Below are 72,089 nucleotides of genomic sequence, written 5' to 3' on the forward strand. Positions count from 1 at the left end.
TTCTGCTCCCCCACCTCACTCCTCTCCTAGCATCTCTAGCATTGAGTCTGAAACACACTATCTAACCCTTGATTAGATATTGATGTCTAGAAATCTATATAATACTTATAGCAGTTACTGTTTATTGAGTCCTTGCTAACTACCCTAGCTCATTTTGCATCACAATGATCCTAAGTTAGTACTATTAGCATTTTCATTTTAAGGATGTGCAAATTGGAGGTTAAGTCATTTAGGCAAGGTCACTCAAATAATGAATGGCAGAACTGACAGTTGAACCTATGTGGGCCTCACCTCATAAACTAAGCTCTTCACCATTGCACTTGAACCATTCTACCTTCATTGTATGTCTCAATGTTGTTCTCTCAACCATAGCAGAAATGCTTTGAGGAGCTTTTCCAATGGAGATAGTCTAATGTAGATAAAAAGGTATGAGTTTTCCTAGTCATGAGTTTGAATTATAACTTACCAGTTACTGGCCGAGAAGTATGTCTAGTGAAGACAGAGATATGGGCTGTCAACTGAGGTTACATTATAGGAGAGATGATGAGATACGAGAAGCTGAGCTCTGATGGGTTGAAAGTTTGGACCCATAGAGAAGAATGCCTTCTGTTCAGAGGCTGGACTGATTGTAGTAGATATTACTACAACTTATAAATATCTAATATGTAGTAGATATTACTAAAACTTGTAAATATCTAATTCATCTCTTCTTCCTGAGGAGCTTTGAAGTTAGATGGCACCATGTGACTAATTCTGGTCAAGACTGTAAGCAGAAATAGTGTGTGTCACTTTGGGGAAAAAGTTCCCAAATGACTTTCCAGGCTTCTCTCCTACTATAGCAAGTATGTTAAGATGTCAGAGTCACAAATTGGAAGCCTATCAGATCTGTAAATCACTGCTGAGAAGGGAATTGCCCTGAAAAGGCACCAAACATGCTGCAGACTTTGCATGAGTAGGAAACAAATCTTTGTTGTGTTAAACCACTGGTATTTGGGGGTTATTTGTTACTGCAGCATAACCTAGTCTATCCGGACTAATGCCCCTGTATACTCGTACACTCACCTGGACTGATGACTAACGGGTTGAAGAAAGAATGGCCAGGTGAAGGCCAGTAACTGGCGGTGGGCTGAGCTAGAAAGATTAAGTGCGGTCAGACTTCAAGAATGGGGACTAAGCAGTCTCAAATGCCTCTTGAGCAAAGAAAGAACAATCACAAGTGAACAGCAAGAGCGAGTGCCAGGTTTATCCAAGGGACCAAAGGCAGAGGCAGATCACAAAGGAAAAGGGTTGAATTTACATACATTTCACTTCCCCCCACCAAGGTCCTATGCAAGCAGGTGCAAGCAGCATCTGGCTTCTCCATAGTGCAGTGAGCTCCTGAGAGAAAGGTGCCAAGTCTTGTCCAGATTGGAGCTCACCCTCAGTACTTTGCTCTCTTCATTGTGCATGTTGAGTTGAGTGGCTCTGATAAGCTTGCTGAGTTAACAAAGGGAAAGCTTAGTCTTGCTTGAATCAATTTTGATTTCCTCCCTGAAATTCCTTCCTGTGGTTCTTGAAGTTAACCTAGACACTTTGCATAGCACACATTATTTCTCTATGAAATAATTTGATTAATATATGTCTGCCCATCTCACAGTGAACTCCATGAGGGCAGGGCCTGTGTCCTGAATATTTGTAGATCCTACCATGGGGTCCAGTTCATGGTAGGTGTTCAATAAAGGTGTTGAATGAATGAATGAATGAATGAACTATTGATCTGTGAATTCAAGGTAAAATATTTCTGCTTCTTGCCATCTGGGTCTGTCTCCAGGTCCTTCTGTTCCAGTCTTGCTCTTTGCCAAGTCTTCAGAAGAGGTCACCCAGTTCTGACTCTCTCTGTCCCCTGTGTGCTGACCTCACTGACTTCCTAAGAGAGTTCTTCATTTGAAACCTCTTTGGCTTCTCAGGACAGGAGAAGAGAGAAATGGGCCCTTCATTTAGCTGATTGAACCAACAAAGAGAAGTTTGAGACAGAAAATGAATATAGATCCAGCTGCAGCAATTAGAGGGAAAATCAATAGAACATCATCAACAGCATCAGACCTGTGTAAGTCGGCGTCTCCAGGGATGGATTGGCAGAGCAGTGTTCATTTCATTTTTGTTTTCCTAACTTAATCTCCAGCAAGTGAAGAGGGATGAGTGTGGTGGAAATGGAGCAGACACGGGGAAAGGAGAGGAGGAAGGACGATAGGCAGAATGGGATGAAAGAGGAGCATAAGATCCTTCTCCTCCAACCACCACCCCTGTCCCATGGGCGAGTTCATGATAGGAAGTCTATTCCTACACAGAAACAAATGGAGATTCAAATGTGCCTGGGTTTGAATCTGAAACTACCATGTACTAGTAGTAAGCAGTGCATGAGCAGGTTACTGAGCCTCTTTGAGCCATGTTTTACTCATTGGTGAAATGGGAATTGTGAGCCCTGCTCCACACAGTTCTCATGAGGAGTAAATGAAAAAAATATGCAAAGCCCTGATTGCAGAGTGCTGCTGGCCCCATAGTAGATGCTGATTTTTCTACTGCTCCCTTGCCTTGCCATTTGACCCAATTAAGGCACTTTTCTACTTTTTCAGTTTCTTTTTGTGTGAAGACTCTTATCGTTTGTTGAGCCACATTTGTCTTTGAGAGTTTAATAATAAAATGTAGAATGTAAAGCATGGATTCGGGATTTACCAAGGTCTGGGTTATGATACCAGTTCCACTTCTTGCTGGCTGTGTGATTGTGAGCATGTTACTTAACCTCTCTGTGCTTTATTCATGAATAAAATGAAGATAATAAATTACCTATCTGATAGGGTGTGATAAGGAATAAATCAGTTAATATATGTAAATGCATTAGTGCTTAGAACAGTGCCTGGCCCATAGTAAGTTTGAGTAAATGTTTGTTGAGTAAATGCAGACAGACATTTTGCATGCATTGCATGCATACAGTCTTGTGAAATCGATCTCCAATTGTTTAGTGATTTTTGCAGGGTGGAGTCCAGACTGTAGCCTGGTATTTACTACTGCATATTGTCTGGACCCGTCTACAGAATCAAATCTGCAGGTTTATGCAGGCTCCACCTACCCCACTGTAACAGGTTGTCTCTAAACTCTTTCATTGGAAATAAATTCCACAGTTTTCAATTCTGTCCCCTTGGAAGCCCAGATCAGGGCTCTACCAGACAGCGATTTATAAGAGACTCCGGGGCCAGCAGTCTAAATTCCAGCGTTCAAGGAGCCCAAAGGACTTTGTCTGATCTGTGCTGAAGTTGACTCCCAAAGGGTTGGCCCCAGAAGCAGGAAGGAGGCAGTCATAGGTGGCCCTGGTCTTCTCAGGCTGAGAATGTACTATATGGACCTGTGGGACTCAGACAGTGGCTATAAGCACAGGATCAAAAGCCAGCTTGGAGAGAGGCATGGAGGAATCTGAGGGGATTTAGGAATTAGAAGGTACAAGAGAAAAGCAGGGACTGGGTCCGAAGCCTGTCAAGGAGGCCAGAGCATATATCTAGAACAGAGAGGCTGTGGCCTGGGACTTACGGGACCTATCTCCAGTGCATGTGGCAGGTATGACTCCCTCTTTCACTTGTGGTCCAGGAGGCTCTGACCCCAAAGGGCTCCTGCCTCACTAGTGGAATTGACCCAAAAGGCTGACCCATCTTCTCCAGAAGTCTTGGAGAAGCAGATCAGTGCCAATGCTCCTCTGATCCAGAGAGAGTTGGGAAAGGAATGTGGCAACTGGTGGGATCCGGAAGACTCACAGAACAGAGGTGGCATCTCAGGTGCAGCTGTACAAGTCACTGATGAGCAGGGAAAATCAGACTTGGTGGGATGGGACTGCCATCTTCCAAATCAGTTGCTTGAGTAGTCCATCCGTGGGGACCTTTAGCCTGGATTTGGTACATCTAGGGGTGTGATGGAGAGGCAGGCAATACCAACATTGTCTGGGAGGTTCTACCTCACAGGGAGCACCCAGTGATGTAGTTCCTGCATGAGGTAGAGTCACATACCTCATTAACCACAGATTCCAGTGTCTTTCTGTGGAGATAGTGGAGTGGAAAGAGGAAAGGACTTGAGCATCACTTAGGCTGGGTTCGAATCTCAGCTCTGCCACTTGTTAATTGTGTGACTTTCTGGGCCTCAGCGTTTTAATCTGTAAAATGGAAAAGAATCATACCAACTTTAACAAGGATCTCAATTTGAGTCCAGATGAAATTCAAATATATGGGGACTGGGTTCACCAGAAACTAGTTGGCATCAGAGCTGATGCAGTATTTTATCCATCTATCTAACCAACCATGCAATGTACATGACTTATGATGGAGTTATATCTCAATAAACCACCATAAGTTGAAAATATTGTTAAGTCAGAAACACATTTAACAGTACTCTGTAAAGTATCGGTTGTTTACACTTACGATTGCGTGGCTGGCAGGGGACTGGGGCTCGCTGCCACTGCCCAGAATCAGGAGAGAATACTGCACCACTTATCACTATCCTGGGAAAAGGCCAGAATTCAAAATTCCAGCTATGATTTCTACTGAATATGCATCGCTTTCTCACCATGATAAAGTTGAAAAATTTTGAGTTGAACCATCGTAAGACGGGGACCATCTGTATGTATATTTATTGAATGCCTAGTCTCAGCCAGTTAGGAGAAACTCTCCCGAAGAAGGAAAATCAGACATAAAATACCCAGTAAAACGGTCTTGGCTTGGGTTGGAAGGATGAAGAGGAGAAGAAGGAGAAAGAGAAAAAGGAAGAGGAAGGCAGGGTGGTATGATTCTTGAGCACAGCATGGTATCTATCACTTGTATTTGTTTTCCAGCCCAGTCTCCACTGGTCCCATGCCAGCGTCCAGTGGTAAAGTATGTGTGATGAGCCCATTTCAGTAACTGTATAATATATCAGGGCACAAACAGAACTGTTTTAGAGCCCCACTAACAGCATGTGGCAAAGAATGGAGGGGAAGGGAGAGGCATCTTCCCCCAACTTGCCACTATGCAGAATGACACAGTAGAGTTTCTGGTGCTTGGTGGCTCAGTCAAAGAGATCTAGGTGCTGGAGAGTGGAAGTGGTAGAGACCACAGAGTCTGGCAAAGCCTATGAGCCCGTATGAGATGACACCTGGGAACACACAGAAATATTCGTAGGGGGAGTAGAAATTATACCCCAGTTTTGAGATGCAACAAATCTGTGAAATTTGAGTAGTTATTAGTAATGTAAGTAATTTATACCTAGAGGTGGGCAAAGTCTGTGGTGGTCTTAATTATACTATATTGCAAAGTTTTGTACAGACATGTAATGATATGTTTAAAGGCATTCATAGACCCTTAAAATGGGAGTTGTAATAACAAGACTATTAAGTTGCAAATGTGATAGTTATTGTTGCACAGATCTGAGCAGGAATGTTGGTTGCCACCAGCTCTGGCTGGCTGGGCAAAAAGCATACCTGGAAGAAGAAGGAGAAACCCAAATCACAGTTTTCTAGGTTTGTATCAATTTCAAACATTTCCATCCATCTCAGTGCTCTGGAATGAGAAGGGGGTGGGCTAGCCTGCTGACAGCTGCCTGTGGTTTAGGCATGACAGGCAGAGCGCTTGCAGGAATATGGCACAGGAAATGGCAGGGGGCGCTAGTGGATGAGCCTCATGGACAAAGTGCCCCTATCGAAGTCCTGGAGGGCCTCCACAACAAGTTCATGCTGTGTTTCTGTTAGGCTGGGGACATGCTGACTACATGTTGGGTGATGGAACTTAGCACTGAAGAAGATGTGATCTTTCATGGGCACCTGTTCTTTGTGCAAATCAACATCCTCACCCTTCTTCAGATGAGATAACCAACTTCTCTCTGGGCAACCCCTTTCCTAGTCTAAGCTTCAGCAAATCAGAAAGCTCTTTCTTCACCTGTTTATGGTGATTGTCTCAGAGATGAGCGTGGACTCAGTCAGAACCCCTGGGTGCAATAAGTCTTATTGGGGAATTCAGCGATGTTTCCTTCTCTAGGGTTGAGGCAGAGAGGGTGTGATTGCTGGTGCTGCTGTAACCCTCTCGCTACCACAGGAAAATGCCTGTCTGAGGATGCAGCCAAGCATTCTCAGAGATGGAGAAAGAAACCAAGTCATCCTTGCTTGAGCCCCTAAAGTTGAAACCAGTCCTACTCCCTGAATCTTAACAGTGGTAAGAGCCACAAATTTCCTTTTACTCAAACCAATTTGGATTGGATTTTCTTTAACTTGTGCCTGAAAGAGAACTGATTAAAACAAAATCACTTCCTTCAAAGGAGTCAGTGCCTAGAAGAGGAGGCAGAAAAGTAAACAGACAGTTGTGACAGGCAATGATAGCTTCTCGTGGATATAAACAAGGGCTGTGAGAGCTCCCAGGGCTGTGTGTGGGTTGGGGATAGGGGTCACTCAGTCCTGAAGAAGAGTGACTGACACATAGAAATTAATGAATGGAGAGCACCTCTGTCCTCACTTGTCAATTTCCAGCCACTTCCAGACTTATCCTACTTTCCAATTATTACCTTTTCTACTTCTTGCTTTTACATAAGATAATACTGGTCCATGGCCCGGGGGTTGGGGACCCCTGACTTAGGAATTTCATGCGGTTGTGCCTGGGGTCCAAGGTTAATACAAAACATCGTATGGAGAGCGGCCAACTCTCTCTACCTTAAGACTGGCATAAAGTCCCTTGAGAGAGAATTATGCAGGGGCAGGCAGGGAGAAGAGAAAAGAGGTAGAAGGTGGCCTTCATAGAGCTGCAACTTCTGCTCAGAATCAGGGTGTCTTGGTGAGAAGAGCATCCTGTTCATTCCTTCAAGAGTAGGACTGAGGATCTCTTTTTTATATGAGTATTCTTAAGTATGGTTACAAGCTTTCACACGTGAGCAGTTCTTTTTACATGACAAAATGACACAGCTAAATCATAGACCAAATTCATTTAACAATATGTTCAGTATATATGTTAGAGATTAGTATATATGTTAGAGATCAGTATATATGTTAGAAATATAGTCATTTCATAACTTATCATTAAATACCTTGTAAAAGTGTAAGCTTCAAACTGCTTGTGGAGTTCCATACAATTGTTAAATTAATGAAGTTGTCTTTTTCAAGTCTTAATCTACTTGTGTTATATGTTAATAGAGAATCTATTCTCCTTTTTGATTTCTTGATTCAACAATTCACCCAGTTGTCTGTATTTTTTTTTTTTTTTAAATACCCTTTTCAACCAGTATGTTTGAGGAATTGGGTTTAAACTCACTGTTTCATAAACTGCCAGCCTCTCGCCGCCTTCAGTGCCTCTGATTCTGTAAATCAGATCATAGGCAGCATGCTGTCATATAATAAGGTGTCTGGATCCTATTACCAGTTTGTTGATGCAATAGACTCTTCCAAATTGACCATTGCACCACACATGGTTTCCGAAACTAGCTGTGATAATTAGCGTGGTTCTAATGAGACAGAATGTCACTGATCTTGTGCTGAAACTGTCGAGTATCGATGCTACGGATGGGGAACTGTCAGAGCCTGCCATCTGTGACAAGGCTTGGCATATTCCAGTGGTAAGGCAGAGCATGCTCAATAGAGTATTTTCAAACAAATGGCCTTTTTCTTTGACGAGGGCTTGTGTTGTTCAATTGGAAGAATGTTTGCCCCAACTTGCCTACACTAAACCCATTTTGAGATCCAAATGTGAATAAATACTTAATCTCTGTTATGTGTTACATAAGAGAGAAATCTTTTGTTTAGCAGGTGAATTTTAAGTGGCATTCCTTCTCTTGTTTTTTTTCTTTTTCTTTTTCTTTTTCGTCTCTCCCAATTGCCCCATATTGTCAGGTAACAGTGAAGCAGTCATTTAAGATACTTTCCCCCAATTTTAAAATTGCCATGTTTAAAAGAAATTTGTTGGGAAATTGGAATGGCTCATAGTGATAAAGCGGTCTGATTTAACCGAGATAAAGGGGAAAATGGGGAAAATAGTTTCAAATGTGTGTAAGAATACACAAGTTGAATAGAATGAAAATGGACAAGACAGTTAGATCTACAGGCTCCAGAGAGAAGTAGACTACAATTTTTTGCTGGAGTAAAAGTCCAGCATTGCTTATCATTCCAAAATATGCTTTGTTGCTTTTTATTTCCTCCTCTCTGGCAGACCACACAGGGCTTGTTCTGAAGAACATTTTCACTAATCTGATCAGGCAGCCAAATACGCCGGGAAAACTGCTTTAATGATCCCACTAATTACCTCAAGTCAATATGAACTGTATTATTAGACTGAGGGAAAATATTCCATTAGGTCTCCCCCTTGGGAGTTTCTCCGCTTTGTGATGTCACTGAAGCCTTCACCCTCTCGCTTGTAATTAATTTTATTTACACACGCAGGCACGCACAAGGTCACACCTGCACAACCGGCGCTGGCCAGGGAGCTTGTGGCACTCCGGCTTAATCAGATCTGTCATAATTACCATTCTGCATGTTTCTGACACACGCTGTGAAATATTTCAATTTAACTGCCGCTACCAGCACAACCAGATGTAGTGCGAGTGTGGCTGCATTGGAAATATTATTCCTCAGGATAAACTCTCTCCTCCTCCTTTTTCCTCCCCCCCTCCCCCTTACAGCTAATGTGGCACAGAAGCTGATGTATCCTGTAAATCTTGAATGCAGTGCTAGATTGATAACAGGCGATTAGACAGTTTAACCACAAACAGCTTGTTCATTTTTCACAAATGAAAACCACATGTGGTGTAACTAAAATTTCAGGCCTTTTTTTTTTTTTAAGAGTTGGGGTATGTATGTGTGTGTGTTGACGATGTGCTTAAATAAAAATAAAGTGCAATGAAAGGAGTGTCTAGAAAAATGGAGAAGTTGCCTAGTTTTTTCCAGGTTATTTTATCAAAACCTTCATCAAATCCCATTTTTTCACTTTCACCAAAACTGAAATAGGAAAAAGATTGTATTCTCTATTGAGCTTCCATTTTTTACTGTAATTTTTTTTTTAAATGAGAGAGATAATAGTCTTTTGAGCTATGCCTTTTTTTTTTTCAGTGTTAAACCTTTTATTTGGACATAAATTCTGAAAGAATGTTTATGGTTGATAATATATAGTTTTTTAAAGGACAGATTTCTTTTTTTTTTTAATGGAGAGATGTTAGTTTAAGCTTTATGGTCATATGCCAGACAATCCAAAACCAAAAATGGACTCAATCAGAAATTTTATTTCATAGAGATGTTTTTGGATTTGCAGAATCATTTTGAAAGGTGGAGTTGAAAACCAGAGAATTTTGTTTCTTTAGGAATATTGGAGATAACTTGGCCGAAAGTGTAGGCACAATAGGTAATGATAATAAGGCCAAAGTTGTCACTAGTCTCAGAAGAATCCAGCCATAAAAAAAATTAGTATTGGAGCCATAAGAAGACAAATATGCTGATAGAAAACTGAAATTACGAGAGGAGAAAGAAATAGAAGCAGTGGTGATTTAGACTCGTGCTTCTAGAGAAGGTTCACAACAAACCACTTTAGAGAACATTTAAAACATAGATGTAGCCCAGTGAAATGTCTTTTAATGCCACATATATTCTTTTTCTTTTTATCTTTGTTTTACTACTTCAGTTATGAACCTCACTTAGAAGCTTCCTAGGGTTCTATGGTGATTTCTATTATCTGATGAAAGGTGCCATTTCTCATAGAATAGTGGGAGTTTTTTCCCTTTCTTCCCTTACTTTATCTGTTGTCTCTCTTTAGTTATTTTCTCATATTAAAATAAAATCTTTACTTTCCAGTTTTTCAGTAAAACTTTCTTCTCTTGTACCCTGGCTATTTTATGTGTGTTTTGTGTTTGTTCCGTATCTTCCAACTTTGAAAGCTAACATTTCTCTATTTATACTTTCTTCTTGCCTGAATATCACTTTAAAGGGGGAAAAAAGTATTTGCCTTTTAGAACTCTTCTTCCATATCAGCTGCTAAGCACTTCACATGGTTAATACCAAATCATTAGGTCAGTTTCTTCACACAGTCTTAATGTACCTCTATAGTCATTTTGCAAGATGCAGTCCTTGTGGAAGATTTGTTTCAATCCCCACCTCACCTGTCACAACATTATTTCCTGTTGAGTACAGATAACACCTCAGAATCCTGTTTAACACAGAATTGAAAGCACCCATTGCTAATTAGAGCAACTCATCGCTGCTACTACAGTCACTTGCATTTTAGGATTCCCAAGAAGAGATTTGATGTAAGTAGCATAGTTGCATGGAGATGAGTCTGGGAAATAAGAAAAGTGGAGGTTAAAAAATACAACTTATAACTTCATTGTTACTGCCCTTGCTTTAATAACTCTGAAGTTTTTGCACAGCTACTTCAAGATATGTTAGAGACAAGCCAGCATGCAAATTGAATCATATTTTACAGTCACTGGTAGAGCTTGCCACTTACAGGAATCTTGACTTGTTCCTTTGCAAGTGAAAATTTTCATTTACCACCTGAAAAACCATCCCTAGTTTTCCAGATTTGCAAACTTTTGTTTTTGTGTTAGGATTTCTTTGTATCCAGCACACCTGTTGATACAAAAGGGGACAGGAAAGACAGCAAAGAGTTGCTGTTTAGAGATGCCATGGTGTATATGGAGTTTGGGAATATTCAATATTTTGGGTATGAAGGAAGAGCATGTCTTTTCATTACACTTAATTAGACTACAAGAATCCCGTTGTGCAAGGAAATTATTATAATTTTCTTTATGGACCCTGCTTAGTCCCTGTCTAATAAAATGACGGTTTTCATGTATCTGTTATCAAATCACAGTTGAAGATTCAGTAGAAGTATAGTTTACAAACTATCTGGCCCCATCTCAGTTCACCTTCCTCAGCCATTCTGCAGTTAATGTTCTTCATTGCTCTCAAATCCTCACGAAAATATACAGGAAGAAGAATTGGTTCCTTTTAATATTCTTTACTATTTTCTTTTGGACCCACTGCCTGATTTTTCATCATCATTGTTAAATTCATCAATATCGTATACAGTGCAGCTCACATTTTTATTCTGAGCTGAAAGGAATGAGAGGGCATGCTTTGTGATTATCTGCATCAGATAGAAAGAGTATTAATATGCAAACACAGATGGCTTATATAACAACCTATACATAAAATTCATTTTTCAGAGAGCACTGAGGATTGCAAAGAGAGGTATGCGTAATTCCACTGCTGCCGTGTTATGTAGCCCCAGGCAAGTTGCTTAACCTTTCAGGCTTTGAACTTCCCCTTCAGGAAGGTGAAATGGGTTGAGTCGGATTGCAGTTCCAGGTTCTGTGAGTTGGTTGCTGAAACAGGTGCACAAGTGTGAAAGAGGATGCTATTTTGATTGAAGGTTCTGCCGACAGGTGTGTGAGTCTGGGAATGAGTCACAGAGGCAAGGTTCTGAACAATGGAAGGGCTCCGTTTGGGGGACCAAAGTGCTGTTTTGGAGTCTGTGGCCAAAAAGGATTATTCATGAGTAGTACATAGTGAGAAGAATGGATTATTTGTAATCCATGTATGAACTCCATGTTATATAGTGTGAAGTGAGCTCTAGATTGATAGAATCTCATCTGAGACTCGCTATTAGAAAACTGGAAGATCTCTCTCATTAACAGAAACCTAGCAGAGTCAGTACCCTATAGAGATGAAATGAGCTCAGTTTGTTTGAGGAATGGGCTTGGCTTACCATGGGGTAGGATAGTGGTTGCCAACACGATATGACTTAAAGTTTGCTGAAGAGTTTCCTCCTTAAACATGTCTTTTTTTGTTTTTGTTTTTAACTGATGCTTGAAAGTCCACCTTCTCTCTCTCTCTGTCTCTGTCTCTGTCTCTCTCTCTCTCTCGCTCTCGCTCGCTCGCTCTCTCGCTCTCTCTCTCTCTCTCTCTCTCTCTCTCCTCTCTGGATTGATATAAGTTCTGGGAAGAATAGCACATTAACAAGGAAAATATATACTCATTCCGTGAGAAATCACAGGTTTAGAAGTGGTTAATGAAATAGGGCGTAAACAAGGAAAAAGAAGCAGGGCATGACAGCTGATTTGAGGGACTATCTTGAAGCTCAAATTCATAAACTGGCACCTGTAGCATTTAATAGCTGCTAAGGAGTGCCCATCCCCAAATGTCTCCTTTAAATGTTTACCCATTTTACTTATGGTACCAACAGGAGTGCTACTTGTCATGGGTGCTACTTAGCTGGTTCATTGATAAGAGTATTTGGTCGTTTAAATTAAATGCAGATTAAGTGAAAATAAATTACTTTCAATAGGTCAAGGAAGTGAAGGCTGTAAATAAAATATATATTCACAAACAGACAAATGCTATTAGGAAACCCAGCTCAGTCCATGCCAAGCTGTTACTGTTTGAATTGCCGTCTTTCTTCCTGGAATGCAATTAATTTTTGCTTGAATGTTTAGAGATTGGGGGCAGAGTAACAGCCTAATGGGTAATAATTTTATTTTAGTATTTTGATTAAAAATACTAAGTAACTTGGCCCTGAATAACCATAAGGACTAAAGACTTATCCATAAAGCTTAATTTCTAGACAGAAAGTTTTATTTATAGCTCCGGATAAATTTAGCATGGAGCTATATATAACATAAAGTTATGAGATGGTTATATGCCTACTTATTTTCTACCTATCCCCCCCAACCACTCCACCATGTTTCCTACTCACTTTCTTTTTTTTTTTTTAATCCTCTATCTGATTAGCTTCCTTCTGCCCTATCTTGAAATCCTAAAGGCAAATACTTTATATCCATGTGGTTTTTGAAAAGTGATGATGAAAGCAAAGACCATTATTTGATTTCTGCCGGTTTCCTAGGGTTTGCATAGCTTCCCCCTCCTTTCCTGCCCTCTATGGCATGCCTATGCCACTGTCCCATTCCTTTTTCTGCCTCCATTCTCTGTCTGCCCTGCTACCTTACCCCGTTCTGTTCGGGAATCCAAGTCTCTTTGGGAAAACTTGTTAATGTTTCTCTCCGGGCAGATGGACATGTCTCAGAGGATACTCTGCTAATCTTGTTTACCTTTACAGTCACTTGGATAGTAGGGAGTTAACTAAGTTAGAATATAGATGCTTTATTCAGAGGTCATAAACCTATTTTTCTGAGTTAGTAATAGGATCAGGAAAAAATAGTGAGATATATATGTACCAATGTGATTATTAGTCGAAACATTTTAAGCTGGAAAACTGTTGTTTTATGCATAAAATCTCATCCAGAACTGAAATATATAATAAATAGGATAAAAATCTTCCCCCATTTTGATTGACTTGAGAATTGAGGGGCCTTCTCATCAACAGCACCCCTGATGGAAACCTGGGGCTCCTCAGGACACTGTGTGGGAACCACCGTATGAGTAATTAACTGTTTTTTCTCCAACTTGTTACTAAGAGACATGGTCTTTTAATGGCAATAGATAGATAGATAGATAGATAGATAGATAGATAGATAGATAGATATGGTCTTTTAATGGCAGTAGATAGATAGATAGATAGATAGACAGACAGACAGGAAATCTGTTTCATGAATCCATAAATATCAAAGTTTTCTAGTCTACGAGGAGCTTATGTAATATAGTTCTAGGAAATTATTTGAAATATGTATATATATGTATATGCACATATAAATGTATATGTACACATATGTGTGGGGTGGCACCCTATTGTCCCCCCTTCCCCCAAGGAGTCTTTGAACTTAAATAAGAAAAACATTTCATTAATGTTATTGAAATTTGACATTTTCTTCAATTATCAATATAGGCAACAAATCACAGTAGTATTAGCAATACCTACGAATTTATCACCAATAAAAACCAGAAATGTTTTCACATCATATTGTTATTGCAATATCTCAAAATATTTTTGCTCATCACTGTAAAATTACAGTAGTTATTAGATCTGTTGCTAGATCTTATTTAGTGTGTTAATAAGAAAGCACATATATTACTATATCACAAATTTTTGATAATCGTATTTCATAATTGGTTTCCTTCATAATTGTGTGTGTTTTATTTTAGGCACATAAAAACATTGTTCTGAAAAAACACCATCCATGGGCTTCACCAGGTTTCCAGAGGGTCCATGACACAAAAGAGATGACATCAGTGATCAGATAAATTTTGCGGAGGGAAAAAAATTATATTTTTAAAACACATTTGCTGCGGAATTCTTGAATTTACTTGAGAAATCTCTGTTATTTATTACTTTTTAGTTTGTTTATTTTTCAAGTGCCCTTCACTCCCAGAGCATGTAAGCAGAGGTTATAGGGAAATGACTCCCTATTCTATCTGTCCCCAAATCTCCTCTTAACCTGCACAGTAAGTGGCACATTGACGGCACTCAGCAATTATCTGAAGAAGGATGGAACGATTCAGAAGCAGATTTCATCTGCTCACAGTTTTGTCCTCACAAAAGCCAGCACATTTGTAAGGGATTCCAGATGAAAGCAGTAGGGACTCTGAGCTCTGAAAGACGGTCTGGTCAGACTCCGCTCCTGCCCTGTTCTCTCCCTGGGGTCCTCTATGAGCTTGCTTTCCCCAGGTAGAAAACAGATTCAGTGGTTGTGACAAGGAACTGAGACGGCCTGTGCAGAGAGCCCTAGCCTCCCTTGTCTCCTTTCATTGGCAAAATTATAACTTGGCCATTGTCACTGGGACCCACATGATATTTCCAGAAATATTTATGCTTTCTTTTTTTAATGCCTTCTAGAGAGTCTCAAGATTTGATTCCCTCATTTAAGCTAACCTCTGATTAGCAGCTTGTTATAATGGATAAAATAATGTGGTTTGGGGCCACAAAAGTAGGTGCCCCAAAAAGTAGTTTACTCTATCGGCAAAACCTTAAGCAACATGGGAGCTCATAATGACCCGCCCACCAGATTGTCCCTCTTAGGATATGAGTCTCCTGACTTTTACAGTCCTGAGTTGCCTTATCCTAGTTTTAAAAATTCTTCGTCATCTCTCCTGGAATATCATAGATAGAAGATTTAAAATTTTAATTCCCAGACCCTAATTATGCATAATGGGGAGTATAGCTCATTTTAGGAGCTGTCTGCAGTGTTCAGAAGTTTTATATAAATCAATTAAAATGCAATGGCAGAAATATTTGTTTAAAATAACTTGGTATGGAATTATTTTTGCAAGCAAACAAACCACTATATCAGATAAATCGTCACCTAAAAATTACTCATTTTGTAATTCATAGTTTTACAGGTTTTTTTTGCACATGGCATATATGGATATTCAGTACCATTTTTTCTTAGTGAGATTCATAATTTTGTATAGAAAAATAAATATTGCAAAATTATAATAGTGATTTTAGGATACAGCATGATAAGAAATTTGCTTCATAACGTAAGAGCACATAATTATTGGAGTTGAGGGGTTTGGAAAAAGTGAAGTTTCCTATTAAGCTTCTTTAAATGATCAAATGTATTTGCCTTTGATAGAAATCTTTAATAGTGTTTCCCTGTCTCCTTAAACCTAGTAAGGTGAGCTCAATTTGAATCTTAGTTCTTGAAATACAGCATCATTGTGAATATAAGTTGTAGGACTTTGCTACCATACATGAGGCTCTCAGGAATTACAGAGGGGTATATAGTTTCTTGCCCAGATTGTGCCATTATTATATCTTTCTCTGTCCCCCACCCCAACTTATTCCCACTTCACTGTGTTGCAAGGAATCTTCTGCTACAATTTTATGCTCATTCATTGAAGTGTGAGCCTCAAGGCACCTCCAGGCCTGTGGGTGAAGGAAAGTGAAGAGTGTGCCATTCAAAGGGCTATTTGTAATGATCTTTGTTTATGATAAATGTAACTCAGCACAGATGAGGGTGGACTGGAATAAAGAAACCCATCAGCATTAGTTCATGGAAGAAATGCCAAGGACCTGAACTGGAGCAGTAGGAATGAAAAGAAGGAACAAATTCAGGAGACATTCTGAAGGGGAGGTGAAATTGACAGGAATTTTTAATTCAGACTTTTTTTAAATTAAAAAACAGTGCATAGCCACTCTAGAAAAACATAAAATACTAGCATAAGGAAGAATATAAAAATGCCCATAGTCCCAGTTAACTAGGGATAGCCTAATTTATGTTCTTTTTACACATACGCACACACACATATGTATATGTATGTATATACATACATCTTAAAGATGGCTAAGGAGATTCAAGTAAGCTTAATTAAACCTGTATATTTGCCTATCAGGAAGTTCCATAGGCTAAATTAAACATGTATACATGTTTAACACATACATATGTGTGTATATGCATGTATATATTTTACATTCATTTGTATGTTATACATGCCTTTGAATATCCTATTGAGGTATATTTAAGTTATAGTCAACTTTATCTGTCACATATTATGCTAATGTAACATTATTATTGTTAACTATTTGTATACATCTTTAATGATCATCTCCTTAGGATAAATTCTCAGAATTAGAATCACTGGTTCAAAAAAAGTCACTTTTGTTTTAAAGGTGATTGCTAGACATTTCTATGTTCAACATTTTCACATTGCCCTTCAGAAAGATTATACCAATTTATACTGCAAATAACAGTCTTTCAGCACAGGTGACTGGGTGGGTGGTGATCACTGTTAATCGAGTTAAACTACATAGAAGGAGAACCTAGTTTGTGGGAGGAAAATACTGGGTTCAGGTTGGTATGCTGTAACTGAGTTATTTTCATTAACTCCATAGATATTCAAATTCCTTTGGATTATCTTTGTGATAATGATAACAATAATAAAAATAATAAAAGCTGGCATTCATCATACTATTACTGTGTACCAAGCCCTTTGCATGAATTATCTCTTAATTTTCAAGACTTTACTACTGTTGGGAAAATTACCCTCATTTTATAGAGGAGAAAATTGAAGTCTAGGGAACTTGATTAACTTGACCAAGTTTACAAGGCTAGTAAGTAGTAGAATAGGAATTCAAATTAATATCCTGGCTTTCTTAACAAATAGATCTTAGAAGTACAGTATATAGAGGAGATGAGATCACAGCAATTGTCATATTCTCAGGAATAGCTAAAGAGTGGTATGCATGGTCAATTCAAAAGTAACTGGTCTGCCTGTTTTTCCTCGCATATTGCTAATTTGTCTCACTTTTTTTCATTATTATTCCCACCGTAAATATCGTCCATTCTTCACAGCCAAGCCAATATCACTCTTCATCAGTAAAGACTTCCTAGACCATCCCAGCACATCTCTTCTTTCCCTCCCTCCACTTGGATCCTACTTGATGTCTGCCCATCATTGACCATCACATACTGCCTTGCACTAATAGGTATTTTTGAATGTCACATCTTCCCAAATGTACTGAACCATTTAAGGCAAATACTTTCAGTTAAGTTATCAGCCCTCTTTGTAGTTCCTTGACTGAATGTGTTCTATTTTATTTTTAACAGCCACAATCCTGTGAGATTAATACGATTGTCTGTACTTTGTAGACGAACTGAGGCTCAGAAAGTTAATTTACTCAAGTTCACATACATAAATGCCTATGCAGAATATTGTGTACTTAGATTGTTGAGTATGACTTGAAGGAGAGTTAGTATTTGTATGGGCAGAATAAAGGAGAAAGGATTTTCCTGTTAGAACAGAGAAATGGGGAATAGAATGTGGGGAAGTATAGGATAACGCTAACAAATAGTCCAGTGAATTAGGACATGAGTGTGACCAGGAGGAACCCTCAGTGCACCCCTGGGAGTGTGAAGTTTTTCTCTCTAATGGGAAGCCTTTGAAGGTCATGTTGAGCAGTAGAATAACTTTAGGCAGTTGAAAAGCAGACGACCACAGCAATGATTTTTATCCTAGAATCCTTTTTCCGAGGGCATCTCAAAAGATGGTTAAGGGAATTCAAGAAAATTTAATTAAACCTGTACATTCTCCTATCAGGAAGTTCCACAGGCTAAATTAGACATCATGTTTTTTAAGGAATCACAGTTTTGATAACCCTCATTCTCTCATTGTTCACTGAAGCTCAAAGTCATCATTGGTGTACTTTGTCCCCTAGTTAAGAGAGAAAAAGGAATGATTACTTAAAACTTTTTTGTTCAGAAATAAAAATTACTGTCCATGGGAAGTAATTAAAAAGAATGTTTGGTGCCTAAGAGCATAATTTATGGTAGAGGTGCCCCGGCGAACACAACAGAAAGGAGTAGGTGGTTCTTTATGATAGAAGCAGAGGCCAGAATTGATGATAGTATATTTGGGGTATTGAGCTTTCTAATGACGCTAGCTAGGAACAATGAGGAGAGAATAAAAATTTAAGTAAGGTTTTAAGGCAGACTGTATAAATCTTAAACAGGAATCAAATCATAACACTGAAATTTATGGAATGTCAAAAACATCTTAGATTGAGGGGAAAAAACATAAGTAATTCTTTGTAGAGTCTATCTATACTCAAGAATCAGACATATAAACCAGAATTTTATTAGTTTTGTTTAAGCTTTGTAGAAACCAGCTTGAAAGTAGACGTGAAATATATGGGAAAAAAACAAACATTTAAATTAGATATTTTCCAAATCAAATGTTTTAAAAATAAAATTTAAGCTTTTCTTTTCGAAATTTTCTATTTCAATCAAGAGATTACCTTTTCTTGCTAGCTAGTTTAATATGTTGTTTAGAATTTCATACTTTTATCTTCACTTCTCCTTTATTCCCCTTCTCAGATTCTCCCTCCTGAAAATACTCTTTAAAATGTGAGCTCTCCTTGCCTGACAACCTTTTTACGTGAGAACCATTTTTATCTTTGTACAGATTGTCATCTGATAATCTTGTTATGGACCAAACAATATATAGCAAAAGAAAAACACCATATTGATGTGTCTAAGTCAGTGTCTATGAGAAGTGAGAAAAGAAATCAATATAAAAACCATAGAAAACAAATGATTTTCATTTTTTTTTGGCTTGGTTAATTTTTAAGCAAAATTGAAAAATAAATATGATTTACTAATGATTCTGAATATTCCTTTTAAATTCACTAAATTTTAATGGGAACTTTCCCCCAGATTATATAAACATTTCTTTTTTTGTAATGACAAACCTCCAGAAACTCTGCTAGATGTGTTTCACCTCTTAAAAGACAAAATGGCAAAAATTTACAAATGAGAAATTTATGGATAGCCATTTTATGCCTTCTTATTACCACAATATGGAAACCCACAGAATTTTGGCTAAGATATTTAGTCCCTTAAATAAACTGTAGAGTCTGGAGAGTTTAAAACAGAAACAGTTTAGACGTTTAAAAATAGTAATAATTTAAAAGAGTACCTTGGTTTTTTTTTTTCTTTTTAGCAAATATCATAAGACACACCTTGAAAATAAATATATTTGGGGATTATGTATACATATTTATGTATTCCATTTTTATATGTTTCTTTTTAAAACTCATCTTTGAATAAAATGATGTAATTTGCTACTTTTAGAACGGAAAATGCATTTACTGGTACATCTCTGTTCAAATTTATTTCCCATGTTTTCTTTAATAAGACCAGTGTTAAGTTAGCAGGAAAAGTTACTTGCAGACCTGCTGAGATCCTCTTCAGTGTAGATGTTATTAAACTGGGAGAAAGATGAATGTATTTCCTACTAATTCCATAGAGGAGAAGATGTATCTTTATTAATGTTAATGGAGTGGCCTCTCATTATGTTATGGAATAATCTGCTTTACTAAAGGTTTTTTTTCTAAAGAACTTCATAACATTTAAAGGTTAATATGTTAGGTAAAGAACAATATCTTAAGATAAGCGTTTTTATTACAGGACATGATGGGATGGTTCTTATTAAATTACATGATGATTTGAATGGGGAAGAAGAAAAAGTGCATCGCTTCTTGCCTTCAACTTTAATGCCTTTAATCAAATAATGACCTTCTGGAAAATAGTTAATTTTAAGCATTTGGAAAGATCAATACCACTTTGCCACCAAAAAATGGCCTAGATGATGAAATTTGATGTATTTAAAGTATCATTTCACCCTTTTAACCTAGTAAATAATTTAAAATGCTTTCAGTATTGCTTTGCCACCGTTTTGTTTCTCACTGTTTAAAGTGTTATGACTATTCTCGAAAAAAGATTCGAAGTTAGTGTGTGAAACAACATACAGGCCTTGGACCTAAGAAGTGGGGTTGTACTTCCATTAGGCCTTGTGTGTCTGCGTTAGGGCCCCAGAAGAAGTAGCATATTTTAATATTATTTTTGAGGCAGAGTGTATATAAAGCATACAAAGTGTGAAAATGGAACCCTTCTGGAATATTAAAGGAGTGATTTAAAACATTATTAGTCCCTTTGTACCTTTTGTGATATCTTTAAACCTTTATGCTAAAGGTGAAAGAATTGGTAGCTCTGACGATTAGAACACATTCCTCCCACCCTCAGCTTCTAGAACATTGATATGAAAGTATCTTTGAATGTGGACGGCTTTGTTAAAAAAAAAAAAGAATTGCCCTCTATTAGCATGTTTGTGGGCAGATTAAAAACCGTCTTCATTAGCATAAGTAACACTTACAGATTCTTTTAAAAGTAGAAAATTATTTGCTGAATGATAAATTGCTAGCTTTATAGTTAGTTGTTCAAATGTACTCATTCAAAATGCCTAGAGTAGTTTAGTCTACAATACTGAATTTTTTGTGTGAGAAGTACTATTTAATGGATTATGTACTTAATCCTTGTACTTACTACTTGCTAAAATGTAATTCATGCTTTCCACTAAAATGTTTGTATCAAATACCTCCCTATTTAGCTTGATTTCTTTTAATATATATTATTATACTATATGCCCCAGAGATTGGAACAAAATACTCCTGCAAATAACACATAAAAGATGGGGGGAGGATAAATAACAGACTATAAAATGTTTTGCTTTTTAGAACTCAAATTACCATTCCGTTTTTTAAAATGTATTTTTCCTTCTTGGTTATATCAAGAATTGTCATTTTCTTTCCCTTTTTATAGCTCGGATTTAAAATGTATACATATACAACAGTAATATATACATAATCTGTATATTGCATTAAATTTTTTTCTCAGAATTCTGAAGTCTGTTTTCCCCTGGAAAACTAATTGTGTTACATGCTTCCAGCTTTGTCACAGACTTGGCCCCGTATGGATTCTCTTTTTATGTGTGTGAGACCGTATAGGTACAGTAAATTCATTCATGAAATAAGGTTACTTTCCTGACTATTAAAATCATTGCACACCCCTTATCTGTTAAAATGTTAGTAGTGAATTGACTAGAATTAACTGTCTAAAAAAGAGTGGAGTGGAAATCAGAGATTGAATTTGGTTGGAAATTAGCAGCTGAGAGATGAAGGTGCCAGGATTTTTATTTAAATGTGGTACAACAAGATTCTGTCAGTAAAGCACATCATTAGAATGTTGAGTTTAGAACTGCTAATTTTTCCTTTAAAATGAGCATACAGTCATGTGTTTCATGGACCATAATAAATTGCCATTGTGTTGTCATTGAGTTTGTTTTGCTTTTTTTCAGTACTGGTTTGGCAGTCATTGTGCATTTTCTTTTTTTCCCTTTCCCCCCACCCAGATCTTACATTTCTTTAATAGATCCCTAACCAAAACCAGTCAAAAGAACGTTATTTATTTCGTGTAGTCTTAGGTTTCGCATCTTTTGCACCATTTTCTTGCTTACGGTGGCAAGACATTTGCAGATGGTTCTTGGTTACCATAAAGTACATAACAGTATTTCCTTTGTGGCAGATGGATTTAAGACTTTTGGTTCTCAATAAATGTAGGTTTACAATACATAACTTTACAGGATTTGTGTTGTATATAACAGGTTTGAACATATTATCTCAGAATTCATCTGCATGGCATTTTCAGCTTATTCAGGGTCCATGCCAGTTTTTTTAAGTAATAGGGGGAGCGCTGTGATTGATAGCAACAGCTCAAGGCGTGATTTTGAATAGAAACAAAGGGTTTAGAACAGAAGGTGTCAAATTAAACTTTGTCAGTTTGAAAAGTAGTAACATCCTGAAAGTTTTACTAATTTATTTACATGTGGCTACTGTTTATATTTTGCCCTCTTTATATGCAGTGTAATGTTGCTTGGCAAATTTACTACATTTAAAGTTTAGGTTGTTCCTTGTACCATTTTAGTTTTCTGAAAATGGATCAGTCTCATTATTTTAAAGCTGTTAGTCTCCTGTCTTTTCTATCGTTCAGAATAGTTGTGATTGAATTTAATTTATAAAGTAGGTCTGTACTGCTGCCTATGGTCTTACAATATTTCAAGTCCCAACGACCTCTCATAAAAATGTAATTATGTTCACATTTTGTAACAAAGTGTTCATCTCTCCTCAACCAAATAAATCTATAAATTTATCATTTAAAAGCCCATACAGTACTTAGGGGAATCATTATTTTTATTTGTTAAATATTACACATATTCTGTCATGTTTCATATTCATTGTCTTCCCAAATTTATATGCTCTTAACAATATCACTTATGGAAAAATGACCTAGAAAAAGATATTAGGGAATTCGAAAGCATTTGGCTTTTTCAGTCACTTTCTGCAAAACATATATCAGATTACCGTCATCATTAATATAGTCTCAGTCAATAAGATTTGAGGTAGTCACAATATTTCTAGATATTTAAATAGCATTAGGATAAATTAATCTTACTTTTGCCATTGTAAATTGGGAATGAGCCAATTTATTTCTTTGCTGACAAAGAACTAGTATGTCAAATATCTGTTTTCTATTATTTTTTAAGAGATACACACATCGAGAAAAGTACCCCCCCCTTCTGTTTTTTTGGAATACCCTTGTAGAACTAACAGTTCCCAGCTGCACTGTTAAATATTTTTCTAAGAAGCATCTGATTTCAGTCTCTTAAAATCATCGTGTCTCTGGTAAGGCTAGCAGAGACATGCTTCAAACTTATAATTCATCAAATTATTTTTAGATAAGGAATTAGAAGTATTATTTAAGGGCAGGGGTTAATAGCAAAGTACTGGAAATGTTATGTTAGTCATGGGCAATTAATAAAAATAAGGATCTATCTCATAAGCATAGAGACAGAAGTGACAATATGAACAAAATATTTGTTGAATGAGTCAGGGCTCTTTTCCTGAAATATTTGTTAAACCAGTGTGAGTGTGATTGTTTAGGAATTAGCTATCATTATTAGCCATTTTAAAAGAACTAATGATTTTCTTTTCCAAAGAACATCTGTGATCCACATGTTTTTTCACATATATCCAAGTGCTAACTGATCTCTGCATTAAAAAGTTTCTAACAGATTTGAAAATTACTAGAATTTTCAGCTCTCTCCAAGCTTTTCTTACATGAATCGTTCTTAATTTAACTTTTAGCAATTTTTAGTTGGAAGCATTTATTTCTTAAAAAAAAAAAAAATCTTAGATGCTCAATTTTTAGCATTTATTGCTATAGTAAAAGACTTAAGTAAAAAAAAAAAGCAACTGTTCTTTACGAACCTTCTCACATCTTTTGATAGGTAAAAAATTATAGCATTTGCTGTGTTTAGGCACAGGGGCTCTCACTTGCCATAGCTGACCAGTGGCGATAAGGGGGAGGAGGAAAGTAATCTTAACCATAGTTACTGCCCAAGCCTACAGGAAGATATATATCTAAAGCCTTCACGACTTCAAAACTTAGAGGTAAAGTGTAAAGAAATAGCATAGATATAGGAAAATATGAAGTATTTTCATGGCTTAATCTAGATAGCAAATATTTGCCAGTAAGAAATAACCATCTCCAGGGCACCACATGCAAGTGGGTCTCAAATATTTCAAATACTTTCAAATACAATTTTGTAGTTAGTATTATACTCACATAACTAGACCTGAATTATGACATATCATCATATTATCCTGGACATAAACATGGAATAGCCATGATTAAAAGAGAAGCATGTTTGATAACACTGTAATAATTGTAATCACAATTATTGTTTGTTATTTAGATAACATTCTTTCAGGTAAATCTCCAGTTTACTGCCTGCTCTCTTAACCTTGAAATGCATTCAGTGGCACTCAATGAGTGCATGATTGCATGACCGTCCCCATGTGCATATTTGTTTAATTAAAAGACTTGTTGAATAGAGAATCAGAGCTCTTGTAGAAAAATTGGTAGATCTCATGAGGTTTAGCAGCAGTAACCTTGGCTGGTTAGTAGGTAAGCCTTAGGAAGCTCATCTGTCCTTCATCTTTTCTTTTAAAATCTTTCAAATAGGACATTTTGGGGAGAATGTGCCTTGCTACTTCCCACTGTGTATTGCAGTTGGAAGAATTTTCTCTCCAGTTGTTCAGTTTGAGAAGAAGGGGAGGAAAGTCATACCATTCTCACCCAAAAGGTAACACTGAAAACAAAACCAAAAAGAAAAAAAAAAATCCTCTCCTTGGCTAGTTCTAAAAAGCAGATAATAAAGAAACTGTATTCTCTCCATTCACATCCAACGAGTTTACTTTGAATTTTCAGGAAGGCTCTTTGTTTTAGGTCACGTTCCCTAAAGCAGAGCTTAAGATAGGGAATCTGGTGCTCATGATTTGGTTAAGGACCTGGAAGGAGCAAGGGAGGATGGGAAAGAAGGGGTCTATCATGAATGTGGTCTCAGGTCAAGTCTGTATTGTTGGCAAGAGGGGAGCAGGAAGAATGGGAGGGCCTTTCTAGAGAGTAATTTGCAGAGTAGAGTGATTATCACTTTGGGGCAAGGAAGCAGAGACTCTGTACCACTGGACCAGCCAGTTACTGGTCACTCTGGGTGAGGGGGTCAGTGAGGAAGTAGAGTATCTGTCCAGGCATCACTAGGTGAGATAGTCCCAAAATATTTCTCCAGACAAAGGTGTGGTTATAAGCTATTAGCAGGCAGCACAGCAGCTGGGGGTCATAGCCTTGGCTAGTTCAGGGGGTCTGGATGAGATACCTGTCCCCCGCTTCCTCTCTGTCTGATTACTTAGCATCCATCATGGCAGCCAAAATGAAGAAGATTTGAGATGGTGATCAGAAAATGTTAAACGGTGTACTCTGTTGGACCACTCAGTTCCTGATGAATCTGAGGATCAAAAACTGGGCCTTAGGAGGCATCAGAAAGGTTCAGATTTTGGTATTCATTGGACATTTCCTTCTTTCTTTGCTCAGGAAATCTATTAAAATTATTGCCTGACAAATCATATGTGTACACTGCAGTGGGCAGAAAAACAGACTCCAAGGTATCTTTTAGGAAAGTTCTTTCTTGGAGAATTTTTCTGTTGCCCGTTCTGATCATTATGCCTTACATCGGACAGTGTTCGTACTCACACGGTTGTACATGTCCTTTCTCTCTGATACACACACTGACACACATACATACACAAATACTCACACATAGTTTCCTTTCTAATACAAAAATTATAAACTTAGGAAATACTTTTAGAAAAAAATTATTCTAAAAACCTGTTGTATCTCTTCTTAAATACTTTCAGGACCTCAGGTGGCCAGCCCTCATCAGACAAGAAAGTGGGGCAAGATTCGAAGCATCCTCAACTTTGCTTTTCTTCTATTTCACATATTGCAAAGTCCGTGGTAAATCCGTCTTGCCCTTGGAGTCTGAAAAATATGGCCCTCCTTTAAGATGCAAATCTAAACGTTTATTAGGAACAGCCTGCGTCCTCGACAGCCACAGCTATTCTCTCTTAACAGGTTTTAAAAAGAATTTTTTTCATGCAGATTGGAGCTTTTCGAGCTTATGAAAAACGTTAACTTCACAGGGCCTTTCCTTTTTAAGCCCCTGACAGAAATTGTCAGCATCCACAGGCATGAACTGACCTGTTATTCCCTTATCTCTAAGGGGTGGTTGTGTGAGCTCTTACGCTGGAAAGAAGATCCTTCTCCAGAAAACAGGACCCTGTGGGAGAACCTGTCCATGATTCGAAGGTTCCTCAGTCTTCCTCAGCCAGAACGCGATGCCATATATGAACAGGAGAGCAACGCTGTGCATCACCATGGCGACAGGCCACCCCATATCATCCACGTTCCAGCAGAGCAGATTCAGGTTCGTTTACCTTGGCCCATTCAGTATAGCACTAAGTAAACAGAGCTTTAAACTTAGCAGGGAAATTAGTGTTTCTCTTCTTCCCAGCAGTCTAAACACAGGGTTTTTAGCAAGAGATAGCAGCACACTGCCATCTTGCTCAGGGGGATAAAAGGAAAATTAACACGTTTTCTCTGACATGTGTTTTGTGTTCCTCTCCCCTCATCTCCCCACCCCCAAAGTAGCAGGAACCCCCTTTTACACCTCTTGTTTGGCAAGTGTGTCTTTGTTAGAATTGGGTTGTTTTGTGTGTGAGAGCATAAAATTGTTTTAAAATCAGAATTTAAAACACACCACCTATTTTTTTAACTAATACCAACACTACCCCTGAGGAAAGGAATTACTGCTATTTCTGTAGAGGAATTTTGTAGAATCACAGTTTTATACCTTGGATTCTGTCTGAAAGGAGGAGGGGAGGGAAACCTACTTGGAACCGTGCTTCTGACTCCTTGGCCCTTCCTTCACCTTGTACCTGTCTCCCTGCACCCTCACAGAACACCGGTTAGGGGTGAGTCATGTCTGTTTGTCTTTCCTTTAGAGCCCCTCTCCCACCACCGTTGGGAAAGGAGAGTCTAGAGGCGTTTTCTTACCAGGCCTGCCGACCCCTGCACCGTGGCTCGGTGCTGCTCCTCAGGTGAGCGGGCACAAGTTACCTTTGCCAGCAAGAGAGGGAGACAGAGAGGGGGTGGTGTAAAGACCTGCTCCCTTGGTCAGGATATTCAGACTTTCAGAGGACATACTAACCATGGCGGTGGCAGAAGACAACTGTGCCAGCAGAGTCAGCCTTGTGCTTAGCTTGTCATGTCATTGGACTTGTCTCCGTTCATTCACCGAGGGCACTCCCCTGGGAATGCAGATTGGAAAGCTCTTGGATCAGGTAGTTTGTTGGTGCTCCTACAGCCATGATTACTTAGGAAGTGTGTTGAAATTGAACTTGAGCTGTATAACTTATTTCTGTTCAATCTAAGGGACTGTTTTTAGCTTTCCTCTTTAAGAGAAAATGCCACTGACTTCCATAGTCTTAAAATTCTACTGTCTTTGGTGAATCAGCTACATGACTGCTGGGTATTGCTGTGAAAAAAATATATGTAGCTAAAAACAGTAATAGGATTATCCATCCACTAGGAAAAAATATCCTTGAGTGTGTATTAAAATTGGAAAAGAGAATTCCTTAGGACATCAAGCACTAAACTATGTGAAATCCTGAAAAACTCACTGTTTGGCAAAAACAAAAAAAGAGAAAGATATATGTTAAGTAATAAAAATAGTACTTGTTTGAAAATGTAAATCACTTTTAATAAAATTACTTCTTAGGGGGATAAAAGGAAATGCTTAGGTACAGTATAACTGTTCTAATATTTTGCTGCTTAGGTTGATTTGCTTTGCTGATAAGAATTGTGGGTATAGAGTACAGTGTGTGCATGTGTCACACATTTTTTATGTATAATTGTGTATGGAAATTACAGCACATATACAGATACTAATTATGAAAAAGTGTCTGTATACACTAAATTTAAATCTTAATCACATCCAAGTCTACTATAGACAAAACAGTTCACTAACCATTGTGCGACGGATTGAACCTTTATTTTTCAGTGAGAAAAAAACTTGCAGTGTCAGCCTAGTGCAGTTTGGTAAGAAATTGTGTATGTGTTAAATAAGAACTATCTGGTAGGAAATTTACCAACGTGAGAATCTCAAAAGTCCTTTGGACTCATAAGAGATAATGCTGAAGAAGAGCAGAGGTATCCGTTTTATTGGTAATTTAAGTAAAACTTTCTCTTTTTGTTCCATGTTTTGACGATCAGTGACATGGGGCAAAACACACATTGCTTTCCTGGCTCCGTAGCTCTCCTTTCTAGAGTACCTTTGAAATCCTTCTGGATCTTCCTTTTAAATCTTTGTTAATTATTTACATCAGAATTTGCCTTGCTGTCTTTGCCTTTGCTGCGTGGCCTTCTGGTGAAGTTTATGGCTCACATTTTCAAAGTGCTGAGTTTTTACTTCCAGTTAGCCAGACTGAAAATCACGGGTAGGGATACTCCACTGACCTCTGATAAGGAAGACTAGTAGCCCCCTAAAACCCTATTCATTCCTCCCTTTTTAGTTCTTATCATTTTGTTTTTTTCCTTAATGCCATGGGCCGTTCCGCTGGCCTGCCTTTGGGGCCTGAGTCTTTGTCCCCATCCAAGAAGCTCTATGTGGGATTCATGACCACATGCTTGCTGATTCTAGACGGCTTCCTGCACAGCTAGGAGAACACAGAGCTTCTGATCGTCTGCTTGTTCTTTTTCAGCAGCAGCAGCCACAGCCACAGCAGCAGTCAGCCCCGCCACCCCCACAGTCGCAGGCACAGCAGCCAGCTGGCCCCCGGCTCCCCCCACGACAGCCCACTGTGGCCTCGCCTGCCGAGGCCGAGGATGACAACCGCCAGAAGACCCGGCCACGAACGAAGATTTCCGTGGAGGCCCTGGGGATCCTCCAAAGTTTCATCCAAGATGTAGGCCTGTACCCAGATGAAGAGGCCATCCAGACTCTGTCCGCCCAACTTGACCTTCCCAAGTACACCATCATCAAGTTCTTTCAGAACCAGCGGTATTATCTCAAGCACCACGGCAAACTGAAGGACAACTCCGGGTTAGAGGTGGATGTGGCCGAATACAAAGAAGAGGAGTTGCTTAAGGATTTAGAGGAGAGTGTCCAAGATAAAAATGCTAACACCCTTTTCTCGGTGAAGCTAGAAGATGAGCTAGCAGTGGAAGGGAACACAGACATTAACGCTGACTTGAAAGACTGAGATAAAAGTATTATTTTCATTCAACAGTGCCACTGGTATTTACTAACAAAATGAAAAGTCCACCTGTATTCACTCAGAAAACCTTTGTTGTTCATGGTTTGGCCAATGAATCTTCAGAAACTTGCACAAACAGGAAAGTTGAGAAAGGATAGTACAGACTGCACTAAACGTTTTACTCTGTTTTACAAACTGCTTGGCAGCCCCAGGTGAAGCATCGAGGATTGTTTGGTATTAAAAATTCAAATTTCTGTTCGTGGGACGCACTGAGGTGTGTACCCTATAAGCATGATACCAGTGATTTTTTTTTCAATTATTATTATTATTATGGAGCCTCAAACAAGCATTATAACTTCTGTGATTATTATTTCCTTCCTTTAATTATTTCTGTAACACTCCACACTGATCTTTAGAAACTCGCCCCTTATTTTAAAAAGAAAAAAAAAGAGAGAGAGTTTGTTACTCTATTGTATGTTACAAAAGAACTATAGACTGTGGAATGCAGTTTAAAGATGACATATGCCAACAAATGCCTTGTATTATATGGCACTGCCGTAATTCAAATTTGTTTTTATTTTGGAAATAAAAGTTCACTGTAATTTTATTTCATTCTCATTGTTACATGATTTTTTTTAAATGAAAAGAAAATGTGAAACACAATTTAGTCCTCATTATTTATTTGTAGATCCTGCAGCATCATGTTGTAATTAATTTTTTGGAAGTTTCCGTTAAATGTAATATTGCTTCTCTTGTTACCATACTGATTCTTTTCTATTTATAAATGTATTTTGATGGGCAGTAAAACAAAGTGTCTTAAAAGTTTTAAATAGAGAAAATGTGCTTTACACAGTTGCCTATAAAAAGTGCTCTATGTTATCCAAGCAATTCATACTATAAGCTTCACTCTTATTGTTGTATGCAATTTTTACTATCATGCAAATAAGCTTAGGTAAATAAAACTAATAGATCACCTTAGAAAATTATGCAATTAATGTGAAAATAATTGATGTTTGCAATGTGTCTTCCTTTGGTTTACAATCAATTTTAAAGCTACATCTGTATAAAATTTCTGTATAAAGGTGTATTTCTTTTTTATGAGTTTATGGCTATGAAAACACCAGCTATTTTGTTACAGCTGGCTGTTTTTATAAGTGTATCACAATTTTCTTTATGCAGAAATGTTCTGATTAGGAGTGGTTATTGACTGTAACTACACGATTAAAATTGTTTGTATGGTATGACATGGTAGGGTTTGTCTGCTTATGTGAAGTAACTTTGAAGAGTCAAAGATGGCCCTCTCAGTTAGGTGCATGATATTTTACCGATTTGAAAAAGAGCAATTGAAAAGTCACTTGAAACACTGTAAATTTAAGTCACAAACACATGCTGATTTTTAAAGTTTATGAAGATGATAACCTGTTTTTGGTTAACGTTTTGCTTAATAAACAGAGATAGCAGGTCGGTCTAAAGACTCTCCAACAAAAACATAAATCCAGTCTCTAGCAGTTATGTGCCTAGAATGGCTTCAGCTGCTTTTATTTTACGATACTTCAATTATGGCAACGCTTTTTTAAAGCTAATGCACAAATATTTTTAAAGGCCATTAAATAGTAACAAAATAAGTAGGGGAAAATGGGCCTTCTATATAAAAACAATAAGCAATGTATTTTTTTAAGTTATAAATGGAATATAGGTTAATAACAGTTCATTTGGCAGTGTATATCATAACTTATAAGAACTATATGAAGAAAATAAGAACACCTAGAAGTTATATACGATCTTCAAAATTTTTGCCAAATGAAACTCAGTAAACTCCAAGATACAAAATGAGGTGTGCTAATGGTCATCACAAGGATAGAGGCCAGTGTTGCAGTTTTTGATTATTATTTTCTTTGTATTCGCTTTATCTTTTGCTTCCTCTTTTTAAAGTTTCCTATATGTTAATAAGGGTATCTGGTTTTCTTGATACTTGGTACAGAAATTGCCCATTCTCTCTTTGCCAAAGCTCATTGGTAGGCAACGGGGCTGCTTTAGTGTTAAACTTTTTCTTAGGAAACTGAAATGTCATTGAAAACTCCCAATTCAGCTTTAAAAGTACTATTTACTTCTGAAGCACAGCTGAACTACTCTGAAGGCACCTGGTTTGCTGCAAACTTGACTGAGAAAGTTTTAAATTCTTTTATTAATTGAGAAAACTTTTAAACATTTTTGCTCACTAGAGTTCAGAAAAAGTCATTTGAACAAAAGGAATTTGAATTAATAGAAAATAGATTTCATGTATTAAAAATATAAATAAAAGAAACTAGTATGCCGTGAAGTTAAGAAAAGTGTATCTTCCTCTTCATCTGAGTATAAGAGGAAAGCTAGAGCAGAAAGAAGACTTCTTTTTTAACCAACCCAACATTTAACATAAGGTTTGAGGTATGAAATTTAATAGTTTTTTTGTAAGGAGAAATTGGTTTGCAATTAGATTTTCCCATTCCCAATAACCTACTTTTGAAATAATATTCTCAATGAATTGATGAGAGTCTGTAAAAATCAGCTCAGCAATACTAACAAAATTCTTATACCCCTTAACTTAAGCAGCATAATTCTGCCAATATGATATTTTAAACTAAAAAAAAAAAAAAGCACATGTCAGTAAACAATCATGGTCATGATGGAGTGAACAAAATTGTTTTCAGGAAAAATGGCACATTTTGGAAAAGATCTGTCTGGGGATCATCCACATTGCTTCCCCAATGTCATTTATTGCTCATACCAGTCCTCTTGTTGCCAGTAACTATGGTAATTCTTGAACAAGCTTTATTGTGTCCAAGGATTTCAGAGACTTTTAAAAGCTCGGCATGACATAGCGCTTTGTGCTGTTAAGACCTTAGCAGAGTCAGGTAGTTTACGGGTAATATTCAGCCTTGTACATCTGAGTCTGTCATGGATTCCTTCTCTCAGCACTTTGCCACTAATTTGTATTACACTCTGTGGCCATATAATACTTGCACATTATGCAAAAAATAATGTTGATAGTATCTCCTTGGCACAAAATATGCAGAGTTGACACATAACCTTTGAAAACCAAGGTAACTAATATCTATATGTGCCCTAGTTGTGTGGCACTTGGTTACAAAGTCTGTACATATTATGTATAAAATGTTTATAGGTTCACATTTAGTGTTAATTAATTCTGAGCTTAAAAGAAGTGGTTTTTTCCCAAGTAGTAATATCTATATCTGTGCTTATCTAAAATATATAGCTTGAGTAGAAAACATTTTCAAATTGTTCAAGATTGAGTAAAATTGACAATCCCATACATTCCATTATTAACTTCTGCCCTATGCCCTATTGTTATCATCAGCTGATATTAAGGTCCTTGATTGTCACGATATTATCAATAAATGAGGTATTCTAAACTGCCTGGTGATATTTTCGAAAAGAGCAATTAAAATGTACATACCCTATCAAATAGCCTGTAGAAATAAGACTGTCGTGTTAAAACAAGGCAGAAATTTGCATGGTAGTATGGAAACCAACAGAGGTCCAAAAATATTAATTATATCTAGAATATCAATATATTGATGCTATAGCCTACAAATATTTTTTACTTTTTAAGGGGGGTGTATCATGGATTCATTGTTTCTTCTAAGGCAATCCTTTTAATGTAAATACTACTTGCATGTCTTTTGACAAAGGCTAAGATATAATTATTAACATACACATTTTTGATAAAATATAAAGTACCCTTATTAAAGAAATGTGGTAGAAGGTATATGTCCAGAATACTATTCCTGTTTACAATACCAAATGTTAAATAAAAATAGTTTGGAATTAATGTTAAAAATAACGAGCAACATTTTTAAGCCTTTCTTACATTACCCTATTTACGTGGTAGGTTATACTTATTGCCTTGCAAAATAAACACTCACAAAAAGAAAACTAAAGTGACATATTTTGCACTAAGTTAAATGTTGAACATTATTTCTTTACTGCTAGTTGATTTTTTTTACTGTTATTCAATATTTGCTTTTTATGATATTCAAATAAGTTTTCATTCCAGTGAGTCTCTAATTCATGTCCTTATGCCCCCGAAAAGAAATGATGCATGAGCTGCTCTGATTTGCCCCTCACAAAAGAACCAATAGTATCTATTAGATAAGAATGTTAACAAGGTTCAAGTATTTAAATATGTCCATTAATTCGTTGAGTCTGTGGCAATGTGATGTAAAAGCACATGTGCAAAACACAATCCATCCGATAGCAACTTAATGTGGGGATAGGGTTCACAGTACCCAATGGGTGCTTCCAATTCTAACTTCCAAGTATTTGTTTTACCAGAGCTCATAAAAAGGCTTCCTACCTTCTGAGGCTCCTTTCTTTATACATCATCCTCAAATATGATGACAACAATGACATCTGTTGAATCCTTCATTTTAAAAGGCAGTACCACAAACATCTCCATTTCACTATGAGATACTTAAGGCAAGGCACTGAAATTCTCACTTTAAAGACAAGGGAGAGGAAACAGGGTAACTGACTCATGCAGCTAAGTGGTCACATTCATCTCAAGTAACCCAAGTCTTCAACCTACAAATTTTCTCCTTTCTCCTTAGTAAAAACTTTTTCAAATGCAGAAAATATAGAAAAAATTAATTGCAATTTGAAAATTTCAGAAATATATATTTTGCTAATATAAAAAAGTTCATCACTAAAGTAATTGAAATCAAGTATATGAAATGTTTCATTATGAAATATTAACCCCCAAACTCTGCCATCTTAGTATAAAATTCATATACACCAAATAAAAAAATATATATTTATTATAGGAATTTTCAAATACACATGAAAAAGTAGAGGTAATAGAATAATCAACCGCAAGGATTCCTCACCCAGTTCAAGAATGTAACATTTTCCATTAATAAATTGTAAAACTTGTTGAAATTAAGATGAAGCTCTTAAAGATATCCAAACTGTTCGATGGCTTTTACTCATAATGATGTTATGACATTATCTTACTTTTGAAAAGTAATAAATTTTCTGATTCCTAGAAAAAATATTAGAACTTGATGTTTTCCCAGAGCCCTCAGAATTTTCAAAAAGCCAATTTTAGGAGAACCAGCGAGAATTCCACAAATATTTGAAATAAAAAATAAAGGCAAACCAGCCTCTATTTATAAACAATACATGCTTTCATATCATTGTTGAAACTAAAGTACATAATTTTCAGTTATGCATAATAAAATATGTAATTAAGCAACATTCCATGGTGGATTAAAGAATTAAAAGCTTCAGGTGCAGAAAAGAATTTGTTGGCATTTTCTTTTTCAAGGTGGTATTTTGAGGTGTTACATTTCATTTTCCTTTGACATCTTATACACAAATAAATAGACAGAAACAGGTGAGAAGCAGAAAAATGAAGAATTGGCTCTATTACAATGAATCTGAAAAACATAGCGAGGTAGAATATTTGCAACATGCCCAAGACGGCTAAATTAAAAAGGACAGGAATCTTTTTAGCCTGGGGAGAAAAAAAATAGTTAACTGGGTTTGGTAATGCTTATATTTTAAACTACATTAAATTTGCTCTCCAGTTGGTACAGTCCAGTAACCTTATTTTTCAAATGAAGAACTAAATTTAATTAATAATTCTGTAAAGACTGAGTTCATAGAGGTATTTGGCATTTATCTTATTTTTTTAATGTGTAATACATTAAATAAAATCAAACCACTCAAATGTCAGAATGTGGAGGACAATTCTGAAAATAAATGATTCTACTGAACATCTAAGAAAAAAATGTTATAGAGATGAAAATCTGCATCTAGCATCACTAGAACTTTCTAGTATCTACAGTTTTTCATGTAATGCTTAAACTACTGTTACACTCATTATATATGATCAAATAAATTCAAATATCATGTATTTTTATTACTCAAATCTGGCCATAGAAATATGTTTGGTAAATGAGTGAATGAATAAATGAGGTTAGACAATTTAGAAGAAATTTGGGGTATTTAGTATAGACTCATCCATCCCATGGACAGTTCTCTCAGTGGCGCATTTTAAACTGACATATGTAAACAGGCTCCTACTAGCCTTTAACATCTCATGGTCCTGCTGAAATATGACACTGTTGTATTTGCGTGTTTTTATACCCATCTTATCACACAAAGAATTTGCTAAGACTTTCATATAACATAGGGTAAAAAAGAAAAAAATATGCAAAATTTGATTAGAAAATAATACAAAATGAGACATATGTTTGACACACAGAAATGCATATCATGAGATCCTATATAATTTATTAGAGTAGGCTACCAAAAATATTCACAATTTGTTGAGGTATAATTGACACGTACAGTAAACAGTATATATTTAAAGTATATAATTTGATGATAACTTTGACACACGTTAAATACAAATATCACACATACACACAACTGGAAACATAATGAATATATTCATCATTCCAGTAGTTTCCTTGTGCCTTTTTGTAATATTCCCTCCTGCCCACCCTTCCCATCCTCATTTATCATCATCCCCATGAAATGACTGATCTGCTTTCTGTTACTGTAGATTAGTTTGCATATTCTATAATTTTATATAAAGAGAAAAATTCAGAATGTACACACTTTAGCTTCTTTTGCTAAACATAATTCTTTTAAGAATCATCCATGTTCATTTAATTTATTATTGAGAAATATTACCTTTTGTGGTTATAGTGCAATTTGTTTATCCATCAAGCAGTTGATGGATGTTTATTTGGATTGTTTCCAGTTTGGGGCTGGTACGAATAAAGAGGCTATGAGCATTTACATGCATGCCTTTACATGGAAATATTTCATTTCTCTTGGATAAATTCCTAGGAGTAAAATAACTTCTCATATCATAGGTATTAGTTTAACTTTTTAAGAAAATGACTGTTTTCCAAAGTGGTTGTACTGAGTTCCCATTGCTTCACATCCTTGCCAACACTGGATATTGTCGGTCTTTTTAATTTTAAACATTCCAATTAGTGTATGGTGATATCTCATCATGATTTTAATTGGTGTTTCCACAATGAATTGAATTTTCCTAATTGAATACCTTTTCCTATGATTTGCTATCCATATATCTTCTCTTATGAAGTGTTTGTTCTTTGCCTATTTTTTATTGGGTGGTTTGTTTCCTTATTATTGAGTTCTAAATATATAGTTAGAAGTCCTTTGTCAGTTATATGATTTGCAAGTATTCCTTGTTAGTCTGTGGCTTGTATTTTCATTTTCTTAATAGTGTCCTTTAAAGAACAGAAAGAAGTTATTGATTTTAGTGAAGTTCAATCTAACTCTTTCACCTCTCAAAATGTAGCCGTAGTTTTTGCCTTGGCATTCACTGCTTTATTCTTATTTGCCACGAGCATCATAGCTTTAAAACTGAACTCTTGATTAGGTGGTCAGGCTGTGCTACAAAATCGTATTTGACTAAAATAAAGTTGAACTATAAAAAGGAAGAAGGAGGCGGGTTTTGCAAAAGAATGAAACTAAGGGAAGAAGAGAAGAGAGCTAGGAGAAAGAAGATGGACACAGGAAGAGAAGGATAAATATGTTAGGGAGGAAATAGGAAGACTTTGGCTGGTAAGTGAGATTACTCAAAGGGGATGCATACCTTCTGCATATTTCTGTGTTATGAGTAAACAAGAAGTATGGAAACCACATGACAAATTGACTTCTTATAATGATTTTAGAAACACTGCCTATTTTTAAATTTGGTGGTTCCATAAGTGCCCTAATTTTGGACAAAGAAAATATTTCTATATATAATATTAGAAGGAACCAAATGACAATATCAATGTCCTAGATCAGAGATCAGCAAACTATGATCCATGGGTCAAATCTAGCCTGCTACCTGTTTTGTAAATAAAGTTTTATTGAAACACAGCCATGCTCTTTCATTTACTTATTCTCTATGGCCACTTTTGTGCTACAGTGGTAGAACTAGAGTGGTTATTAGAGAGAGTACATGGCCACCAAGTCTAAAATATTTACTTTCTAGCCCCTTATAGAAAGCGTTTGCCAACCTCTGAGCTACATAATTAAGCTGTGCCTAGGTTTTCAAAAGTAAAGAATTAAAGCAAATTTCTGGATAACATGTGTCAAAACAAAATAATCATTTCAGTGTTTTTCAGAAGAGTTGGAGCATATGTTAACTAGAAAACTCATTCTCAATTCCATGTTTCACTTGATGTATATGAAGAACTTAATTCATTCATTCTACTAATTATCTCATTGGCCTACACAGGAGTGTAAGACCAGAGATCCTACACCCTGTTGCTCACCCGCAACTATTCTATAAATTTAGAAAATTATTGACTAGAAACTTCACCCCTTTTTGATAAACTCAAGAAGTGTTAATATTCTTGGCAAAATTGTTTTTGCACTAATTGCCATATCCATCTGCTCTGTGAGATTGATTAAACTTAGAGAGCATTTGTTCTCTCCTGCAATCAATGCTTCCTGGCCCAGCAGAATGCTAGATCTGTCTCATTTCCATCCTAAGAGGACACGCCACTGACAACTGTAAGCTTTTCCTTTGAGGATGTGAGATTAAATTGGCACTTGGCTTGATGGCCCTTCAGGAAACGATTCCGTCTAGAGAGTTCTGTTGAAGTAAACCAAGACTTCAGGGATTTAAATGATACCTTCTTACATAGAGAACCTCCACTGTTTCAGAAAAGCCATTTCTGTAGACCTAGATGCTGAAGAAATGTTCTACTGACCACGAGAGAACCCAGGAAAAGCAAAGGGCCCTTCTCTCATCTTTCTTGACTCTCTTAACTGCAGAGACTGAGTAATGCTTTCAGTGTGCCTAGGGGAAAGCAGATGCAGAGCCTAATTCTGTCTGGATTAGACCCAATATTTTATTTATTTATTCATTTATTTATTTAGTGCTAAGCATACACCTATCACAACAGCTTCCGAGTTAAAAAAAATGGGGGAAAACATAGGAAAGAAAAACTTATAATAAACATTCATCCAAAATAACAATAAGCTTCTGCTATTACAGTCCTCCTCATAGACCTTATTACAACACCATATTGGACAATTGGATATATGTGGTACAATGTCCTACAGGAAACAAGCAACTTAATTTTACAGATAAATGTGAAAAGATACCTTTCTCTGCAATCTCACAAAATGAATCTGGAGAGAATTTTATTTAACACAATTTTATACTCTCCTTACTATGGGCCAGGTAATGTGGGTTTAAAATCACATTGCAAACTAGAGGCAAACTAGAACAGGAGTTCCTACATGCTTGTCTCTCAGTGGGTACTTATGTAAAGCTGAATTTCCACTGGACCAGAGGGAGTTGAGGAAAATCAAAAAGACAATGAGGTAAATTTTGTTATAATGCTGTATTTGTACATTTTCAAGGACTGTAACTTCTGAGATTTTTTTATGATAAAACATCTCTTTTGTGAAAACACGGTGATAAATCATCAGCAGACCATTTGTTTTAACTGTTTGTGTAGTATAATAAATAGAAAGCAACCTTGAAACCACCCTCAAAAATCTGTTATTTTGTTTTACATACCTATGAAATCCAAATCCTAAGAACCTTTGAATTTAATCGGCAGTTTCTCAAAACTTTGGCCTCAGGACTTTTTTATATGCATAAAATTTATTGAGACTTTCACTTCCAGGAAAATGGAGTAGATATGCTTTTCTTCTGCTCAATACAACTAAAAACCCTGGACATTACATATAAAACGAACATCAAAAGATCCTGAAAGGTGGCAAGAGGAAGGCAGACAAGCTAAAGACCTCAAGACTGAAGGAACAACACAGTGGTACGTTCCTTTGGTTTCCCTTTCACCTCATATATCCCAAAACTTGGAGTTGAAAAAGGCAACAACCTAGAAATGTCAGTGGGCATGAACAAAACAGGCCCTCCAATGTCTGCTCTCACAAGCTAAAGAAAGAAAAAGGGCAACCTAGCAAGACGGAAAACTTTTACATAATAACTGCCCTACTCCAGCCAGTCTTGCTGGTCAACCCAGGAATAGGAGTTGGAATATCAGAAATTGTGAGAGAGGTAAAGAGATAATGTAGAAGGTGTTTGTCCAGAATTTCACGGTACATTAACATTCTATTTGTTGTGTTCTATTTTTATGAAACTACATTTTAAAATTTACCCAATAAATATTTATTGAATATATACTATGAAAGCATTTGTCCACACAAAGACATGCACACAAATGTTCATAGCAGCTTTATTCATAGTAGCACTAAGCTTTAAACAACTGAAATGGCATCAGGTGGTGAATGGACAGATCAATTGTGGCACATCTATACTATGGAATACTACTCAGGAATAAAAAGGAATGAATTATTGATATATACTATAGTGTGGATAAATTGCAAAAACATTATACTGAATGAAAGAAGCCAGACACAAAAGAGTATATACTGTGTAATTCCATTTATATGTAATTCTACAATAGGCAACACTGACCCTCAGTGACAGAAAGCAGATTAATGGTTTCCTGAGACAGAGTTTGGGGAGAATTGAGAATAACTGGGCATGAGGAAATCTTGTGAGGTGAAGGAAGTTTTCTCTCAACTACAGTGATAGCCTTGCAGGACATTTGCTCCTGTCCAAAATATCTATGGAGACATTTGGTCCATGCTCATCCATCTACCTAACCCCATGTGCCATTATCAGCTAAGCTACTGTGACATGAAGGGTTATAATTGACGATACATCCACAATACAATTATTGGACCAATAAAACATGATAGTATTTTTAATGTATTAATTATATAAACCAAAAGTATAAATAAATGTTATGGGCTGCCTGAACCCAGGGACATTTTGGACAGAACCAAATCTCAAGGACCTTTTTAACATGTACCAAATGTCTTTGTGGATGTTTTGGACAAGACCAAATGTTTAATCAGTGTAGATACATAGATAAATAAGTTTGCCAAAACTTATTGAAATTGTTCCATTTTAATGGGTGCATTTTAATTTATGTAAATTATATCTCATTACTGTTGCTTTAAAAACAAAGTCAACAATTTTACTATCTTCTACCAACCATCTAGCTTAGAATTGTCTTTTCCTTCCTTTTCTTTCCTTCCTTCTTTTCCTTCCTCCCTCCCTTTCTCTTTCTCCTTCTTCCTTCTCTCTCCTTTTTTCCCAATCAAATGTTCCTTAAACTGCAGGTGGTTCCACTAATCTTGAGAAAATAAGGAACACTATGCCTTACAGTCAACTTACTGGAATATGAAAAAGGGTCTGACAATATGCTGAAACTATTTGGAGTCAGGTGTGATGAAAATATATGCAGTCACCTGGTTGAAGGCATAAATCAGATCTGTACATGTATTTCTGAAATAAACTCAAACTGAAGTGGCAGTGTTGGCAGAAGACAAGGCTCTTGATATCCAGAGACTGCAGGGGAAGAGAAATGTTTTAGAGGCAAAGGTATTTATTGCCAATGATGACTATGCTATTTGAACCATCCTAATGGAAAAGACAAAAGAAAGACAGCACTTCCTCTTAATATCAGATTTGGGCTCAACACCAGGATGAAAGAAAATAAGAGAAGGAAGGAATTTCTCCTCTGGAACAATATGGTCAAAAATATGATGTGTTAGCTCTTGCTTTATATGGTTCTAATGTTCGAAACCTTATTTCTATCTTAAGATAAATTTTATTTGGCTCAATGAAGAACTATTCCTTCAGAGAGAAAAACCTCTGCTTGGTTCACTGGACAATAGCTTTTCTTTTTTATTCATTTAACCGTTGAGATCAAGGCTCTTCCAAAGGACAACTCATTGAATAGCTAAAACTTCAATCAAATCAACATCTTAACATCATTGAAAATGGGCATTGATAAGACATATTTTCCTAACCCATTTGATTGCAGGCCCCTTTTGAAAAGGAGCATCTTATAAAATTTGTGTTTCACATAAATAGTTCTTCACATTATTTAGATTATTTCCTTGTCAGAAAACTGAGGCCTAGAGACATTAATTAACACTCAATTTTACACAGTTAATTTGTGACAGAATCCAGACCAGAATTTATAAATAAGTTTCCAGTAATAGAACTTCTACAAAAATCTCCTTTATTATGTTGGCTGAAATACTCTCACACTGCCACCAAAAATTCTGTTAATGACAATTCTATGAATATATTCTACAACATAATATCTTTCCATTGAGTCAATGGTACAAATGGAAACTCTTCTTTTTACCTTAGAGAAAAAGATGCAAAAGACTGAGAGAAAAACCTCAGGACATATACTGAATGAATGATGCCTGGAGACCTAGAACTCTGGTGCAGAAATTAACAGAATAAATGCCTAAATATATGCAGATGCATGCAAATTGTTAATAGTTTCTATACATTGGGAAAACGAAGGAATGTTATTGAGAAACTACACCAGGAAAATTTTGAGGAAAAAGCTTCAATTTTTGCTGTTACTTCCTAAAATAAAACTATTAAAAATCTCGGCAATAGATCATAACTCACAAGGAAAGAACTTTGTGAAAGAATAGGTTTTTTCTTAGTCTTAGAGTACTTTAATTTTGATCCTGAAACTCGACAAAACACCTGGCCTGCTTGCCAGAATTGGTCGATGAAACCCCACTATATTATACAGGAATATATTCTCGGTTAAATGAATAAAAAAGAAAAGCTATTGTCCAGTGAACTGGTCCAGTGAGCCAGTATAATGTTTAATAAAGAACTATATTAAACATATATTTAATAAAGAACTATATTAAACATTATACTGGCTCACGTGCTCAAGTTATTTAAGGGCTACTCTATTGGTAATGTCTTAATTTAAAGCAATGTATGTCACACTTTGTCACCTAGAACCTGAAGCAGACTTGCTTCTTCCCATAGCTTCACAAAGTCCTTCATGAAAGTTGTTCTGTCTGATTGTAGCCCTCAGATACTTCACAAGCCAGACCCAATCCTACCCCCAAAAACTGGGTAAGTCAGAGATGCTTCATCGCTTTTTCCAGAGTGCTCATCTCCTCCCTGTGTTTTCTGAATTTTGCACACAACCAGAATCCTTCCCTTCTAAACTAGTCATAAAATGTAAGTCCCCATGAATACATGTGAAAGCCACCTGATACTTGTGGTGGCTTGGGAGTAAGTGAGTGTCGATCTCGCCAGTTGCCACCTGGATCCCAAGTCAAGTAAAAAAAATACCCCTTTCCACTTATTAAAAGGCATCAGCCCTTGGAGGGATAAATGTGCACATTAGTATATGTAAAAAGACTTGCATAAGTAACAGGGGAGAGTGAGGAGGGGTGGGAAAGCTGGGATGGAACCATCTGGAGCATTTATATTGAAATAGCTGTTTCTTGGATATTTATTGAAAGCATTGCCTGTTGACAGCATAGACTCCTCTATCTCTACTGAGAAATGACTTCCTTCTTAATTCCACACAGAAAAAATGCATCAGTATCTTTTCATTTTCTTTTAAATAGTACAAATTTAAGTTATAGGCCAACGCCTTCAGATTTAGGGCTGCAATAAAAATCTGACCTTTGATTTTTCCAGTTTTAAAACATAGATTCTATAAAGGAACAGCAACACTGATGGTCGAGAAGCCATGGTCAGTTGAAAACTTTAATTATGTTGGTCAAATTCTATGCCAAAAGTTCCTTTAAACACTTAGATATGATGCAGTCTTTCAAATAAGTTATGAAGTCCCAATCAGTGGAGCTGGAATGTTTCCAAGTTTATAAACTGGTAATAATCCAAAACTGATTTCACATATTAAATCAATGTATCAACACAACTGTAGCCTCTAATATGACTTTTACTCTGCTTTTTTGAAGTTACCGTGCTAAAAGAAATACACAAAAAGTTAAAATATGACCACGTAACACAGAAAATAATTTTACTTTGCATTGAGAATTCTTTTAATATAAACTTATATGGTCATTGCAGCTCCAAAACATATTGCTTCATAAGTAGCAAAAATGGTCAGTTTCTCTGATTGGATTTAGATACTAACTCCAGTAGCTTTTATAAAGATGACAAATGATTTGTCAGTGTAGAGAAACAACCAGTGAGGATGCGGGAAATATCTCAGAGGTACAATCTATAAGACATGTTGACTGGGTTGAGATGAATAATGAAGAGAGGTAAGCTTAAGATAATTATTCCTGGACCCAAAATCCTAGAAGAATGACATTTAGTTTATCCTGTTAATAAGGTCAAGTTGATGAAGACATACATGCATATAATGCTACAGTTTAGTGGATAGAGGGAAGCCTGGAGAAAATCTATTTTGGGCAATGTGTTTGAAATGAGACCTTTCTACTAAAGCAGCTTACCAGATAAATAAAGGGAAAAAATAACCATCCTTTTTATTCAAATTTATTTCTGGAAGATAAGTGTGTGCAGGTGGGGCGGGGGATGAGCAACAAGAATACCGCACAAACATTTTAACGTATTCTTACACGTGTGAAAACTAGGAATATTCACTCAGGAGCTGGTGGTTCCACCAGGTGGTAAAATGCTGGATAAAGAATTCAGGAAAGAATGTTTAAGGTTTCTATTTAGCACACTATAAAGAGCATTATAAATGATATTCATTCTAATTCACAAAAGTCTATAATTCTTGTGAAATACTTTATATAAAGATGTATTATTATGCTGTACACTTTTTTTTTCCCAGAGCCTTCTTGGATAGATAAATCAATCATGTACTACTTCAAATAATGGCAACAAAGCTACTTAATTTTTTCCCCAGCAAGGTCACTCCGTGTACTCAATATGGATGTTCAGTGCCTTAAAATTGCTTGTCTAAGAATTGGACAGACTTGGGTACAAATCGTGACTCAACCACTTTATAGCATAAGATTTGAAGAAAGTTACCTAACTTTTCTGAGCCTGTTTCCTTATCTGACACTGGAGATAGTCATATTTGTACTACTATAGGGCAATATGATAAATTGAGAATATAATTATGTAAACTGTCTAGCAAATTAACAAGTGCTCAATAAATTGTGCATGCTGCTATTGTTTATTGTTATTATTTCTAAATGATAATTTCAATATAATAATGCTTGATAGTTGTGAGTCCCTTTTCCAATGTTTATTTATCTTGAATTTTCTTGACCCTGGTGATTTTAAATAATTTTTTGAATATGAATAATTGAGTTTAAATTAGATAAATTTCAATTAAAATTTAAAAGAAAATTCTACTTGAATTAGAATCAGAATATTTTTTTCTTAAAAGAGGAGAGACACACAGAAATTGAGAGAGAGTCCAGCTCATGCAGAAAAATGTAGAACACAAAGAAGAAAAAAATCATAAATAAAGGAACGCATAAAACTAAGATAGATGCTTTGTATTATGTCAGTGCTCAATAAATATTAGGTATCACTAGTGTGAAGTGTTATTACTGAAAAACATTGCATCAACTTACATAGAGCAAAAACTTTTGAAAATACAAGAAATAATATACAAAACACTATTTTATCAAACTACTTAACTCACTCAGTCTAAAACAGATAATACAGGTAAAAAGTAAATAATGATATATAGGATCTAAGTAATATAATTTTTATAATTGAACAAAGTTAATGTTCTATATGTATTAATCTTTAGACCTTTCCAAAAAATACTATAGAACATGTATCAAATTTATGTGTCAAAAAAAGATCTTTACTACTTCTAAAAAGTTAAATTTATATAAGCTCTGAATTTCAGTGCAGAGAAAATAGGAATTAGTACTTCGAGTTAAAATTTAAAGGCCAAATTACTCAAAAAAAATTAAAAACTCAACTTTTGTGCCAATGAGGAAGCCAAAAGTATAATTACAAAAATATTTTTAAAATAATGATGACAACATTATGCATTGTGGTCAAAGATATACTCTGAGGAAAATTCAGATGCTCTCTTCTTAAACAAGAATTTAAAAACACAAAGTAGATGTTTAACCCAGGGGACAGGGGGATATTCGGAGACCCTAAATAGTTTTAATCAGATAATATTTACTTTAATCAGATATGAGTCTCCTATATCTGTCATTTTAGGTATGTTGAGGTAACAAATGACTCAAAAATAATACTGATTTAAAATGATATTTATTTTTAAATTATTTTACATGCTCATTGTGAGTTGGCTACAGGTCGGTGCCCTCACTCTCATCTCCAGGATGATGATACAGACCTTAGGGAGATGGGTCATGGCATGGGGAAAAGACAGGATGGCAGAACCATACAATGGATCTTAAAAGTTCCTTTCAGTAACGGCATGTGTGTATTCTGCTTACACATCATGACAAAAACGGACTTCGATCGGATGTGAATGTTTAATTCAACCACAGAAAAGGACAACAAATATTTTGAACAGTACTACAATCCTACTATAGTCCTCTAGTCCTCTATCTTGGTCACAGATATTTAATTCCTTTTCTAAAGGAGATAACACAAAGTTTCCTCCAATCATATTATCAGACTCAAAAAACCAGAATTCTTGTGATCCTCTACGCCAGATCTACAAGTGGCTACTTTTGATCTGGAGATGTAAGAACTAAAAAGGAACCGGGACAGAATAATCACAACAAACACAGATTTTTGGAAAGACAACGTGCAGGAGGTCCACAGAGGTCATGGATCCGTAACAATGCTAAAAGCTTGCGTACACAGCCAGGACCCTAAATTATGCACTGGAAAATATTCTTTAGCAGGTCCTGGTTCTGCCCTTGAGTAGCTGCCCAGTCCATTGTTCTCCATGGCTATTGGTTCTACCTCTGGGATATCCTTTCTTTTCCCTCTCTCTTCTTGGCCATGTATAAATATCTTGAGAAGATGTCCTCCTTAGGTGCTGTGCAACTCCACTGACCTGCTTCTTGGCTAAAGAAACACGAGGGTCTGAGTGCAATCTTCCTGAGGTGAGAGTGAAGGGAGCAAGACATACTTTACACAATAATACAATGTACCACACATGTATTACATTTGTTGAAACCTCGCATGTAAAACCAGTTCCACTGGCTCATGGTCATACTGGATTCCTTTTAGAACATTAGTTTCAGGTTCTGTGTTTTTGGCTTTTTAATGAGCTAAGAAATTGCCTCAGAAAGAAGCTGTTTTGGGTTAATCAGCTTATTCTCTGATATGACACATAGTTATGTTGACTTGGGTTAGAACTCAAATGGGTTAGTAGCTCCTAGGAATTTATTCCCTATTTCTGCACCTGTCCCTCAGGTCAGAAAAAAATGAACTTTATCAAGGTATTATGGCTCTTCTCGCCTTATTGTAATGACCTTGGAACATTCTACAGGTAATGGAAAAGGGACTCGCCTTCAGGTTCTGCAGTCTTTTCCTTAAATTACTCTCAGAAGGTCATTGTGAGTTACTTCATGGTTTCATGTCTCGATTTGATTCAAATTTACATTTTGTTTTCAAAATGGAAATATATTTATTATCTTTTCTGATTATGAAAGTAATACACGCTCAGTGTAAAAAAATTAAACTGTGAAATTGACAACCTCTGACTTGGTCACCTCACTTGTTGAGAAATAGGAATTTCCATTTGGACAACTCAGTGCCTCAGACTCAAAGAAGCTGAATATAAAGCAGAGGCAGCTGGAGGCCATAACCCAAAAGATGCCCCTCCCCCCCCCATGTGTGCAGCAGACCGTTTCCACTTAGTGTTTATTTAACTAACAAGTCCAGCTCATCGCCAGCTAATCAACACTCCGAGACTTTGCCTTCTCATGTGGGGCACAAGCATGTGGAATGTTCTGTCTTTAGAAGACTTTGTCCATTTTCTCTATCATAGACTTGTTCCTCAGAGCCTCAACTCTGTAATTAGATTTCATGATTGGCAGTAAAGTTTCTCCACTCAGTACTCAATCTTTGAATCTTCGGTCTTTTACTTTCTTTAACAAAAATTTTTTTATGATCTTCTTGATAATTTTAACATCTGCTTCTTGTCATTAACAGTACCTGAGCTTCCTAATTTTTGTTTTCATCGTTTTGTGTTCTTTAAAAAATTTTAATATTTAGTATTATCCTTTTGTTAAACATGTTCCAAGCTTCTTTCTAAGTTGTTGATTTATTTTTATATAAAAATTTAACTTTTTTAAAAAAGTCAAAATTGCTAATTCCTTTTTTTTACTTCTGATTTTGATATCTCAAATTATACTATATCTCATTTCCCTTCTTTTTGATCAACTTTAGGGAACAGATTTTAAAACTTAAATTTTGATATACCTACAATTTCATTTTATTTACAAGAATTTTCACTTCATATGTGTGATTACAATTTTATTTGGTACAGGAAGGTTTATAATTTTTACATTTTCTTTGTCAAATATACCTTTTATTAATATAAAATGATTCTTCAAGACAAATAGCTTCTTTATCTGCTGTACCGAATTCTACATTGTCTAATATTAATACTACTACATTTTTTCTTTTGATTAGCATTTATTAAATATATTTTTACCTATACTTTAATGTTTAATTGTATACTTTGGATCAGTTTTTGATGTGCATCATTGTCAATAAATAGTTGTTTGTTTGCTTGTCTGTTTGTGATTTTAATTTATTTATATTTTTTATTACAACTAAATATTGGCTTTTAAAACTATCACCTTCTTTTGTGCAATCTATTTTATACTTTCTTAATTTTATTCTCCTTATTTTTGCTATGTAAACTATGTTTTCACATTTCACCATCTCCCAGGTATATGAAGATAGGTCGTAATTTTAATTATATCATTGTTTATATTTAATAATTTCAAAATAAATCTTTAATTTATATTTCTCTAGTTTTCAACAATTTTAGTGAAACAACAAGTTTTGAACTGTCCCCTTTTTTTATAACTAAAAGGGCTCTTCCCTTTCTCCTCTTTACCTCACTTCTCAATCTTTCTTAATAGAACCTGGGGTTCTTATTACAGTTACTTTTTTGGAAGAGGGTTATATATCTTCAATTTTGAAAACAATTCTTGACAATTATAATCATTGAATAACTAGTTTTCAATAACATTATAATGCTAATACTGATACCGTTAATTGGCAGTGTTTACTGCTTTTGTATCAGTTTCTCCCTTTTCTTGAGCTTTTTGTTTCTTCCCTAAATTATTTGGAAAATATCACCTTTTCTGTCTTAGTCCCAAAGTCACACATTGTCATTTCTACCTCATTTTACTTGTTAGAAGCAATTCACTAAATCTGATCCACCCCAAAAGGAAGGGGAATTAAAATCCACCTCCTGAAGGGAAGATTATAAGAGATTCTGAGGGCATTTTTTTTTTTTTAAACCACCACACAGAATAAGTCCAGTGGTAGGTATAATTTAACTGATTTTTTTTCTCCTACATCTCTTCATTGAAATAATTTTTCATTGTATCAATTGAAGATGCCAAAGACTTTCAAATTTTTTTTCAGAACTAGCAGTTGATGGTTTTCATAGTTAAACTTCTAATCTGAACCTTCCATATTGACATTAGTTTCTCACAGGCTTACTGGTGCTTTCTTTTCACTTTTGTTGTAACCGTGACATATGTCAACAAACAAGATGTGTGATTTCCCTTGTTTTTGTCCACTTCTGTGATGGCAAAATTTCTAACTTATTATGATAACTAGAGGTCAAGTTAATGAGTTCACTCCAAGTGCTATACCTACCTTCTAGAAGGCATTCATCTATTGTAGCCCTGCTTTGAGATGGCATCTGCTTTATGATGTGAACAGGCAGAATACTTTGAACATAATACTCTTTGATACACATTTCCCAGCATCCTGCTTATCTTTGTGTTCCTGATATAACAGAGCTTGTTTATGGGGCTACAACTGCTAGGATGCAAGGCATTACCACTGGCATGCTGTTTGTTTTAGCAGTTTCTTTCTGGATATTGTTGTTTCTGTAGCAGTGAAGAATAATGGAGTCCTAAAAGGAAAGAATGACATCCCTAAGAGCAACAGCTGTAGTGAAAGAACAGTTTATAATTTTCTATTTGGTGAAGATCTTGGATTCTGAGTAGGGGACAGATAGTGAGAGAACACACAGTATCTTTTTTCCCCCCCCAGGCTGAATCTACTTCACAAAGGTGAAGATTAGGCATCTCATGAGCAGAAATGAGAGGTTTTGTTTTTTTTGCTCACTACTTTTTGTCTTATGGTTAGCAGTTTGTCCTTCCAGAGTCTAGCATTAAGTGGTTAATAAATCAAAAGTTTTAGAATTGCTGTGAGCTTTCATTATTTTCTGGTCTTTGCAGTTATTTTCACTGAAACTTAGATGAAGTGTTGTATGGAGACCAGACCTGCAAATTTTTCTTGACATTATTTACATTAACAAAAACCAAAATACTTTAAATGCCCAGCAATATGAGATAAACAAAATAATCTATAGCATATCTTTGTAAAAGAACACTTCGTAGTCTTTAGACATCATATTGATGAAGCATATTTAATGGCATATGGAAATGCCTACAATTTATCATTTGGTAAAAAAAAAATTACAAAACAATATGTATGATATGGTTCCAATTTCATAAAATAACAAAAAAGGGAAAAGAAAAAGACAGGAAAAATTCACAGAGGTTCTCTGGGCAGTGGAATTGGGAGTAACTTATATGTTTTATTTTGAAGGTGTTTTCTTTAGTTTCTATGTTCTATTAAAATATGTATTCATTATTAAATAAGAAAAAACAATTTTGTAATTACCAGTTTATAGTTACAAGTTAATTTATTTATAAAAGTGCTAAGTATTACCATTATATACATAGTGGTTTGTGGGTGGAAAGGGAAATGTATTCTCAGATATAGAAAGAAATTTCTCCATCTCACTGAGTAAAGATATGTGAGAACCACAGTGTTAATATAACACTAGCTAGATATAGATTTATTGTCCTTCAAGTAATTGATATATAAATATTATAACATGTGTGCATGTACGCACACGTGTCTTCAAAAATAGATTTGAAAGAATTGGATGACAACTTTAATAAGATCCTGATGTCCTACATCCATGAGGGGACAATATCTGGCCACAATAAGAAAGATTCATCTATAGCTCAGTGGTTCTCAAAGTACAGTCCCTGAACCAAAGCATCAGCATCTCTTGGGCTCATGTTACAAATGCAAATTCTCAAGCTTCCCTCCAAACCCAGACCTACTGAATCAGAAATTCAGCCTCTGTTTTAACAAGTCCTTCAGATGATTCTGATACATACAAATTGGAAAGTCACAGCTATAGATATTTATTAATGTCCATTAAAGTGGACATTATCAAAAGAACAAAGCCTTTTATAAGGATGATCATAAAAAAGCAAAAACATTCTGAGAGGCAGAAGCATCTCTGATACTCAGCTGGATTACTGCTCAAAAGATGTGATCTGTCTTCTGATTAGCGTCTTACTGAATGACAGGAAAGTGAGAATTTGATCTTATTTCCTCTGTGGTTCTGGTGTCCCAAATATATTTATTGTGGAAAATAAAGAACAAAAAATACCAAGTGCACTATAAACTTCTTGTGAACCCATCACTTTAACTGCCATAGCATCATTATGTAAAGATTATTAGGGGCCCAAAGTACACTACCCTGTGCTTCGGTGGTAATGATCTGCTACCTGTGTAGAAGAGGGTGCTGATGTTGATACACCATGTCAGAGGATCACAGCACTTGGTGGTAGAGATTTGAGAGTGAAGAGCTCAGAGATCCTGAAGCAGGCTGGCCCCATCCTACTCGCTCTTTCTTCTTATACATGTTTGACGTGAAGGAGGGGCCCGGGTCCCCTCCCATTTAGGAGACGGCATCTTCCTGAGGAAACCTAGACAGAGAAGATTTGACACATATTCTATAGATTTTAGGGAGGAAATTTCTTTCTTTCACCTCCTTCCTGTGGTGTCTGTTGCTGGCAGGTGGGCTAGTAATGAGGTATGTGACTAAGATGTGGGTGTGAGACCAGGTGAAGGGGGCCAAGCAGGACACTTGCCTTAAGCTTACAGAGAGCCCTGGTAGTGGGAGTCCTTTCCTTCTTCCTAGGGTTGCCTGATTTGGCAAAAACCAAAACCAACCAACCAAACAAACATAAAAACCCAACGCCCAGTTAAATTTGAATTTCAGATTAAAAACAAATAATTTTTAGTATAAATATGTCCTGTGCAATGTTTTGGACTTACTATACAATATAAACATATTGTATACATTATTTGAGTATAAAACATTTATATATATTTAATATGCTATTTTAGTGCAATTAACATTTTATTATATGTCTAGATGTCTTGTCTCACTAGATTGGATGTTTTTTGGGGGGCATGGATTATACTTTATTTCTCTAGCATGGAAGATTTGGGAGATACTTATACTAAAAGACTATCTGTTTATCTGAAACTGTTCTGCGTTTTATCTGGCATCTCTACTAAGTAAACTTAACTAGCTAGGAAACTCCATTGGATTTGAGACAAAAGCATTACAAGAGAAAGAAAGATTTTGCCTGAATGTTTATCATCCTTCAGGAATCTGTCCTGGTAACAGGTGACTGGCTGTGAATTTGGGTGTTCAGAGTCCCTGTACCCAACCCATCCTGACACTCTCTCAATATGATTCAAACAGAGCAGTAATACACCAGACTGGCTATATATCTAAGTCATTTTCTTCTGGAATAATTCCAAATTTTTCAAAGATGTTAAAAAGAGGGTGGAGCTTGGCTCTTGCATGACACATAATCACTTTCGTTTAAAAAATATATTTTTCTGATTCACTCACTGCAGGAACACAATAATGTTTCCTCTGCATACAATTTCCAAGTGAAAGTAACAACATTACTGATAAGTGGGTCCATCTTTGGGACTAGCAGGCAAATTTGGAGCCAGGAGCTCAGAAAAGCAGTTGTGATTTATACCTGTTTTTCACATTTCTGCCTCAGTGGTAATTTAGCGAACCAATTTTGCTACCTCCACCCACCCAATTTTTTTTTAATAAGAGGAAAAGCCATTTTATTAAAAATAAAATCTGAAGCTCATCAAAGAAAGTTAAAGGAATTTATTTCATGTTCTTCAACTTGGCCTATTTGTCAGTCTGGGAGCACATTCTATGCAAAGGCTTTGTGTACTGCTGGTTTTCAGCTGGGAAAGTTGTGGATGAGCTATTGCTCCTCTCCCAGGTGAGAACAGGTGTACACCACTTTAAATTTCCCGTGGATCTGATTGCATCATTTGTTATATTATCCAACATAATGACATGAAATACGTAAATAATAAAATGCCAGTTGCCTGCTGAAAATTTAAAGTGGCAGATCCTTTCTCTTCCGTTGGAAAGGCTGCTATCTGTTGATGGAGCTTTTGCAGCTGAAAAATGACGACCAAGCTGAAGGAGTCACAGGGGAAAACGTACTCCTCTGGCTGATAAAGTGAATACAAAAAAGAACAGCAGGACCTCACCCTTTCTGTACGCTACACAACTGCCATATCTGCCATGCATTTTGATGGAGCTCTGCTAATTTGCAGTCATCATATTCTTGACAAAACAGGTTAACTTTAAGGAATGCATTTAAATCATAAGACTATGGAAGGGAGTGTATGCAAAGGTCAAAGTCTCTGCTATTAAGAGACTAAAAGAGGTTGCAGCACTTTCCATTTAAAAAAAAATATGTATATGAGGTCACTTTTGCTTGTCTTTCTAAATTTAGTATAGTTAGTATACATTTTATATTGGTTATATTAGTTTCAGGAATAGTGATTTGACATTTTTATACCTTACAATGTGATCACCCCACTAATTCTAATAATCATCTGAAACAGTGATTCATCTGAAACAAACTTATCACAATGGTATTGACCATATTCCCCTTCACCTTTTTCACCCGTTCCCTACTCCTTTGGTCTCTGTTTCTATGAGCCTGTTTTTGTTTTATTTTGTTTGTTTTGTTTTTGGATTCCACATATAAGTGAAACCATATGGTATTTGTCTTTCTCTGCCTGACTTATTTCACTTAGCATAATACCCTCTGGATCCACCTATGTTGTAACAAATTATAAGATTTCATTCTTTTTTATTGCTGCATTATATTCCATTGTGTGTGTGTGTGTGTATACACACACATATATATACATAAATATATCTATACACACTCACACATACACACATACACACACACACACATATATCACATCTTCTTCATTCATTGTTCTCTATAGATGGACACCTAGGTTGCTTCCATATTTTCATACCTTGGCTATTGTAAATAATGCTTCAATGAGCATTGGAATATATGTGTCTTTTTGAATTAGTGTTTTAATTTTCTTTGGTTAAATACCCAGAAGTGGAATTGCTGGGTCGTATGGTATATCCAGGTTTTTGAGGAATATCCATGTTTTTCCGTAGGGGCTACACCAGTTTGCAGTCCCACCAACAGTGCACAGTGTTCCCTTTTCTCCACATCCTTGCCAACACATGTTATTTGTTGATTTTTTTATAATAGCCGTTCTAACTGGTATGAGGTGGTAGCTCATTGTGATTTTTGATTTGCATTTCCCTAATGATTAGCGATGTGGAGCATCTTTCATATGTCTGTTGACCATCTGTATGTCTTATTTGGAGAAATGTCTTTTCATGTCCTCTGCCTATTTTTGGATTGGATTATTTATTTATGCAAGTGTCAACTTGATAGGTAACTGTATTGGGTAAATTCATAGCAGTGGGGAAAAATGCAAAGCAGAATTGGTTGATTAAAGGATTTCCCATGAATTAGAGAACCAAATGTAAAACTCTTCCAACCATTTCACATACTGTTTGTCTTGCCACCTAGGTTCTTTAAAATCCAAGAATTTCCCCCTGAACTTTGGTAACATTATCATCAGATTTTCATCTGCAGTATAAACAAAATGAACCACATTTTTTTTTTATTCAGTTGAATTCAACACAAATGCACTGAGCACCCATTCTGGAAGCTTTATGTGAGGTGCAAGGAATAAACACAGTTTCTGCTCTCAAGGGCCTTATAGTCTTATGGATCATTTTTACTATAAATTCAGTTTCAAATCTATAATATCATTTACAACTAAGAGATGAAACATAAAGAAACAGTCATGAAATTATAATTCCTTACTTCTAAGTTCCTTTTTAAAAAGAACAAAGATATCATTTTCAGCTTATGCAGAAATGACAATTGAAGACTAACTCACCAAATGTTTCTAGATGGTAATACTAGGACAAGCATTGTAAGAGATTAATAGGTATATGGAATGTGAGAAGAAATAAACCATTAAAAAAGTAACATTGGTCCTAACTAATATTGTTGGGCTTCTAGTTCTGGACTGACAAAGATGAGATACACAAAATATATCCTGGAGGCCCTACAGGAGACATAAACAGTGTGGTGAAGGACTTAACAGGGGATTTGGCTATGGAGCAGTTGCTGGTGTGTTGGATAAGGAACGGATGCCAGCACTGTACACAGCTATGAGACTTGCCAGCTCAAAGTATTATCTGCTTATGAATTAAGAATGCATTTTGATGGAGCTCTGCTAATTTGCCTAAAGGAATAAGAGTAAGAGCTATAAGGATAGAAAAATCTTTCAGGCTAGTGAGATACTGATGACCTCAACTATATGTAAGTTGTTGTTTCATATATATATATATATATATATATATATATATATATATATATATGAGGAGGAAATATGATGTATTTATATTATTGTTTTGGGCAATGTTTTGAATGCTGCACCAGCTGACTATATCTATTCTGACTTAAAACTTGTCATTTGCAACAAAAGTGAAAATAAGTTTTTGAGATATTATTCAGAACTATCATGATGTCCAGTGTCTGTTTTTTCTTTGTATATGTTAGCATCCCTTCTACGCTTTGTACCCTTCACTCTCCTCCACTTTCAACCTACTTCCTCTTGGGCATGAGAGTGAAAATATATTGAAACTGATGATGGCTTAAAAGTGTGGTCTGGATTAATGAATTTTAAATGGTATTTCCACTAAAGTTGAATAGTTAGACAAAGTTTCATTATAATTATAGGTGTACATACCTTCTTATCTCACTTATGTTTTTAAGGACATAGATTTTACCTTATACCTCTATGAACCCTCTATAGTTCCTTGAACAAAATAGGTGCTCACTGAGCATTGACTGGATAAATAAATAATTCTAGGAAAATAGGAGAGAAAAATTCACAGATTCATTGCCTTCTATGTATCTTCTCTAGGTTAGAGATAGAAAAACTAAGGGACAGAAGTATCAAAAATTGTGTTCCCGTAACTAATAGTGCTTTCTAGTTTCAAACCTGCCCTATTAATATTATTTTATTATAATGAATCTCAATCGTGCTACCAACATGGTAGAACATCAGCTCAAATTTGTAGAATGGGCTGAATTTTTTCCTCCAACCCTTGATCTTGGCCTTTCCATTCAAAAAGTTCACATTCCATAGTATAAATAGAAATCTACAAAACTTGTTCTAATATGCTTGGCTAATAGAGGCCCAATAGTTAGAAAATAAAATATTTAAGCCATGGAGTCTGGGATCAAATGGTCATAGGTTTGAATCTCAGCTCTACTCATTCCTAGCGGCTTGACCTTGGCTCATATTTTCCTCCTTTATAAATGAGGGGAAATAGTTGTGAGAATTAAGTTAGATAAATCATATAAAGTATATGGCACATAGTAAGAAACTGTGCATGATAAAGTTATAGAATAATAAAGTTATAGAATAATAATATAGAAAAACTTTCCTGATGAAAGTTAGAAGTAAATTTCAAGCCAGGCCTTAAAGGATGAGCAGGGGTTTGTTTTATTTTGCTTTGTTTTAAGCACAGAAATAAAGGAATAAGATTCCAGACAGAGGAAATATCATGAGCAAAGGCACTGAGGTTAGAAAATATATGATATGTTCAGGTATCAGAAAACCATCCATATATGGTCCATAGGTGACCCCTAGAGCATAGTAAAGAGTACATAGGGGACAGAGAGCAGGACATTCAAAGCCATGGACTTGATCGTAGCACAGGGATGTTCGAACCTATCTCTTGACTCCCAGTGAATGATTTCTTTAATAAATACCAATCTTCCTGAAAATAGAATTTAAATTTTCAGCAATTTTCAGTATCACCAAGGAAGTTTAAATGCAGTCTACATAAATCGCTTGGTTTTCAGCCCCCTGAAAACCAAGAGCCTACCTGTTCTGGGTGAATATTAAAGCCTTCTCAGCATGTGTCGACAATGAGGGCAGATGTTGCTGCCAATATTTTTAGACAGAATTCAGAGACCTGCTAAGAATTCTGAGCAGCTGAGCATTTCACTCTCCATATAGGCTATTAGTCATCCCACAGACATATCTTTAAATGCCTTAGGATGAAGTTTGCTCATCTAGATCATGCAATTCCAACATCAGCTGTTTGTTGATGGTTACTTAGTAATTGTGATTTAAAGAAGTGCAGTGAGGTCCATTTAGAGTGGACCAACCTATTTATAGAAAGGAAGGCCAGAATTACTGTCAGACTGGGGGAAAATTATGGTTCTACTCATAATGACTTCTTACTCTCTCCATTACATTCAACTAAGGGGGAAATAACAACTGCACACTTTTAACTTTGTTTTTTTTTTATTTGTTTTTAGGAGTGCAGTGATTAGCATGAAATGTTCGATAGCACGTAGGTGCTCAGCATGTAGAAGGTGTTCAGTGGCACATTATAGGCACATTTTCAATAAACATTTGTCGAAGGAATGAAGTCAGCTGAACCACACTTTTAAATTGTGTTTCAGAATCATGGAGTGTTGGTAGAAGTGACACCTGTAACCATTTTGTTATTATATGCAAAAAAGCAAGATTGATGGGCAGATATCAGTTTACTGAACTTGAGGTCCCTTATTTCTTCTTTAGAAAAATGAAGGGTTTGAACTCAATGATAATTAATGTTCCTTCCAGCTCCAAAATTTTATGATTCAAATTCTGGTTTGGCTGATACCAGAAGTCATGAAATGGTCCCTTGTAACCTTTGCCCAAAGTTAAATTATTTGTTTCACATCTGAAGCACTGCAATCCATCTTAAATTTCTTTATGAAAATAATGTCTTCATTAATGGTTTGCTGCCTTATCTGAATGTTTTCCTTTTATGTGACCATTGTACCTCGTACGTGTCTTTCTTGTCCTGAAGTTATTTTTGAGTCTGGTCTCTCCTTCTCTGGGCATCCTGAGAGGCAGAAACTCTGCCTTATTCATCGTCGTTAAGTGCTTAACACCATGCCATGCAGAACGGAATCCCTTCTTTACAATCCCAAGGTTATTTGTTTAACAGTCATCCTGGAATAATGGTTCCACCCTAATTTGTGGGTTTAATAAAACGCAGCTGCTGCAGCAGCCAACGCATTTCATCTCTCCCTCCCTCTCTGTGTTCTAGCCACGTGGCTGCCTTTCGATTCCTCGAAAATGCCAAGTTTCTTATGGCTTCTAGGACTATGACCTACCTGGAATGCTTTTTCACGAGGTCCTCATTCAGGTCTCCGTACCAAAGTCACCATCTCAGAGAGGAATTTCCTGGCCACCCCCTCCAAGTTATCCATTCAGCAAACATTGCCTCCCCCTTATAACACCACTACCTGAATTGATCATAGATTTTAAACTTGTTTTGCTTTGCTTTCCCACTGAATAGAAGAGCTGTAGCAGCATAGCGTGTGTTTTACCTTTCTTCCCTTCTGTTGCCAGCAGCTGGGACGGTGCTTGGCATGTGATAGGAGCTTGTTGAATTATTTGTGGAACAACTCACGTGCCCTCTCGCTCTGTCTTCACTGTCAGCTCCCTGTCACCTGCTGCCCCTGTCCACTAGGTCTCCACCATTTTCTCCCCTTTGTCTTTGGTCCATCTTGGTCACTAAACATCACTCAGCAAGTTCATGAAATATTCTTTACCATGCTTTTTTTTCTTGCTACCTTCAACATTATCAGCCAAAAAGTTCCTTCTATCTGCCCCATTTTATGACTAAAAATAGGAATTGTAATCTGTAAGCAAGTAAAGATTTTATTTTATCAGAGAACAGAGGGAAATTCTTTGAAATTTTAATGTGATGTTATTGCTAGACATTACATGATTATAATAATGAGAATGAAGCTGAAGGCATACCGGAAACTTGCCAGTTTATGGAATAAGAGCATGCTAATAATAATTGTTATTATAAGACTTCGTTAGCACTGATACTATCTTGGTTCCATATATAGAAGACAGAAAAATAAATAGCTCATCATAAGGCAAGGCAAATAAACTAATATTTAAAAAATAACCATAATCTGATGACATAAGAGAATGTTTTGTGTGTATTATCAGAACAGCTTTCCATACAAGGAGGGCCCTCACGGAACAGTTGCCTCCAGAAAGCCCCATTAAAGAACTTGTAGGCAGAAGAATAAGTCGAAGCAGTTTCAGACATAATCCTGCTTTATATTACATGCATCACTTTCACACCATTGTAAAAAAAATTCCAAATCTTTCCTCAGGTTGCTGTGGTAGTCTTCCATATTTGCTCTGCAATGGATTTCCCACACTTACCCTACTCTGCCATGTATCACAAAGGCAGTAATGTGTATTTTCCAGGTTCCTTGGCCAACTGGCTTTCAGTTAGACTCCATCAACTCGCAGGAAATCGCACACGGTAGAAGGGGAAAACCTTCTATTTCTCCTCCCCATGGCCCGGCTTTGAGCTGTGTCTCCAGCAAGGGCTGCATGTTCTCCCTGGTCCACTTCTCTGGAGGGAAGCCCTGCCTCTGAGCTCTGGTTCACCATCTTTTCCATTTGCCCCCAGGCATGAGCAACTTTCTGCAGTTGTTAATATCCGGGCCACCTCACCATCTCTTCTTTTTTGTTCTTATAAAATCTTTCTAATTATTTCCTAATACAGATCCTCCTTGACTTACAGTGAGGATATGTTCTGATAAACCCATCGCAGATTGAAAATATCCTAAGTTGAAAATGCATTTAAAACACCTAACCTAACAAACATCACAGCTGAGCCTAGCCTGCCTTAAATGTGTTCAGAACACTGACATTAGCCCAGAGTTAGAGAAAATCATCCAACACAAAGCTTATTTTATAATAAAGTGTTGACTATTTCACATAATTTATTACATGCATCACTTTCACATCATTGTGAGGTTGAAAAATTCTAAGTTGAACCATCATAAGTCAGGGACCATCTGTATAAACTTCCTTCTATTGAAAGATCTGAGTCCTTTTGTTCTGAATAGATCTTGATTATTACGATAGCCTAATAGTCATTAGTTTGGGAATTTTTTTGTTTAAATTTCTGAACCTATGATCTTTAGAGAGGCTTTAAGAAAAAGAAAACCCATTTCCACCGACTTGGACCATATTCTTTTCAGGCATTTTATGTTTAATCTCCACTGGAAAAAAGTAATTGAAGTTTAAGAATGATGGCCAATTCATACATAATAATAATGAAAGCATGATTTAAATATGATAATGGGAACTTTAGTTTTTAAAAGGCCTATTTAAGTATCTAGTTAATAGAATAAAGAAGGGCAATAGCAGGTTTGCAACACAAAACAATTTACTGAGAGCACAAACAAAAATTGCTTTCTTAGAAACCAAGAATGTTTGCCTATTCATTGGATATGGACATCTCAAAACTCATTTTACTGAACCTTGAAAACAAGCCAAATTAAAAGTCAAATGATATTGAACAAAACATTTCTAGAGAGTTATATAACTACAAACAATATGTGAGGAAGATAAGCAAGAAGGAATTCAGAAGCCTTCACTAATGATGCAAGCCGAAAGAGCCCTTCATTATACTGAAAAATAAGGTTGTGTGTTTCAGTAGTCGATATAAGCTACAATGGCAGGGAGTGGAGGGTGAGGGAGGAACAATATTATTAGAAAATGAGAAACAATTAGACAACGTGTACTGTAAGAAGTTTAATTTATCTGAACTGAATACAATAAGGCATCTCTTTCATAAAGATACATTAGCTTGAGAAGTTTTGATGTCACTTTTCCATGGTATTTTCTGATTTTCAGACTGTGCTTTGCAAAAGACATGACCAGAATAAATACGCCTCAAATGGCAGATTCTATGAAAAAAAGTTTAGTCTGTAAAACTTTGCTTTGTGCATTGATTCTCCTTCTCCTGGCCCTTCACAGATGACCTCAGATTTTTCCCTTTCTTCTCAGGCTATGGCCATGTAACTCTTGAGACCATGAAGACAGTTTCTTTTTTATGACTTCTTTTCTCCTCTCATGACACATCATGTTCAGGCTTTTAAAACGTGTCATTGAAAAGGATCAGACACAAATATGTCCTGAGGAATGTGTGATTGTTAACGATTCAAAATCCTGCCTATTCTAGGGAGTGATTTAAAGCTATGAAGTATTAAAGAGCCACTGATTTCAATTCTAGCTCCAACACTTATTTATTCTTTGTTGGTATTGAACAAATTACTTAACTTCAATTTATTTCATGCTTAAAGGATGATAATACTAATAGTACTGTGTTGCTCGGGTTTCTTAGTTGCAAATAACAGATTCTACTTTGGTTATTTTAAGGTGATATTGATTTTAAGGATATTAGGTAGCTCACACAATCCGTAGGAGCAATGAAGTAACAGGTTCAATTCTAAAGTTTCAGGGACAATGAACAATGCCCTAAACCATGAGGAAGAATCGAATGAATGAGGAAGCTACCACTATAGCAGCCTCCTGAGCCCAAGTTGAAAGGAACTCTTCTGAATTCACCACTGTCATGCATTACTGCCTCCACCAGGCCAGAAAAATAAATGCCCCCCATCCCCTCACCATGCAGAGCCTCTGACCTCAGGAACGTCAATTCTGAATGAGGTCTTGCATGAGTGGATTAGTTAGGTTGAATTTATGACACGTATCCCCCTAGCAGCAAAGAAACTTGGGGAAAGCAAATGTTTGTGTATACTTTGGGAAGGTGGGACTCATGAAGGAAATTATCAAAGCAACAGATGTCCACAGTACTACTAAATATGACGGAAGTAAGGAACGTTTGAGGTGACGTACATAAAATGTTTAGTATGTATTCAGCCCATAACATACCCTAAAAAAATATAGGTTTTATTAATAATAGTTATATGAAGCGGGGTATGAACTGAATACCCAAAATAAGCACCAACTGATGGTTCATCAGGGAAAGTTAGCTCAGCCACTAGGAGCTCTCATATGACTAGTATTCACTAAGATCAAGAACAAGGCCCGAACCAGTGAATATGAAGGCCACGAGGCTAGATATGGTGCTAAAGACTTGGAAAGCAGGTACGAGGATTATGTAAATTCATATGAAGAGACACAAAGGGAAACCTGGAAAGCAGAAATTTGACTGAAGAGAAATGAAGAAATCATGAGAGGTTTGTTTATAAATAAAATCCTGCTTATCAAAGAATTCTTGGCTTTTTGTGACTATTTTTGTCCTCTTATTTCTAAAGAAAAGATATTTTTGACGGTTTATACTTTGGTTTAATGGCACTTATGAAAAGAGAGTATTATTTTTTAATGGCATTGTTGAAATATAAAACATAGAATATGTATGTAGCTAAAGAAGCTTAGGACCCTTATGTTACCCTCCCTTCTTGTTCAAAGTCTATTTAGAATTATACAACATTGTGTAATACAAAGGACGTTGTTTTTCCACCATCCAATAAGGCAAGTGGTGGTTTGCATGAAAGCCTGGATGTTGCACAATCTTTCCTTAGCTCTAAAAGATGTGCTTATATCCTGCCTCCTTTTAGCATATGAGGCACCTTCGGTTTAAAATGCAGATGTTCTTGGTTACAGTTGCTATGTGAGATGTTATGAGATAGAAATTACTGTCATAATTAATAATAGGTAAAGGTTTTACCTTTGATGCACTGCATCCTGCATTTGACTGAGTCTTTTTGATCATATTTACTGTACATCTCTATCATCCCATTGGTTTTCTGGCTGTTTGTGTGCTTAGCTTGATGTCTGTTTCTGTTTAGTCAAGCTTATTAATGCCTTTCAGACTTATTTTCAACTGCTCTGTAAACCCATATGGTTTAAGTTTAAAGGGAGATTTACACTATTACACTCTTGGATATTAAAACCCACTTGTGTCCTTCTTCATTTTGCTGTCTTTAAAAGTTGTCGTGATTTATTAAGAAGATATGTATAATTTTGTGCTCACAGTAGCCAAAATAAAAACAAAGACTGTCCAGAGACTAGGCTCTCCCAAAGTCAAAAATTTTAGTAAAATAAGGATCCCAAATATATGTACAATCAGTACTACTTACAAAGCCTGTTCACATATTCCAGGGAGCTATTTCATGTAACACGTCATTGGGTGGATACAACTTGCCTTTACTTATCCAGCATCTTTTCCTCTTTCTTCTGGAAATAACATCCTAATTTTGCCTTGGGAAATGCCTCCTTTCTAACCGAATATAATATTGGTCAACTTTAATCAAGGTGACATGATGTCTCCTGCAAAAGGTTGGGCACACGATTGAGACGCTAGTCTCCTTCCTCCTGGAATGTGAATATTGAGCACAATTCCTCAAAGACCCAAAATAGTTGCAGGTCATTCATTTTGACCATGCACCCCTAAAGAGACTGTTTGTTAATTTGTTACCTAGCTATCCAGAGATGTTCTGGTTCTAGTACTTTGCAAAGCTTCAGTTTGAGCTTTTCCTGTAATTTTAAGGGCCATTTGATATCTATTTAGTAAGACCATACATTCTTGTTTCTTAGGATCTTTCATTTGCAACCAAAGAACCCTGAAACAAAAATCACCATCAGGAAAATATGTAATATTTGGAATTGGTAATTGGGAAAAAGACATTGAGACACAATGGCAAAATAACATATCAGCACCGCTGAATACTCGGCATCATACTGGAAACAAATATCTCAGGTACAATAAGTTGTTCAGTTTCATAGAACAACTTAAAAAGGCATAAGGAGTTCCAGAACTAGAGTAAAGATAGCACTGACTATCTTTAAGGTGAGAGAATGACAAATTGAAATGCATAAATTCCTGCCACAAGGCCTCAGATGAAATTCAGAGGCTATCCTGACCATGCTGAATCTCGTGCCTCACGTAGATAAGGGCTAAGATCACCAAGATACAAAGGCCAGAGTATGATTCACAAAGTTGCTGAATTATAGTGACAGTTGAATTCACAGCCACATAAAGCTTTTTATATGAAGGTTAGGTAGTGGCCTCAGTTCTGACAATAAGAATGGTGATATCTGGAGAGGATTCAGAATGCTTGCAATACCCTAAACCCACCAGCAACTTCTGAAAAACTTTCATTGCTTGAGGGAGCAGAGAGCAGACTAATAATAGCTACCTCAATCCTACCCCTACAATTATTACAGGCCAGTATTCAGAACCTGATATCAGCATAGACAGGGGTGAAAAATATGGAGTCAGAGCAAAGAAATGAGATGTACAACTTGCTAACATAAATCATAAAAATTTGTAGCTTATTTATGGGGATGGATTTTGAAGGTACTTGATCAGAAAGCATGGAACGGTCTGAATTCTTTTGTATGAATGTGCCTTCAGAATATTTGCCCTCAATGTGTTAGCTCAGATAGCTGGCTTTGATTCTAAAAGCTCTCTGGTTTGGTTAATGCAAACAGATTTAAAACTTTTTTCAGTAAGTTATATCGAAAACCAGAAATCCTGTAACATGGATGATGTAGAACAATGGTTCTCAAGGTGTGGTTCCCAGACCAGCAGCATCATTTGGAAACTTGTTAGAAATGCAGACTCTCAGGCTCTACCTCAGACCTGCTGAATCAGAAACTGTGTGCCCACTTACTCCCTATCTATGCTCTTCTAGAGAGCCCAGAAGATTCTCTCATTCAGGAAGGCTTTGAGCACAAAATTATAGCAAAAACCCTCTTGGCTCTTCTCTTTGGGATAGCAACACTCTTAGAAAAGACAATAGGGGACTCCTCCTAACTTCAGTGGGCATGATCTCATGGTGGCAAAGAGACCAGATGCCATCTGTATCTAGGCATCATTTGGCTGCTTAGGCAATCAAAATTTTTGAGGCTATGTCAACCCACAGATATTTCTGAAATGCTTAATTAAGCATGTGCTTAAAGGATTAAAATTAATAAGCAACCACCCTTTAGTTTTCTTTCATTTATTTAATAGCAAAAGCACTGCAAGTCTGGTAACTGAAAGTCCAACTTGAGCCATCACCCTACAAACCAATAGTCCCTCACCAGATTCCAGATCTGAGTCAATTATAGACTCAGAGTTCAAGGATGAAAGAAAAGTAGAAATTCTGGAAGAGGAAGTCTGCTGTTACACTACTGGTGCTTATTACATAATTTCCATGTAGCTCTACCAGCAAGGGGTCTACACACATACATGTATCAAGGTAAAAGAAAAAAATTAGTGGGCATTTACTCAACTATGCCTCATGACAGATCCAAGAGGATCTTGAATATATCCAAGAGTCAATTTTCCAGATTTTTCATATACAGTTGGAATAGATTTGTTAGTAACTGCCAGAATTCCTTCTTTAGATCTTTGAGTAAGTCATGGTTATTATAGAAAGGGACCAATTGAACTGATGCTGCTCCCTCTCCATATCAAAGAAGCAAACCAAAAGGCATTGAGCATCCTTGAAGGAAGTATGGTAATCAGAGCCTCTGTAACAGACTTGATGAATATAGACAAAGTGTAACATTCATGTACTAGTCACTAAACATAAGGGTGGAATTAAAGCATTGATGATGAATGATGTCCATCTTTAGGTACTTTGGCATGGTGCAGTGGTCAAGAGCACCAGGCTATACCTAGGTTTGATCCCAGCTCTGCCACTTACTAGCTGTGTAATTGTGGGTGTCACTTAACCTCTATGTGTGTAAATTTCCCCCTATAAAATGGAGATGGTAGTACTAATTCCTAATGAATAGGATTATTTTGAGGAATGAATTAATTAATATTTACAAAGCACTTAGTACAGCATATAGCACATACTAAATGCTCTATAAGTTGTCATATGAAATCAGAAATTCAGAGCTATTCCTTAATTTGCTTTTATTTATTCAAGATCAATGACTATATTTGTCCTGTAGAGCATTGTGTCACTTGATATGCTCATGTAGATAATGGATGGTCCTTTCAGTGCATCCATATTACTTTCCTAGGGCTGCTGTAACAGAGTATCACAGACTCGGTGGCATGAAACAACGGAAATTTATTTTCTCATAGTTCTAGAGGATATAAGTCCAAAATCAAGGTGTCAGCTGGGCCATCCTCCTTCTTAAACTTGTAGAAAATCTTTCCTTGTCTCTTCTTAGCTTCTAATGGTGTTTGTTGGCTTGTGGATGCATTACTCCAACCGTGTCTTCACATTGTATTCTCCCTGTATCCCTATCTGTATCTCTTCTTCTCATATATGTCTACCAGCCCTATTTGGTTTAGGGGCCACCATACTTCCCTTCCCCTCATGACCATTCTTCTCTTTATGACTGAGTCTTAACTAATTATAACTGCAGTGACCTTATTTACCAATAAAGTCACATTCTGAGGTACTCAGAGTTAGGACTTTAAAATATCTTTTTCGGAGGAAATACAATTCAATTGATAACAGCATCTTAAAATGAATTACAGTGCCTTTCGTTAGGCAAATGTTTTTGATTTTGCCACAGGTTCCACCACTCCATATTGTCTCACATCTAACTTGCTTTTTCTTTTACATAATCTGCTTTTGCTCTGCTCTAGACCATGAATACTGACTGACAGTTGGATCACAAAAAGAGAAACAACTTTATAAAAATATCCTATTCAAAACTGAATCATATTCCATATACCTAGAAACTCTCATGTGTCTATATTTGAATGCCATACAGACTATCAGATTTTTAACATTTTTTTATTTTTAAAGTCAGATTTATTTGGGGCCAGACTGCAGCTCCAACACTCACAAACTATGAGTCTAAACTGAGCCTTTTTTATTGTCTATAAAATGGAGAAATGAAAATTCAGCATATAGAATTGATCTGATTATTAAATAGAACCACGTATGTGAAGTGTTTAGTATAATTCTCAGTACATAGTAGGCTCTCAAAAAATGGTAGCATACCAGTAGCAGTAATAATACTAGTAGTAGTAGCAGTAGTGGTAGTTCTTAGATTGGTACTAATATCAAAATTGGCAAACTTTAACCATGCATTCTGTTTTTTTATTACATTTATTGCTTGCATAGGCTTTTTTTTTTTTTCTGATTATTTATTTCATTTAACATTTTTTTTCTAACAAAGGAAGGCCTTACTTCTTATTTGTCCTTGTACCACAGGGTCTCGCCTGCTCTTAGCACAGACTGACCCTGTCTGTGCCCAGTAACATTACACCACCACTTGAAAATTAACTTCATATATTTTTTATATTTCGTTGCATCTTCTGCATGCTCTTAGCATTCAGACTTCATGTATCCTTGGGTCAACGTTTGCATTATTTGCTCACCCCTAGAGAAGAAAGCCAAAGAAAGATTAATTCATAAAAAATGAATGGTTGTTGAAACTCTTCAAAGCCTTGATTTACTGCATAATTAGTAGACAACGCTAGAAAACAGAATATCTTTCTGCCTGTGAATTAAGTAAATTGATTAATTCATTAATTACATATGATAACTCCACAGATAGCATAATTGTATCACTGGTTAACAAAACACAGCAAAAGAATCAAGCATGTTTTCAACATGGTCACAAATTTAATTTACAATATTGGGTTCCTCTCTCAGAATCTCAATTAAAGATCTCAGGAAAGCCATATATAATCAAAACGCATTTCTAGGAGGGTTGTATCACTTACAAAGCATGCGACAATTAGAAATGATTTTTTTTGCTCTCAGATTCTCATATCAACCAGAAAAGACTCATTTTTTCTTTTTTTACTTATCATTAACCTAATATTACTGAGTGTTGTCTGTATTTCAATTACTTTTGTAAGCATTGGGGATAGCAGCAGTGAATGAATTAAACAAAGATCCTTTCCTTCATGGAATGCACATCTGAGAGCTGTTTTGTTCATTTTGATAGCCACTAGACACAAGTAACTATTTACATTTAAATTTAAATTAATAAAGATTAAGAGTTCACTTCCTCAGTCCCAGTAGTCCAATTTCAAGTGACCAATAACCACTCGTGGCTAGTAGTTACTACATGGGACAGCATAGAAGAACACTGTCGACATTGTAGAAACTTCTCTGAGACAGTGCTAGACTACAGGGTGGAGACAGAGAACCAACAATAAATAAAGAAGACTTTTTTAGACTGTGATAAAAACATGAGGGAAGTAAATAAGAGGATGTAATAGAGACCATTTGGAGACTGGGATGGCCACTTTTTAGAAGATGGTTGGACAGACACCTCTGACGAGAGTGCATTTTAACTAAAACTTAGAAGACTTCAACTCTGTGAAAAGCTGTCAAAGCAGAAGGACCAACAACTGCAAAGGCGCTGAGGCATGAAAGAACTAGATGTGTGTGAGGGAAAGAAAAGAGGTGAGTGTGGCTGGAGGAAGGTGAAAGAGGGAGTAAGGTGCACAAAACACAGCCGGAGAGGAAGCCGTGATCAACAGCAGGGCTTTATGCTAAGTTCCATGGGAAATCACTAAAAAGGTAAGAAAGAAATGGCATGTTTTGATTAATATTTTCAAGTACGGGCTTCTGTGTGAGAAACAGATTGAATGGATAGAAGGTAGGATGCCTGTTCAAAAGTTAAGATATCAGGGTAAGTGAGTTAAATGTGGCAATGCAGCTGGAAATCAGGATGGAATTGAAATATAATTTAAAGGCGAAATGACTGGAATGCTGATCGATTAGATGTTGGGAGTGAGGAAGAAGGAAAAATCAAAGATGACTCCTGCATTTCTACACTGAGTAGCTGAGGGGGATTGATAGTACTATCAACTGAAGCAGAGATTACCAAAGGGCAAGTTTGTGGTAAGTTAACAGGATTTTTTATTTAGCTATTTTAAACTTAAAATGTCAGTTACTATCTGAATCAGAATGTTAAACGATAGATAGTTGGATAGATAAATCTGGAGCCTGCAGAAAAATACCGGTCAGATGTATTTGATATTACCATGAAATAGGTGGTATTTAAATCCACAAGACTGAATAAAATCATCGACGATGAATAGAGGTAGAGAGGAAATAAAAAAGGGCCAAAGACCAAGCCCTGGCACATTCCAACATTTAATAGTGGGATTGAGAGAGTGGAGCCAGCACAGGAGATGGAGAAGGAGTGGCTGGGGAGGTCAGAGGAAAACCGGGAGTGTGGCAGCATGGAAGCAATGTAAGGAGTAGGAAAGCTGAGGACAGGAAGGTGTTGCTTACGCTATCTACAGCAGGTCTTTGAAGACCTTGTCAAGTGTAGTTTCAGCTAAATAGTGGGGACATAAGCCAGAATGGAACAGATAGAAATGTAAATGAGATGAGAAGAAATGGAGGCAGTTGAGTGCAGAATCTCTTTAGAAATGGGGCAGAAGCTGCAATGAGACATACTCACAAAAGAGAACCCCTCTTAGAATGGGAAAGAACGGAGCAGGCTTAGCTGCTTCTGAAGCTGATGCGATAGCGAGGGAAAAGAACGATGGAACTAGGGGGTAGAAGGGAGGACCTTCAGAAAGCAGAATAAGAGGGATACAGAGCACAAGTGGAAGGAGTTGGTTCTTCTATCGTACTAGGAGGAAAAGCTGAAAATGTGGGTCCAGAAGCAGACAGATATGTAGATTAAGTGGTTGGCTTGGGAGGTAAAAGAGTTCCAGTACCATCACTTATAGCTTTACGACTCCACAAATTAAAAAATTTCTCGAAGCCACAGTTTTAAGATACAATAGAGTTGATAGTTTCTCTCTCTCTCTCTCTCTCTCTCTCTCTCTCTCTCTCTCTCTCTTTAATCACCTCAGGCTCTGAGAAGAAGACATTTTGGAGTCTTCTGAAGTCGTCACATGAAGCCTGCATAGGACAGGGCTTTGGTATCATATCCTGACTCTATCTGTTATGAGGCATGTGACTTTGAGCACAGTATTTAAATTCTTTCATCCTCTGCCTCTTCATCTGTAAAATAGCAATTATCACATACTTAGCCCATTAAAGTTCTGGATAATATATACGAAGCATATATACACATGAAGTACTTTTGAAAAGACAAGCAAAAGAAACATAAAAGCAGCAATCAGAGATTGCAATCAGAGATTGAGGAGCAAGAGGGATGCGGTACTATGAATGTCAAGGAAGGAGAGAATTTCCAGACTAGGAAATGGAACATAGACTCACATGGTACAGAAGGAGAAAGGAGAGTCAAGCTGAGAGAAGGCACTGGATTTTCTTACTAAACTGTCACTGGTGACCTCAACATTACGATTTCTGTGAAATGACAGGCACCCAAATCAGAATGTATAGGATTTAGATATACGTGAGCAGTAAGGAAACAAAAGCACATACTGTTGACATAGTTTTCAAGAGTTTCAGTGGTTAAGTAAGAAAAATAGATACCAAAAAAAAAAAAAAAAAAGAGCAGAACTGGAACAAGAGAAGGCCCTCTTTTTGTATGAAGGAAATGGAACCATACTGGAAGCGGGTAGAAAGTAATTACCCCCAGGGGCAGAAGATGCAAGGGGGAGTGCCCATGGAAACAGGAACAAAGAATCACAAGGGCTACATGGAGCTGAAACTTTGGAAGAATGAATACATTTCTGTTCTTATAGACAGATGGCACTGAGGGCATAGGAGCTAAAAGGACCGTGTTACTGGGTGGTACGGCCTCTAAGCGGAGAAGAAGCAGAGGAGTGAATGCCAAATGCAAATCAGAGTTACTAGCAAATCTGAGATATTTAGAAATGAGATGTGCAGATTTAACAGCATCAAACTTGGTAGGCTGAGAAGTCTTCAAAATTAGGATTTATCTGTTCAGAAGATGGATTTTCCCAATATCCTATCCTTCTTAACTTCCAAAAAACAGAAATGCCAATTTATTTTTCTTTAGTTATTCTTTATATATTGTCAGTTCTCAAACAGGATGCAACACATCAGATCAGGTTTCTCCTTCCTACACTGCGGCTGAGTTTCTGATACATTATTCTAAGATGTTTCTCAGGTCACTCGTTACTTTGAGATTTCTTTAGGTATTCCTAAACTCTTGAGTCACAAACTGGTGGATATTTTCACAGTTGGCTAGTCAAATCTACCGTGTGTGGAATGTATTCATTTAATTCTTAGTAGAAAATCTTAGGCTGTTGTTTCTATGAAGACCACTAACAGGATGTAGTTAAAAATCAACCAACTCCCTGATTGATATAATAGGTGCTCACATTGGAATAAACTATCCATCAGAGTTTATCTTCCTCCCTCCCCCCTCCCACCCTGCCCCTTCCCACCCTTTCTCCTGCAATCCATTGTCTGCACCCTCCAGAAGGCCTGAGCTGTACAACGGAAATGGTCACAAAACAAGTTATCTCCATCATGGCCTCCAAGCCCCTTACACCACTCCATTCATCAGCTGGCATTCTCAAACCTCCAGGTTCTAAAGAAGTCTATTTCTGAGATATCTGGCAATGGCATATAATAAACAATGCCAGAGTGAATTAAAAACAGACTAATTTAACAAGCAATTTCTTTCCCCTACACTGTTTAAATTTACATAATAAACTGGCTATAATATTTAGCATACTTTTAATGTTTCTCATTTGTTTACACTACAATTTTGTGCTTCAGACTTGTCCACTCACCAGAATATTGACTGGCCAACAAAGGGTACAGAACAGTAAATATTCCACTGGTAATAATTACGTGGATGTGAAGGAAGTGAGGGATAGATCTACTGTATTTTTCTTGTTACTTGCAAACTTAATATTCTATTAAAATGTATGAGATGACAAAATCTCAATGAACTCTTTAAAGCTGTTGCTAGCAAATAAAGTATTCTGCCGAAGTATTAATATTAGCATCATTAAAATAGGTTTATCAAGTGCACATTTATCTCCAGATTGGAAACAACAGCAACCTAGAGGAGACAAATGCCCGTGTGTCTTGTGGTATGAAAAACTAACAGCCGTTCTAGAGCCACATAAAGTCTTCTTTTGGCTTTGCAACTAAAACAAACAAACAAAATTCCTGAAGCCACAGTTATAAGATGTAATAAAAGTAAATGAGCATATTTTTCATCACTTTGGGGTCTGAGAAGAAAACATTGCAGAGTTATCTCGATAAGGAAAGAGCTCAGATATTAAAATGCATTAACTTTACTTTAATTGATTTAAACAGATCCAGAGCTTTCAAAATGCACATGATGTTATTTCTCCATTAGTGGACAAAATAGATCTGTTTTAGATTGCCAAGCTCCATCTCTGTAGCTCTTGTCTGGTAGGGAGAGAAAAACCTCTCTATTTCTTATTACAACACTCTTACAATGCCCTCCCCACCCCCTGCCCCCGCCCCAAAACACAGGAAACCATATACATGTATTTGCTGTACCTAAATAATTTTCTTTATCCTTTCCTCAAAATGTCTTTGAGTAACATCAATACATTGTTTTCCTGCAGCTCAGTCAGGGAACAATAACAACAGATCACATGACTTGAGTTTTTTCTCTGTGGCAAGCACTGTGTTCCACATGTTACTTTGTTTAATCTTCAAATGACCTTTTGAGGCAGATCTTGTGATTATCTCTATTTATACAGATGAGGAAACTGAGGCAAAGAGAGGTTGAGAAATTCACCCAGATGGTGAGCAGGTGAGATAAGTTATGGAGTCAGCAGGAGGGTTCTTGGACCTTTGCTCTTTACCAAAATTTCGTGATGTAGCTTCTCAAGGGGGGATAGTTACATCAAAGGCCAATGTCCAAGTTTCTCTTATACACCCTGAAAATAAAACATTTACATCAACCCCTCTGAATTTGTTTCTTCCATCAGTTTCCTCTTCTCTGTTATGCTCTTTGTTTCTACAGCATGATTTTTAAAAGTCAAAGATGAGTTGTTGAAGGGTAGAATCCACTGAAAAGACTCACAAGATATCACATCCAATCTCCTATTCAAGAAGAAGACACTAAAGCTCAAAGAAGGAGAGTGACTTCTCACAGAACTTTGTGACGGCAGAGTCTACTTTAGATCCTAGATCTCCTTACTGTTATTTTTAAAAACATGTTTATGGTGTCCAAAAGAAAAAAAAAGAGAGAGAGAGAGAGAGAAGTGTAAG

General features: G+C 36.4%; 1 protein-coding gene across 4 annotated transcripts; it reads left to right on the forward strand.

The window, feature by feature from the left end:
• The first annotated feature begins 19,387 nt into the window (after nt 1-19,387).
• On the forward strand, nt 19,388-31,528 carry LOC120582042 (DNA-binding protein SATB1-like). 4 transcript variants are annotated; one of them, XM_039837035.1, is made up of 3 exons: nt 19,388-26,065; nt 26,643-26,738; nt 28,401-31,528. In XM_039837035.1, exons 1-3 carry the CDS (start codon nt 25,760-25,762, stop codon nt 28,899-28,901), a joined length of 903 nt encoding a protein of 300 aa, XP_039692969.1. In that variant the 5' UTR covers nt 19,388-25,759; the 3' UTR covers nt 28,902-31,528. The 4 variants fall into 4 exon arrangements, with proteins under 4 accessions (XP_039692969.1, XP_039692970.1, XP_039692971.1 ...); XM_039837036.1 differs by having other exon boundaries at nt 28,404-31,528; XM_039837037.1 differs by lacking the exon at nt 26,643-26,738 and having other exon boundaries at nt 19,390-26,065.
• Nucleotides 31,529-72,089: the final 40,561 nt, after the last annotated feature.

The sequence above is a fragment of the Pteropus medius genome, unplaced genomic scaffold (genome assembly GCF_902729225.1).
Source record: "Pteropus medius unplaced genomic scaffold, Ma_sr-lr_union100, whole genome shotgun sequence".
NCBI lineage: Eukaryota > Metazoa > Chordata > Mammalia > Chiroptera > Pteropodidae > Pteropus > Pteropus medius.

Coding starts and splice junctions, on each gene's coding strand:
- LOC120582042 (XM_039837035.1), top strand. CDS start 25,760: ATGAAAAACGTTAACTTCACAGGGCCTTTCCTTTTTAAGCCCCTGACA. Junction 26,066..26,642: donor TTCCAGCAGAGCAGATTCAG/GTTCGTTTACCT, acceptor TCTTTCCTTTAG/AGCCCCTCTCCCACCACCGT. Junction 26,739..28,400: donor GGCTCGGTGCTGCTCCTCAG/GTGAGCGGGCAC, acceptor GTTCTTTTTCAG/CAGCAGCAGCCACAGCCACA.